The 61,240-nt window shown below is 47.1% G+C and overlaps 3 protein-coding genes across 3 annotated transcripts; all 3 read right to left on the bottom strand.

The window, feature by feature from the left end:
• Window positions 1-39,614: 39,614 nt before the first annotated feature.
• Window positions 39,615-51,999, bottom strand: LOC136452902 (protein VTE6, chloroplastic-like). Its single transcript, XM_066453483.1, has 7 exons — window positions 51,579-51,999; window positions 49,249-49,502; window positions 48,976-49,099; window positions 48,397-48,501; window positions 47,267-47,341; window positions 45,043-45,106; window positions 39,615-39,631 (listed from the first exon to the last, which is right to left on the bottom strand). The coding sequence occupies exons 1-6, from the start codon at window positions 51,963-51,965 to the stop codon at window positions 45,062-45,064; spliced, it is 990 nt and encodes a 329-aa protein (XP_066309580.1). The 5' UTR covers window positions 51,966-51,999; the 3' UTR covers window positions 39,615-39,631; window positions 45,043-45,061.
• Window positions 41,781-43,440, bottom strand: LOC136452903 (receptor like protein 29-like). Its single transcript, XM_066453484.1, has one exon. It carries the CDS (start codon window positions 43,353-43,355, stop codon window positions 41,952-41,954), a length of 1,404 nt encoding a protein of 467 aa, XP_066309581.1. The 5' UTR covers window positions 43,356-43,440; the 3' UTR covers window positions 41,781-41,951.
• A 6,354-nt stretch (window positions 52,000-58,353) lies between the features above and the next one.
• On the bottom strand, window positions 58,354-58,752 carry LOC136455084 (uncharacterized mitochondrial protein AtMg00810-like). Its single transcript, XM_066455249.1, has one exon. The coding sequence runs from the start codon at window positions 58,750-58,752 to the stop codon at window positions 58,354-58,356; it is 399 nt and encodes a 132-aa protein (XP_066311346.1).
• Between the last annotated feature and the right edge of the window lie 2,488 nt (window positions 58,753-61,240).

Here is a 61,240-nt window from a genome sequence, read left to right as displayed (position 1 = left end):
TCTTTAGCACTAGTGCCCAAGAAGAGCATCGCCCTTCAGGCAAGGCGGGGTCGTGGCCTGACGTCGCTCCCATTTTGGGTGAGAGCGGAGCTGACGTCACATCATCATCATTTGGTCAGGCGCCGCCCATAGTGGTGCTCATGCCCTCGATGGGTCAAGCGGTTAGCAAGGCTAAGGGGGCAGCCTTGGAGGTTGCCATGCAACCAGCAACAGAAGCAATTCTGCTAGCGACGTCGGAGCAGATGGAGCTGTCGGTCGCACTCGTTGCGTCGACCACGACGGGCGTGGCACAGCCGGATGAGGTCCCACCGATGGAGGTAGAGTTGATGGTGGCTATGATGGATGGGTCACAGCCAGAAGCTACGGTGATGGCGCCTGAGGCAGAGGCGCGTCCCGTGCTACCGGCGGCCCGAGAGACGACACCCGTCGTGGGCAGGATGGAGGTGGTCGTGGCCGAGGGACCCCCAGATATCGTGGTGGTTGCCAAGGAGACTGGCAGGGAGTTGTCCCTAGTCCTAACACTAGGGGTAGCCACTCGTCCATGTGGGATGAGCCCCTACTCTAGTGGGTGAGTCCGCGGGACCCATCGTTGAAACTCTTCACCCTCGATGATGCCGCCGAGGGCATGGAGCATGAGAGTCTTAACGAGGGGATCACGGCCATGCTAGAAGCTCTGAACCAGGCCAGGGGCACCCTACGAGACGTCATTGTTCCCACCGGCTGGGTATTCACTTAGTCTTGCCTCTCGCTCTCTTCTTTCTTCATCTATTTTTGTTTTCTGACCACCATCTTTTTTTAGTCTCTTATTGCTCGTAGTTGGGAGAAATCCTAGTTCCTTCGTGAGCATAAGGAGGACTGGGACCGCCTCATCGATGAGGTAGGGCTGCACAGGGATGTGACCTTCTAGCTTCGATAGAGGGTGGCCGAGTTGACTCCCCTTGCCATGGAGGCGGACAATCTTCGACGGTGGGAGTCCGAGGCCTGTCGAGACACGGAGGACGCCGAGAAGTCCTTTGATGAACTATCAGAGAGGGCATGGTGATATGAGGAGGAGGCCGCCAGAGTGCGAAATGAGTGGGATGAGTTGCTCTAGCAGGATGCCAAGACCCGCTAGTGGATCATCGACCTCCTGGACGAGGCCGAGAAGGAGCAGGATCTCAGGCTAAGAGCCAAGGAGAGGTCCACGGCTCTAGAGCAGAGGGTGAAACTAGACGCTGAGGCGGTTGCCTAGCTGTGCAAGGAGCGAGATGAGCTATGGCATACTACCGAGAGGCTCCACTCAGAGCGCGGCGCGGCCCATGAGGAGCATGACCAGACCGTCCAAGAATGCGACGAGGCGTAGCAGAGGATCAGCTCCCTCTAGGCCGACCTTCGAACCGTGAAAGCCTAGAAGTTGGAGGCAGAGGGTGCCGCTGCCGGACTGGCCATGGATCTGGCCGAGGCGAGTAGTCTTCTTCAGGCGAAGAGCGATGAGCTCGATGTCATGAAGGTGCCCTTGGCGTAGTTTGCGACAACCTACAGGTGGTGCAGGCAGAGGGGACCAACTTGCTCATGGCTGTGCCGTAGATATCACGGCATGGGTGCGCCAGCTGAAGAAGGAAGCACTTCGCTCAGGGATCACCCAAGCCTTTGCCATCGCCCGCTCGCATTACGATGAAAGCATCAACTTGGAGGCGATGAGCCTAAGTTACGTGTCGGGCTACGAAGCCTCCAAGCTGCATGAAATAGAAGCAGCGGTGGCTCCTCTTGCGGAAACCCTAGCGAGCAAAGTTGAATATATAGTTCTCCCCCGGAGGGGGTAGTTAGTCGAATGGTTTGAGGGATATTATCTGTAATGTGTGGACAAGTGTCAGCGCTTTTGTATCTTAAAAACAGATTCGTAGTTTCGTTTTGTTTGATTGAACTTGCTTTCCTCTCCTTTTTGCAATTCGAAAAAAGGGGCCCATGCAACTTCGATTATGCTGGTGAGCAAAGTTACCATAGCAGTCTAACCTAGGCATGCTCGGCTATTCAGTTCCCACATACCTTGCCACTAACTTTAACATGAGGAAGTGGTTCGACGCAGCGACTGTTTTGAAAAAAATGAGGTATTTATACCTTTATCAGCCCCCGAGTGAGATCCGACCCATTGCGGTTGCTGGGGTTGAATGTCACTGAAGACCGAAGAGGGGATAGCGAACTACTTTCATACTCGCACGTACCCCTTCCTTAGGATTTTAGCTATCATTCTACGACCATGCGCTTGGTCTCTTTGTAAGTTCGACTTTCCTCGAGCCCCCGCGCGTGGTAGGGATTCGGTCAAGGGTCGGTTCATTTTTGTAACTGTTGCCTCGTCCGCGATTTTCGCAACCGGAGGGGTTGAGGCGACGTCACTTGTCTCGATGGCTCGAGTGATGCACTTGATGAGCTCACTAATGGGGATGTTCAAACAGAATCCGGTCCCATCGCTTGTTACAGCATCGGTAAAGCCCTTGGGTGGCATCCCATTGCTCCATAACCCACCTTCCAACAGATTCTCTCTCAATGGGGATTCTATGGGCTCAGCTAGAGGCTAGATCAAACGAGAAGGTTGAGATGACCCTATCTGCCTCTATGCGGGTTGGGTGAAGGCCGCTGAGGCTCATCTGTGTTTTCTCCCCTGGCTCTTGTTCGATGTGAGGCGGCCTTGAGCCCTTCATGGGTCAGCCTTTGAACCTCGGTCTCTCGATCTAGGATCGAGCGGCTCAAGCCCTAGGCCCCTTGGGATCTAATAGGGGTCGGTCGTGTTTCACGCGTCACCTCATCCTCGATTTCCACAACCAGAGCGGCTGAGCTAACGACACTTGCCTCGACAGCTCGAGTGTTACACTCAATGAGCTCGTTAACAGGCACATTCGAGTGGAATCCGGGTCTATCATCTGCTGACGGGGTCAGTAGAGCCCTCATGTGGCATTTCACTACTTCTTAACCCGCCTCCTGGCAGATGCCCGAGCCATTTGATAGGCTCGGGTGGCCCATTGGCCAGTCCTCGACAGAGATTCTGTGGGTTTGGCTCGAGGTTAGAATCAAACGAGAAAGGTCAAGATGTCCCAGTCCGTTTTTGAGCAGGGTCGGGCAAGGCCATTGGGGCTCATCTTGGTTTTTCTTCCCTAGCTCTGTTTGACATGAGGTGGCATCGAGCCCTTCGTGGGCTAGCCTTCAAACCTCGGTCAGTTTTTGCTCATATCGAATAAGGTGACTACCGCTTCGTGACGCGATGCGAAGCGTTGAGATGCAGTAATTGGATATGCAACGCTTAGATATATGGGATGAATGTATGATATAATGGAAGTGAAGGCGAGGGTCGGTGATGTTATCTTAGTGGCATGAGTGATGGGGAACTCTTACCAGACATGTCCATGCGGGGTTCGAGTCCAACGTTCATGACGGGGCCGGTGTAACCTGCACGAGCATCACAATTTTTCGTTTCTATCTCTCAACAGCGATCCGAGCCGTTCTATCGACTTGGGCGACCTAACAGCTTCTCCTTGATGGAGATTCCATAGGTAGACCCCTCTGAACCCTTCTCAAGAAGGCAGATGCTAAAGCTTGGGGTGTCGGGGATAAAGAATTCGATCACGGTGGTGAACAAAAATACCATAGCCAGCTGGGGCAGTGGGGTCTAGTGGTTCAACCAGTTTTACTCAAAGTTTACACCCGCACACCATGCCTTTAGGTTTTTAAACATAAGGGGGGTCAGGCAAAGAGAATGTCTAAATGTGTAAACACTCTTGGCAGCCTCTGAGCGATGTCCACGCCCCTACCGTTGCTGGGGTCAGAGGCTCGATAGTGAAATTGATACGTAAAGTAAGTAAATAAGGGTGCTTATCTTTCGGCGACCATTTGGTTCCTCAACCCCATCACTCATCGTTCACCTAGGTCGTCTGATCGACTTAGGAGGCCTATTAGTCTCCCCTTGATGGAGGTTATATCGTTGGGCCCTTCTAGGTCCTGTCTGGGAAGGCGAAGAGCCACCTACATGCGGTTGTGCCTTGTTTCTCATGCCCGGTGTGCAGTAGTGGTGGGCCATGCCCGGGCCACATCTTGTTTGACCTGGTGCCATCTCATTGAGCAGAGCACATCCTGTCGGTCAAGACGCGTCCCATCGAATTCCCATCCACATTGAATAGGGGAAGGGAGAGGGTTTTTGGCCCCAATCCTTCGCCTTTCTCCAACTGCTGTGTCTCCTTCTTAAATAGGGGAAGGAAGAGGGTTCTTGTCCCATTCCTTCAGCCTATTCTTGAGCTGCTGCCTCTCCTCCTTCTTCCTTCTCAGCTGAGTGCAGTTCAGTGCATCGCAGGCGGTTCCCAAGTGAGAGAGGGTGAAGCGAGGGAGAGGAGAACTCACAGATCCGTTCATGAATCCGGAGCGCGATGCCTGAGCTAGGAGGTCATCCAACATAGATGAGATGGTGTTGGCCGCCTTCAGTCGAGAAGGGGCCGCTTCCACCGAAGGAGGAGGCGCACTAGGAGGTTGCTGCACAGTCACTGGCTTTATCACCGTCTAGCGAGGCCTTCATCGATGATAGAGCCAGGATGTAGACTTCTTCTGGCAAATCTTCTCCGAGCAAGCCTTGTCGGTGGGGAAGCCACCTAGGACTAGCGCTGATGGGGGGTTTGGCCCTTGCAGCCACTGCAGGTCAGCCAGTTCATCAAGTTTGATGAGATGTCTGAGACATCCACCAGCCATGGCGGCCATACTTCGGCGGGCAGCGTCCCTATCCAGGAGCTGCCTCAGTCTTGAGGTGCCATTGTCAGGGTTGTGGCTGATCACGATGGCAGTAGTCTCTAGGATGCCCTAGCGAAGACACCACGGTCACCGATGTGGTGCTCGATGTTGCAGACGATGGCACCCTCAAGGATCCCATGGAGCCATAGGACATTGCCGATGGAGAGCATGGCGCCGTGGCCGTAGTAGTATTTAGAGTAGAAGTGGTCAGCAAATGTAACCATTTAAGTTGTGGGGGAGCCCTTGTGTGAATAGTTTTTGTATTCATGAATACATCATTCCCTTTTCATGATAAAATCACTTTGTAAGGGGATGCTCGTCCTATCCGTTTCCTAGCAATGGTCGTGCCGTTCGATCAATTCGGGCTACCTGCTGAAACAAGAATTTCCTATGGATATAAAGGATGCAGGACATCCCATGCAGGAATTTAGTTGGGTAGATAAGCCAAACGATGAATTTGTGCGAAAACGGACAAGTTCATAGATTTTGCTACAAGCAAACAGATTTTCAGCTCTTCTCCCTCTTTTTGCAAAAGAGGTTTGGTGCCTTCCGACCCTTCCCATAGTTAATTTCATAAAAGCTTGGGGCATGGGTGAGCTAGCTCTGATCACGCTGGTGAATAAAGACGCCATAGCCGCTAGGGGCGTAGGTGCCTCGCAGTCCACCTAGTTTTACTTAGAGCTTGTTCCTGAAATCCTAGCTCTTAGGATTTACCATGAGAAAAGAGGGTAGGCACAGAGAATGTCCATAGTTTAAATGTACTCATACTAGCCCCCAAGTGAGACCTGACCCCTCGCATTTGCAGGGGTCGAATGTCACAAAAGGATCAGGGATTGCAATGACAAAACTGGTAAGAGAAAGTATGTGTTTATTTAGGGGTAAAAATGACGTAGCTACTCGATGTTCCAGGCATTGGTGAAGACCTCGCCTGTCGATGGTTTTCAGCTTGTAGGCTCCTAGGCTAGAGTACTTCTGCGATGAAGTATGGCCCCTCCTAGGGTGGGGAGAGCTTACGGTGGTCCTTGTTGCTCTACACGAGATGAAGGACCAGGTACCCCGACATTGAAGGCTCGGTCCTACACCCGTCGGCTGTGGTACTATCAGCAATGCCTATTGGTACTTGGCCGAGCAGAGGAGGGCTGACGTCATGTACTTTCGTCCAGCTAGTCCATGGAATCCTCATGGGATGCCTCAGCTCCCTGTTCAGTCATATGCCCTGATCCTTGGCGCTCCATAGTCGACGTCGGTTGGGAGGACAGCCTTAGAACTATAGACCATGAAGAAGGGCGTGTAGCCAGTGGCTCAACTAGGAGTTATCCTTAGGCTCTAGAGTACCACGGGGAGCTCAATGACCCATCGTGCAGTTGAACTTGTTCAACCAGTTGAAGATCCTAGGCTTGAAGGCCCTATAGGACCATGTTGTTTGCACGCTCGACTTGTCTGTTTGTTCAGGGGTGCGCGACGGTGGCCCAATCGACCCAGATGTGGTATTCATCATAGAATTGAAGGAACTTCTTGCCTAGTGAACTATGTGCCATTGTCTAGTGATGATGGAGTTCGGTACTCCAAAGTGATGGATGATGTTGAGGAAGAATATCACAGGCTTGCTCGGACTTGATCGTAGAGATCGGCCGAGCTTCTATCCACTTGGTAAACTTGTCTATGGTGATGATCAAGTGGGTGTATCCTATGGGCGCCTTCTTGAGAGGTCAAACCAGATCGAGCCCCCAGACCATTAAGGGCCACATGTGATAGGGATCATCTAGAGTGCCTAGGCTAGGAGGTGAGTTTGCCGAGCATAGTACTAACACCCTTCGTAGGTGCGCACGATTCTGCTCGACATCGGCTACTACAGTGGGCTAATAGAAGCCCTATTCGGAATGCGTTTCCAACCAAGGTTCTAGGCACAGCATGGTGACCATAGATCCCCCCCATGGATATCAGCTCAGCAAGCGCTTCCCCTGCTCAATGGGGATGCAGCGCTACATCATCCCGGTGTGGCTTCATTTGTAAAGTTCACCCTCCACAAGGATGAAGGACTTGGCGCAGGCGTGCAAGCCATCGAGCCTCTACCTTGTCTTTCGGTAAGTGCATCATGGAGTAGGTAGTTGAGGTAGAGTGTTCTCCAATCGACCTAGAGGGTCGGGCTCTATTGCTGGATCTTCTTTAAGCCCCATGACCTCGGGGCCAGACGAAGCCGTCGGTTGGTTAGCCCCTGAGGCTGGATCGGGTGGACCGTCGTTGGTCTGTTCTAACCCTTCATAGCACACTGAGGGCTTGTGTTGGTCACTAGTGAAGACACCTATTAGCACTAGGCTCTTGGCCAAATGTCCGCCTTCGCAAGCACATCGACCGCCTCGTTGAGGCGTCCTCAGGATGCGATTGAGTTCGAGGCCATCGAATTTGTCCTCTAGCCATCAGGACTTCTTAGCAGTATGTAGCCATCTTGGTGACATGGTAGCTTGACTCCTTCATGACTTGATCGATGACTAGCTAGGAGTCTCCCCGAATGTCGAGACGTTAGAAGCCCAACTCGATGGCGATGCATAGGCCGTTGATGAGTGCTTCATACATAGCCACATTATTGGATGAAGGGGAATGGAGACGAACCATGTACCTCATGCGTACCCCAAGGGGTCAATACGAAGACTAGCCCCACACTAGGCACCCCTCTTCATCAGCGACCCATCAAAATACATCAGTTGAGTACTCTTGGTCGATGACCACCGGTGGCAGTCTGGACCTCGGTCCATTCCGTAACAAAGTTAGCCACACCTGGGATTTGATCGCTGTTCGGGAGGCATACATAATGCCCTGATCCATCAACTCGAGTGCCCATTTTGTGGATCTTCCTAATGGCATCCTAGCTTTGGATGACCTCATCGAGGGGGAACAACGTCACAACCATCAACGGGTGTTACTTGAAGTAGTGGTGTAGCTTCCTTTTGGTGATGAGGACGACATACATGAGCTTCTAGATTTGGGAGTAGCAGGTTTTAGAGTCGGATAGTACCTCACTGATGAAGTATATAGGGTGCTGCACCTTGAGGGCATGCCCCTCTTCTTCCCACTCCACTACTAGTGTGGCACTAACCACCTACGTGGTGGCCGCTATGTATAGCAGAAGGGATTCTCCATCGGTTGGAGGAACCAACATCGAGGCCTTTGTCAGAAGCAGTTTGACCATGTCAAGTGCCTCCTAGGCCTTGGATATCCATTCAAAGCAGTCGGCTTTCTTCAAGAGTTGATAAAGGGGGAGACCTCATTCACCGAGGCACGAGATGAATCGGTTGAGTGCGGCAAGGCACCCTGTGACTCAGTTGAACCCCCTTTATGTTCTAAATCAGGGCCCATCCTTGTGATTACTGAGATTTTCTCTGGGTTGGCTTCGATGCCACGCTCAGAGATGATGAAGCTGAGCAGTATACCCCTTGGGACCCTGAAAACACACTTTTTGGGATTGAGTTTGATGCCATTAGGCTTAGAGTTTTGTAAAGATTTGCTCCTAGATCAGCTTCAAGATGGTCAGCCCGTTTGGACTTGACCATGATGTCATCAATGTAGGCCTTAACAGGTCTGCCCGATGAGGTCCCCTGAAGCATTTGAGCATACAATGCTGGTATGTAGCCCCAGCCTTCAAAGCAGAATGATTCGAAGGGGGTGATGAAAGATGTCGCGAGCTGATCGGACTCTTTCATCATGATTTGATGGTACCCAGAGTATGCATCAAGGAAGTAGAGGGTTTCGCACCCCGAGGTAGAGTCGATTATTTGGTCTATACGCGATAAAGGAAACGGATCCTTTGAGCACACCTTGTTGAGGCCCGTATAGTCAACACACATCCTCCATTTCCCACTCTTCTTTCGTACAAGAACATGATTAGCTAACCACTCTGGGTGGTATACTTCCTTGATGAATCCAACCGCCAAAAGTTTTGCTATCTCTTCGCTGATGGTCCTACGTTTCCCCTTGTTGAAGTGACGCAAGCGCTGTTTTACCGGCTTGGAGCCTGAACGGATCTTCAAGGTGTACTCGGCGACTTCTCTCGGGATGACTGGCATGTTTGAGGGTTTCCACACAAAGATGTCCTTGTTGGCGCGGAGGAAGTCGACGAGGGCGGTTTCCTATTTATAGGAGAGCGTGGTGTCAATGCGCACCACCTTGCCGTCGGGGCTACCGGGATCTATAAGGACCTCTTTAGAGGCCTCCGCAGGCTCGAAGGACCCGATCGACTTCTTGGTGTTGGGCTCTTTTTTGGCGACCTCCTTCTTGATGGCGGTGAGCTCTCCAGAGGCTGACGATTGCTGTGACGTTACCACAACACTCAACCTCGCATTCTTAGGTGCGCTGGAAGGAGGTGCCGACGGTGATGACCCTGCTAGGGCCCAGTATTTTTAGCTTGAGGTATGTATAGTTGGGGACGGCCATGAACTTCGCATAACATGGATGTCCTAGGATGCCGTGGAAGGTTCTGGGGAACCCAACCACCTCAAAGGTAAGGGTTTTTGTCCTATAATTGAACTGATCCCTGAAGGTAATGGGTAGATCGATCTGCCCAAGTGGCATGGTCTGCTTTCCAGGCATGATGCCATGGAAAGGTGCTTGGTTTGGGCGGATGCGTGTCCGGTCGATGCCCATCTCATCGAGCGTCTTGGCATACATGATGTTGAGGCCGCTACCTCCATCCATTAGTATTTTGGTGAGCCGCTTCGTGCAGACGACCAGGTCAACCACGAGCGGATATCTCCCTAGATGCGGGACGCTCTCTGGGTGGTCGATTCGATCAAAGGTTATGGCAGACTCGGACCACCAAAGGAAGGAAGGTGTGGCCGGTTCGGTCGTATAGACTTCACAGTGCACGACCTTCTGACGGCATTTGGAGTCGTAGGCCACCGATCCTCCAAAGATCATGAGGCAGCCATCCGACATTGGAAAGTCCTCGAACTTCTCTTCGGCATCGTCCGTGGTGGGGGCAGGGTCCTTTCTGTGCTCCCCTTTGTTGGAGCCTCCGGACAAGAACCACCGTATGAGGCTCCAGTTCTTGTACAGATGTTTGACCGAGAAAGCATGGTTTGGGCATGGCCCCTTGAGTAGTTTTTCAAAATGGTTCAGAGTGCCATCTGTGGGCTTCCGACCACCCTTGCAGTCAGTAGCGGCCACGAGCGAGTCCTCACGCTGTTGCTTCTTATTTTCCTTTTGGTAGAATGATTGGAGACGCCTTCACCGGCACCCTTGTCCTGCCTTGCCTTGCCATCGGGACAATCGAAGATCACTCCGGCCACCTCTTCTCCTAAGGCGTGGCTGGTGGTAATGTCTAGGAGTTCCTTGGTGGTTCACGGGCACTTGCGTCCCAGCTTATGAACCAGAGACTCACAGGTAGTCCCAAATAGGAATGCTCCTATAACGTCAGTGTCGGTGATGTTAGGTAGCTCATTGCAGTATCAGGAGAAGCGCTGGATGTACCCATGGAGGGTCTCACCAGCCTTCTATCGGTAGTTTTTGAGGTCCCATGGGTTCCTAGGGCGCTTGTATGTGCCCTAAAAGTTCCCCATAAAGATCTCCTTCAGATCCGCCCAACTCTGGATTGCGTCGGACGGCTGGTGTTCCAACCACGCTCGTGCTGAATTGGATAAGAACAGTGGAAGGTTGCGGATAATGAAGTCATCATTATCCACACCACCGGCTTGGTAGGCAAGCTGATAGTCTTTGAGCCATAATCTAGGGTTTGTTTCCCTAGAGCACTTTGGGATATTGGTCGGTGGTCGGTACCTTGACGGGAAAGAAGCGTTGAGGATGTGATGGCCGAAGGCCTGAGGGCCTAGCAGGTCGGGGCTCAGGTTTCGGTCCTCACCGCTATCATAGCGTCTGCCGCGACGAGGATGATGGCCGTGGTGGGCTCCTTCTCTCGGGTCACCATAGGTACATCTACGGGCGTCGAGGGTGCTACGTGTGTCGTGGTTGTGACCGAGATGCTGATGTACCAAGACCGTGGCACACTGCCTGTTGACCTATGGTGCCTAGGTGGACCAACGCGTCCCTGTCGAGACGCCTAGAGAGCATGCGTTGGCTGGCAGTCTAGCTCGTGTCACTGAGACAATGAGCTCTCTGCATGCTGCACTGCCATATGCTCGAGCAGCATGTGAATCTCGTGGTGAGCTCAATGATCCTCAGGCGTTGCAGCCTCTGGAAGACCGTGGAGCAGGGTGGCTATAGTGGCGATGTTCTAGCTCACCCGAGAAAAGCAAGGGAGGGCTTCATTGTCGGTGATGATCCTTCTATTCATGTCGCTGTCCGTGGCACGTGCGCACCCATTGTCTCTGTGGCGTTCGATCTCCCGATCAAGCTCCGTGCATTCCTGCTCCAGCTAGAGTCACGCTTCCTCGATCTCTCGGTGTTGGGCTTTTAGGTGCTCCACGCTCACACAAGGTTGGGCTACTGTCTCCCCCTTAGCCTCATTGCAGAGGTTGTTTGATGGGGTAGCCTTCTCATCAGAGATGCTTTCGACGTGTCCCTCGGGGGTACCTGTCATGAAGCATTCCTAGGAGGGGTGATGGCTCCCCCTGCTGGAGTCAGAGCTAGAGGGTGACCCTATCTCCTCTATGAGGACATCATGGAGAGACTCCATGACGTGTTCGATCACCCCCACGAACTCGTTGTTCAAGGGGAATGGGATCATGCGCTGTGCCACAAGGTGGCTAGCGGTCATCGTGGCGTTATGGAGACCGAACGGAAGCACTGTCGAGGAGCTCCGTGTGGGGTGTTCCAGAGAGAGAGGTTCTCATTCGGCTGGCCGTGCCATGTCATTGGCATTGGAAAAGGTGAGACAGTGCTAGTCCTCTGTGGATGGCTTGGGTCCCAGGGAAATATCGAGCTAGTGCTCAAGCCTCTCATAGTTGAGGCCAATGGAGGGGAGAGGTTGGACAGCAGCATGAGCCAATGCCAACTCTCCTCCCACTATGATGATGAAGTTCAGGTCACTAAAGCGCACGCGTGCACCCAGGACTTAGCTGATTTTGTGGCTAGACATCCATGGCCTAATGTTAACCTCAGAACATGTAAAGGTCCCCTACCTGGCGCGCCAACTGTCGGTGTTTCAAGTAAACACCAACTAGTAAATTTGTATTTGTTGCGCGTTAGGCCCGGATGGTGTGCTAAAAGACACAAGGTTTATACTGGTTCGGGCAGAATGTCCCTACGTCTAGTTTGCTACTGCTGCTCATGTTATTAGCACCAAAAAGGTTCATAGTAGAGGGTACAAACGGTTGAGAGAGGGACAGGTCCCAAGTCTCTGATGGAAAGGTTGAAAGGGCGTTGAGAGTTTGGTTGTTGCTCAGCTGTGTGTTATGTGATGCATGGTGTCGAATTGATCCATCCCTTTAGCAGGGTGCCCTACCCTCCCTTTTATAGATCAAGGGGGGCAGGGATTACAGATGGCAGAAAGGAGAAAAACTAGAGGCAAAGAAGGTCCTTCGAAGGTGTCGGGTCTTCCTTTTCCTTTGAGCCTGCCCTGCTGACACGGCAGATGGTGCCAGAGATAGCACGTTCTATGATCCTGATAGGGCCATGCTCTAGCTTCATTCAGTAGGTGGTCACGTCCCATCCTACCCTGGCGGCGATGCGACGCACCAGGGTGTCGAGCCGCGACCCTACGGGGAGCAGATGGCGTAGAGGCCCCACGTTGGTGGTACTATAGATGGCATGAGTTTCCTCCTAGACCGTAGTGGTTGTCGTATGTTTCCGTCAGGATTCATGTCTGAGGGCAAATGTCAGCGCCCATAGCACTGTAGGATAAATGTCGGTGCCCACAACACTGTTTGGGCTCTAACATGCCTAGAAGGACTTAAAGCGCTCGTCTGGTCATATCCTGATGGTACTTTTCCTACAGGTGTGTAGGGTATGGTCCTCGGTGTTGCAGTTGACTTGAGTGCCCCACCTTATCTACGCGTGTAGTTATGAAAGAGCAGCGCATAGACGTCGAGCCAGGTGGAGCCTACCCTCGGACATCGAGCGAGGCGGAGCCTACCCCTAGATGTCGAGCGAGGCAGAGCTTGCCCCCGGACATCGTGCGAGATGGAGCTTGGCTATAGCAGTGGGCGTGCTTGGCGCATAGCTTGGCTTCAAATTGGGGCTCGACACAGTACGACTATAGCAGTGGGCAGGCTTGGCGCATAGCTAAGTTCCCAATTGAGTCACTGGCGAGCGCAATTACCCTAGAAGTGACCCGATGCTATGGTTTGCATTGGCGTGGCTCGGTCAGACCGGCACGACACCATTCAAGGCGGTGGTTGGGGAGCGCAGCGTGGTGCTTGCCACTAAATAGAAAAGGACAAGGCGCCACTAGGGATGGCTACACGCGCGGGCATAACAAGGGCGGCAGCGATAGTGGCACGATGAGTAGAGGGTGCTGTGCTGCCTCGGTGGGACGCGAACGCCAGGCATAGCAGAGGCACATGGGGGTGCTGCGAGCCTATGCGCGCATTGCGCACGACATGACGACACAATGTAGAGGAACGTGCATGTGTTGGTGATGGAGACTATGGCCATGCGATGCCACTATGCTCGAGCAGAAATGATGATGGCGCCTGGCAGAGCAGAACCGAGTAGTAGAGCGATGCAGCCGGCCCTAGAGACACCAACAGCGGTGCTAGCGGCGGCGGATCAAGGAAGTGAGATGTGACGGTTGCAAGCCAGGGCTACTGGCCATAGCTGGCCACCCGAGCTCTGTCAGAGACGTGCGCACGCGTGGCCGGCGCGCCGCCGACAGCACAGGAGCGCGGTGACCACATCAATGCGAGGAACCCAACCCAGCACGTGCCATGCACGCTTTTTAAAGCATCCTAAAAATCCAAATCATTGATTCAAACGCCAAACCACCTATGCTATACTTAAGAGGGCATGTTAGGCTACTAAAACAAGCCCTAATACCCCATCACTCCTTAACCTAATTACTCTACAAAATTTGCCGAACATAGCTGTGTCAAACCATTTTCCAGCCTTAGAAATTCGACAAGTCTTGACTGGATTCGCGTCAAATTCGATTTCCAAGCTATTAGATATGTTAGTTATTGAATTCATTATTCGACTACAGGTATTTCAACATCATCTACAAAGTTTGTACTTCTAACTTTATTAAAGTTCCGTATATACGCTTTATAGTGTTTTCGTTCAATAAAAATTCATGAACGTCCTTACTTGATAATTTCATAAGTCGCGAACAACCTATCGTTATGCATTTTCGTTGGTTGTTTTAAGTTACAAAAATTTATCTTCACTCTATATTACATGCATTAACACATAAACATGATGCAATATTTTAGTAAACTATTTACAGTGTAACACCGAGGGTGTTACAACGCACGCCACACGCGAAGTCTCAGAGGACTTGATGCTGGAGGAGGTTATAGCCTTGTTCGCAGCAACCAGTGCATGCAGCTGCACCACTTTGACGATGGTCTCTATCGATAGAATATGCTCGGCAGTCCATCGAGGGGTATCCCACGATGGTAGATTTGTCGGTGGGGATGTGCGTAATCAGGAACCAGATGGTGACACAAGGCGTAGAGACAGCGATTTAGACAGGTTCGGGCCATCTGATCGACGTAATACCCTACGTCATGTATCTTTGGTGTATTGTATTGATCTGTATATAGATCCGATCTGATAGATCCTATCCGCTAGGGAACCCCTACCTCTCCTTATATACTCTGGAGGAGGTAGGGTTACAAGTAAAGTAGCCTATTTGGTACTATATAATGTCTTGCGGTGCACGCCGAGCAGCGCCGTGCATGCCTTAACCTTGTGGGCCGGGCCACCCCTAGGGGCACAACCCATGTCTTGGGGGCCATACCCCCATAGCTAGTCCCTGATCCTGACAGTAGGTGATGTAGTCACGTGGTGCTAGGGTCAGAAAGTAGAAGACCAGCCGAGTAGGCAGCCAGTCCCCGAGCGTAGCCTCGAGATGAGAACAAGCACATTCACCGCAAGGTGAAGTGTGCCCACTTAGTCCCTGAGCCTACTAGAAGATGAAGAATGAATCTTGTAGCAGGGTAAAAGAAGTCTGAAAGCTTGCCGATGTCGTCTGACATGCACATATCAAGACCCTAGATGTACTGCCCAAGATCAGCACCTTGATTTGAACGGCATGGAGCAGCTTGATAGCACACCGACGAGACGTAGCAAGATCCGAGCACCGAGGAGTCCCTGATGTAGCTGGCAATGTCTGACCACCTAGGGAGTTCCCGACATAGCTGGCGATGACCGAGAACCAAGGAGCGAGGAGTCCCCAGCGTCGGCGGCGATGACCGAGCACCGAGGAGCGAGGAGTCCCTAGCGTCGCTGGCGATGACCGAGCACCAAGGAGCGAGGAGTCTCTGGCGTCGCTGACGATGACCGAGCACCGAGGAGTCCCCAGCGTAGGCAGCGATGTCCGAGCACCGAGGAGTCCCCGGCGTAGGCGGCTGTAGGGTCGAGATGGCAGACTAGAGGGGGGTAAATAGTCTTTTCTAAAATTAATCACGTTGGCTAACCGAAACAAGTGCGGAATTAAAACTATTGGTCTAGCCAAGACAACACCCCTCTATATATGTTCTCTAGCACCTTCCAAAGATACTAATTATGCAACTAAGGTGCCGGGCTAGCTAGAGCTCTCCTAAACAATTCTAGGAGCAAGGTTACACAAACCTATGCCACTAGTACTTTAAGCAACAAGGGAGCTCCTACACATGCTAGTAAGCAAAAGCATAAAGCTAACTAAGCTCACTAGCAATGCTCAATAACAAGACAACCAATGCCTAATTAGTGAGCGCAAATACTTAGCTACACAAACTAAGCAATGTGACTAACAAGGTTACTAAAACCAAATTAGCCACGAAAGGGAGCTACTTCTATGCTACACAAGCAAGAAGGTAATTAGCAAGCTACACAAGCTATCTAATTACAAGAGCAACAACACAAGCTTAATATGTATAAAAGTAATTACAAGCTTGTGTAATGGGGATACAAACCAACGGGAAGAACAAGGTTGACACGATGATTTTTCTCCCAAGGTTCACGTGTTTGCCAACACGCTAGTCCCCGTTGTGTCGACCGCTCACTTGGTGGTTCGGCGGCTAATTAGCATCACCCGCTAAGCCCGCACGTCGGGCGCCACAAGAACCTACCCCTTAGTGAGGGTAGCTCAATGACACGCTTTACTAGAGTTGCTCTTCGCGGCTCCCGCGGGGCGAGCACAAGTACCCCTCACAAGCTCTTCTCCGGAGCCCTGCACAAGCTTCTTGCGGGCTTCGACGGAGACCACCACCAAGCCGTCTAGGAGGTGGCAACCTCCAAGAGTAACAAGCACCACCGGCTTGCAACTCGATCACCTAGTGCCACTCGATGCAACCTCACGATGCAATCGCACTAGAATCGCTCACTCACACAATCGAATGATCACTATCAAGTATGTGTGAGATGGAGGGCTCCTAAGCACTCTCAAGCATGGACACAAAAGTCCCCCAAGGTGCTCCCTGCCAGCCATGGCCGAAGGCCACTTCTATTTATAGCCCCAAGGGCTAAACTAGCTGTTACCCCTTTACTGGGCAAAAATCGGGCCGACCGGACGCTCCGGTCGTGTTGACCGAACGCTGGACCTCAGTGTCCGGTCGCCCGCAGATGGCCACATGTCCTAATTCCAACGGTCACTTGACCTGACCAGACGCAGCAGCTTCAACTGACCGGACGTTGAATCCTCAGCGTCCGGTCGTTTCTAGTAAGCCTCCCGAGGCATATTTCTTCGATCGGACGTGTCCGGTCCACCTTGACCGGACACAGACAGCGTCCGGTGCAATACCCTCGGTACTGTGCCGACCGACCAGCTCGACCGGACGCATGCTCCCAGTGTCCAGTGCTTTCAGACCCAGCGTCCGGTCAGTTGACCGACGCCAGCGTCTTCGCGACCAACTCGTTTTCACTTCTAACTTCTTCACCCTTGCTCCAATGTGCTAACCACAAGAATTTGCATCCGGCGCAATAGAAAATCCAGCGCAATAGAGAGGGACCCAAACCCATCTCAACCCTACAAACACCACCTCCTTTGTAAATGTGCCAACACCACCATGTGTATGTGTGTTAGCATTTTCACAATCATTTCCCAAAGGATGTTAGCCCCTCAACTTTCCACGCCACTCGATCCTACCGACAATGCAAAGTTAGATCACTCGAGTGGCACTAGATGACCGATATGCAAACAAGTTTGCCCCTCTTGATAGTACGGCCATCTATCCTAAACCCAGTCATAAACTTCTCTACACACCTATGACCGGTGAAATGAAATGCCCTAGATTATACCTTTGCCTTGCGCATTCCATTCCATCTCCTTCAATGTCGATGCAACACATGCACCAACACGATCAACAATGATATGATCCACTTCATATCATCACGTGATCATATTGGTTCATCGATCTTGACTTTACTTGCTCTTCACCGTTGCCATCGTCCATCGGTGCCAAGTCTTGCTCAAGCTTCACCGCCACGCGGTCCATCACTCCAAAGCCTTCGACTTGCCCTTCACGCTTGCAACCGGTCCATCAAGCCAAGTCTTGTTTTGATCTTCTCCACCTTGATCACATGACTCAATGTCATGTCTCATGTGCATTTAAGCTCCTTCATCATCATATGTGTGAGCTTTGCAACATCTCCAAGCCATTTTCACCTTCATGGCATATGTTGCTCACACACATGTACCTGTGGACTAATCACCTGTGTATCTCACATAAACATAATTAGTCCACCTAATTTGTCACTCAATTACCAAAACTAAACAAGGACCTTTCAGCGGCGATGTCTGAGCACTGAGGAGTCCCCTGCGTAGGCGGCAATGTCCGAGCACCGAGGAGTGAGGAGTCTCTAGCATCGCTGGCGATGACCAAGCACCGAGGAGTGAGGAGTCCTCGGTGTAGGCAGCGATGTTCGAGCACCGAGGAGTTCCCGACGTAGGCGGCGATGTCCGAGCACCGAGGAGTCCCCGGCGTAGGCGGTGATGTCCGAGCATCGAGGAGTGAGGAGTCTCTGGCGTCGCTGGCGATGACTGAGCACCGAGGAGTCCCCGGCGTAGGCGGCGATGTCTGAGCACCGAGGAGTCCCCAACATAGGCGGCGATGTCTGAGCACTGAGGAGTCCCCAGCGTAGGCGGCGATGTCCGAGCACCGAGGAGTCCTCAGCGTAGGCGGCGATGTCCGAGCACCGAGGAGTCCTTGACGTAGGCGGCGAGGTCCGAGCACCGAGGAGTGCCTGGCATAGGCGGTGAGGTCTGAGCACCGATGTAGCTGACGATGTCCGTGCGGTGAAGTGTGCCCACTTAGTCCTCGAGCACGAAGAATCCGAGGGTCGAGGAGTAACCGGCGTCGCTGGCAATGAAGCACGAGCGATGAACAGTCTGGTCGACTGGTCGGCGGCGAAGTGAACATTGAGTAGAAACGACCGGCGAACAGTCTGATCAACTGGTCGGCGATAGAGTCCATGAACCAAGCGATTTGACCAGTTGATCGGCGGAGAAGTCCAAGCACTAGGTGGCCCGATCACCTGGACGATGATCCTACAATACAAACATATAGAACGGGTAGTACATGATGTAAAGATATATGAACTCTGGAGAAAAATCAGCAATGATGAAATGACGTGTGCAGTTCGGCGATCAGTTGGCATGAAAATATATTTATGTTTAATATAAACTGCCTGAACAGTTAGTATATAGCTGAGTCTCTAGCCCCAGCTAGCCCATAGTCCATAACATCGAGCGCGGAGCCCATGCACGTGTAGGAGGAACAGGCATGACCAAGGAGCCGCTGCCGACCACCCATAACGCAGACCGCGGAGCCCGTAGCACGTGTAGGGAGGAGCCGGAGACAGGGCCATCTCTGGAGGCGTCCGAGCATCAACAGGACTATTTGAGGGTTCGAAAAATTGTTTGGAGAGCAAACATGGAGAAAATAGTTCGGAGAAAACATCATGGCGATTAACGAAGATTGGAGAATATTTAAAAGAATATTAAAGCGTGACTTTTCAATACTTCTTTTCTACCTTCACTACTAGCTATTCTATACTTCTCATTCATCTTTTCAATGTTTGCTTTTGTTGTTTCATATAACTTTTGAATAAACTCAGCACGCTCTCTAGCATCATTATGTGTTCTCTCAGTGGTAGGTAAAGGCAAAAGATCAATTGGAGCACGGGGTTAAAGCCATACACTACCTGGAAGGGACTTACCTTGGTTGTAGAGTGTTCTGCCCTTTTATATGCAAACTCTACGTGCGGCAAACACTCTTCCCACATCTTCAAATTATGCTTCAAAATTGCTCTGAACATGGTGGATAATGTGCGATTCAGTACCTCAGTTTGTCCATCAGTTTGGAGATGATAAGTTGTAGAAAACAACAGCTTTATTCCCAATTTATTCCACAAAGTGTGCTAGAAGTGACTCAAGAATTTTGCATCGTGATCTGAAACAATAGTAGAAGGCATACCATGCAAGCGAACGATTTCTTGAAAGAACGGGTCAACAATATGAACATCATCGTCGCTTTTATGACAAGGAATAAAATGTGCCACCTTAGAAAAATGATCAACTACCTCAAAAATACTATCCCTATCCCTCTTAGTCCTTGGCAATCCCAAAACAAAATCCATAGATATATCAGCCTAAGGAATAGAAGGAATGGGAAGAGACATGTATAAACCATGTGAGTTCAACCATGACTTACTTTTTGACATGTGGCACACCGAGCCACAAACCGCTCTACATCTCGCCTCATCCATGGCCAAAAGAAGTGTGTGGTCAGCACCTCCTCTATCTTCTTGGCACCAAAATGGCCCATCAATCCACCTTCATGTGTCTCCTACAACAACAAAAGATGAACGGAACCAACTGAAATGCATAGGCGGTTAGCTCTAAACAAAAACCCATCATGTATCATATATTTATTTCATGTTCGGTCCTCTTTACAATTTTCCAAGACATCTTTAAATTCATCATCATTTACATATTGCTCTTTAATTGTTTCAAGTCCAAAAATACAACAATCAAGTTGGGACAGCAATAATATATCATCTAGACAAAGCATCAGCAATAACATTATCCTTTCTTTTCTTGTGTTTGATAATATAAGGAAAAGATTTAATAAATTTAGCCCACTTAGCATGTCTATGGTTCAATTTATTTTGCATTCTAATATGTTTTAATGATTCATGATCAGAGTGAATAACAAACTCTTTAGGCCAAAGATAATGTTGCCATGTTTCTAATGTTTGAACAAGAGCATATAATTATTTATCATACGTGGAATAATTAAGAACAGGCCCACTCAATTTCTCACTAAAGTAAGCAACAGGTTTATCATCTTGCATCAAAATGCCACCAATGCCAACTCCACTAGCATCACATTCAAGTTCAAAAGTCTTACCAAATCAAGGAGTTGTAGCAATGGTGCGTGGGTAAGCTTGTCCTTCAAAAGAGCAAAGGACGCCTCTTGTTGTTGGGTCGAGATGGCGGACTAGAGGGGGGGTGAATAGTCCTTTCTAAAAATTAATTGCATCAGCTAACCAAAACAAGTGCGGAATTAAAACTATCGGTCTAGCCAAGACTACACCCCTCTATCTATGTTCTCTAGCACCTTCCAAAGATACTAATTAAGCCACAAAGGTGCCGGGCTAGCAAGAGCTCACCTAACCAATTCTAGAAGCAAGGTCACACAAACCTATGCCACTAGTACTTTAAGCAACAAGGGAGCTCCTACACATACTAGTAAGCAAAAGTACAAAGCCAACTAAGCTCACTAGCAATGCTCAATAACAAGGCAACCAATGCTAAATTAGAGAGTGCAAATACTTAGCTACACAAACTAAGCAAAGTGACTAACAAGGTTACATAAACCTAATTAGCCACGCAAGGGAGCTACTTCTATGCTACACAAGCAAGAAGATAACTAGTAAGCTACACAAGCTAACTAGTTACAAGAGCAACTACACAAGCACAATGTATATAAAAGTAATTACAAGCTTGTGTAACGAGTATGCAAACCAACAGGAAGAACAAGGTTGACACGATGATTTTTCTCCCGAGGTTCATGTGCTTGCCAACACGCTACGTCCCCATTGTGTCGACCGCTCACTTGGTGGTTCGGCGGCTAATTGGCATCACCCGCCAAGCCCACACGTCGGCCACCGCAAGAACCTACCCTAAAAGTGAGGGTAGCTCAATGACACGCTCAACTAGAGTTGCTCTTTGTGGCTCCCGTGGGGCGAGCACAATGCCCCTCACAAAGCTCTTCTCCGAAGCACCGCACAAGCTTCTTGTGGGCTTCCACGGATACCACCACCAAGCTATCTAGGAGATGGCAACCTCCAAGAGTAACAAGCACCACCGACTTGCAACTCGATCACCTAGTGCCACTCAATGCAACCTCATGATGCAATCGCACTAGAATCGCTCTCTCATGCAATCGAATGATCACTATCAAGTATATGTGAGATGGAGGGCTCCCAAGCACTACTACACAAGCCACCAAGGCTCTAGTGTGCTCAGCTGCTGGCCCAAGGCCGACCATGGCTTCTATTTATAACCCCACGAACAAATAGAGCTGTTACCCCTTCACTGGGCAAAAGTCGGGCCGACCGGATGCTCCGGTCATACTGACCGGACACAGCACCAGACGCACCAGTCATGAATACCGGACGTGTTCGGTTTCCATACTGGATGCGTCCGATAGCTACCAGACCGCCACGTGTCCCACCATTGCCTCCAATGGCTCTCTGATATGTCCAACCGGATGCGCTGTTCGAAATGATCAGACATAGAGCCACTATGTCCAGTCGAGTCCTCTAAGCCTCCAGGGCCGATCGGACGCGTTAGTTAGAAACTGACCGGACGCTGAGTCTCAGCGTTCGGTCGAGTACAGTAAGCACCCACGGACGATCGGACGCATCCGGTCACTCTGGACCGGACGCTGCCAGCGTCCGATCAACTGCACTACCGAACACCGACCATGTAGATTCATACCGGACGCGTCCGATCTCCATACCGGACGCGTCCGGTCACTCTGTGACCAGCGCGACTAACTCGTTTTCAACTCTATCTTCTTCACCCTTGCTCAAATGTGTCAATCACCAAGTGTATCACCTTGTGCACATGTGTTAGCATATTTTCACAAACATTTTCAAGGATGTTAGCACTCAACTTGCCACGCCACTCAATCCTAACGACGATGCAGAGTTAGATCACTCAAGTGGCACTAGATGACCGATATGCAAACAAGTTTGCCCCTCTTGATAGTATGGCCATCTATCCTAAACCCGGTCATAAACTTCTCTACACACCTATGACCGGTGAAATGAAATGCCCTAGGTTATACCTTTGCCTTGTACATTCCATTTCATCTCCTCCATTGTCGATGCAACACATGCACCAACACGATCAACAATGATATGATCCACTTCATATCATCACGTGATCATATTGGTTCATCGATCTTGACTTCACTTGCTTTTCACCGTTGCCTTCGTCCATCGGCGCCTAGTCTTGCTCAAGCTTCACCGCCACGCGGTCCATCGCTCCAAAGCCTCCGACTTGCCCTTCACGCTTGCAACCGATCCATCAAGCCAAGTCTTATCTTGATCTTCTCCACCTTGATCACATGACTCAATGTCATGTCTCATGTGCAATGAGCTCCTTTATCATCACATGTGTGAGCTTTGCAACATCTTCAAGCCATTTTCACCTTCATGGCATATGTTGCTCACACATATGTACCTATGGACTAATCACCTGTGTATCTCACATAAACACAATTAGTCCACCTAGGTTGTCACTCAATTACCAAAACCACACAAGGACCTTTCAATCTCCCCCTTTTTAGTAATTGATGACAACTCTACAAAGATATGGAAATTAAGCTTTTTTGGATTCATGTTGCTTGCCCAAGCAATTTTACCATGTGTAAATAATTTTGGACAAGTACCACAAACCCAAAAATGATAGTATTAGCTCCCCCTACATATGTGCTAGAGTGTTTGATTTGAAGCTCGCATATATGCATAGATTGAAAATGTGGGAGAGTAATTACTACAAAATAATGCTAAGGTGTATAGAATAAACCTTTGAAGCATGTACCAATCGGAGTTGCACCTTTAAGTTCATCCTTAGCACCATGGTTAGCAAGATATTACTTGGAAATAAAAGCACTAGATACCTTGTGAGATCAACATTAAAAGCAAGGTACTAGCATTACTTGAAAAGCATACCAAGTGTCTAGCTATCATCCTATGCATGCTAGTTATCAAATCATCAGTCAAGTTCTACAACTAGCATACACCACACAAGCATGCATATTGAATTTGAAAGCTTATGCAATGCAAGCAAGCACATGAATATGCATATATCAAATGCAATCAATCAAAGTTCATGAGCTTGCTCCCCCTACTTGCGTGCTTCTCTTGTCCAAGAAATTTTGATCCATCTCTTTTCTTCAATGTTGCTCCCTCTTTGTCCATGTCCATGTCCAAACTCTATTTTTTTGAGCTTTTATATCTTATCTCTCTCCCTTGTACGATCTCATTCTCAAAGCTTTCATATCTTTGTACAATCTCTCCCCCTTTGTCATCAATTTCCATAAAAGGTGTGCTTCTCATTGATGCAAAGGTATGCATTTGGGGTAGATGGTTGAGACTTGAATCTTGCATTTTTTATGGATATCACTTGATTGTTGGAATGACACCATTTGTAGATACCACTTGTAACTCATACCACTTATATCTTGTGTAAGGCTTCTTGAGATACCACACATAGGATCTTTGATCTTGATACTAATTTGTGTGACACCTCCCCCTATGTGATAGCATGGGTCATCCATTTGATACACTTGAGCTCTTGTAGGTGAGGGATGCATTCTTCATTTGATGATCACTTAAAGTTGAGGATCACTTGTGGAACCATTTTCTTGTATGATTAATATTATGTGTAGATGTGATATCACTTGAAAGAATCTTCTAGTATGAAACCACTTGTTGGATTGTTCAATAAAAACCATTTCTTGAACATTTGCTATCTTTATGAGTACCACTTATAGGATATCACTTGTGAGTTGATCTAGACATCATTTGTAGATTCTTGATAAAATATTTGAGTCTAGATACCATTTGAAACAAACAAACTAGATATCCATTTGCATTGTTGTCTTGTGCTTGTACTCTTATCACTATCATGAGCTTCTATGATTGACTTGAACTAAATTAATTTGCCTAAGCTTCCAAGTCCGGTTTGAACCAATGACAAGCTTCTTCACACCTCTTGCAAGGGTTATCTTGCCAATATTGTACTTGTCACTTGTTAGCAATTCAAATTGAGTTAAGTACTTGGGTTCACTAGCTCATGAACAAAATCATGTACTAACCACTATATCAAGTAATCATTCAAACAATAGTGGTAGGCTATGAATTTAAGCATTTCATTTGTTATGCATGATCCTATGAAGCATGTACTATATGCACTAACCATATGCTAGTAAGGGATGAAATGATCATACACATTACAATGATACCTTTGCTATGTTGGAGTAGAGGATAGTCACATAGATTCCAATTCATTACTCTAATAGCAATGTGAAGTCCAATTATAAGCTTGGTGAAGACCAATAGATACCATGTTGAATTTTATTCTTCACCCATATGAAATGAATACCACTTATGATCAAGTGCACTTTCTTGTTGTGGTTGGCTTGCTTTATCTTTTGATCTTTGCTTGCATGAGAGTATCAATTTGAGAATACCACTTGAAATATCATGACTAGCTCTCTTTTGGGTGTTGCTTGCTTTTCTTGATCAATCATTTTGATTGCTTCACCTAAGCATCTCAAATGTTCCTCGGATCATCACTTCCATGTTAGCCTTCCAAGTACCACACTTGGTTTACCTACACATAGGCGGCAAGCCCCTACACTAGGGAGAAGTGACCTCTCTTCTAGAATCATTCTTGATACTCACTTGAAATGACTTGATTGATTGATCCAGGTGATGGACTTAACTTGGTGAGTAACCTTGATTCCTTCTTTAAGTCCTTTTCTTTCTTCTTGTTTAAGTCCTTTTCTTTTCTACCAAATGATTTTCAATAGTCACTAGAACTTAAACTTTAACTTCATCTTGAGTTTGATCTTGATCTTTCAATTTGAGTACCGAATGTATGCAAAGTACACTCCACAATCAAATAGCCTTATACTCTTTACTTGTTCATGCTTCTAGATCATCTCAAAACCAAACTTAGGTACCTCACACACTTGTGACCATGTTTCCAACTTGAGAACCTTTCAATCAAAGTGACTCTAGATCAATCCAACATTTGTCACTTTTCTGGTATATTTTGTACCCTTCAAAGAAATAAGCATATTTCCCAAAGTACAAATCCAAATACCACAAAATTTGGTGGAGGTGTGCATTACTAAGTTATCTAGCAGCTATAAAAATTTGAGCTTCATTTGACTTCTAGATTGCTACCAGATTTCAATTATTCCACCACTGCTACATGCTGAAAACTGCTGCACTATAGCTGACAAGATCTACTCCAAAACCGAAGCATCTCTTATCCATTTTTCATGAAATTTGTACAGCATCTTATACCATAAGTCTAGAGCATGTACACCAATTTTTATACCAATCCAATAAGTGTTGATTACTCAAACATGACTAAGATCATAGCTCACTCAGATTTTCAATATATGACAGATTTCAATCACTTGAGCTATACTTCATCAAATATGAATCAAACTTGAAACTAACTCGTTTGAATACTCTCACAAGACATAAATCCATTCACACCACTTACTAAACATCATCTCAAGAATTTATCCAACACACGTCAATCCAAACTTGACTACTAATCAATTTATCCATTCAAACATCTCATAGCAAGCAACATTGCATATTTATCCAATTCAATCAACTCATATGCACCCAAATGAACTGATCAACAAGAGATATACCTTGTTTAGTTCATGATCATCCAATTAGCAAGCTTTAACTCAATTATTTGCAAGTCATCAAGTATATCTAATGAATCGCCAACAACTTGAATTTGACACTTGTATGTTGTAGCACATTTGGACTTTACTCAATTTTTACTTGGCATTGGGATAATGATCATCACTTAGCAATACTTGGCTCAACTATATGATCAACAAGATGAATATCATTTGAACCAAGCCTCCAATGCCAATGGTACCTACAAATAATCATCCACTTTTTGATGGTACCCAAATGAGTTTGGGTCCTCTCAAGTTAGGAGCAACATACTTAGGCATAGCCTTAGTATGAATAGCGGGATATTTTGCAATAGCAACCATAGAGGTACCATTAACATCCTTTCTAATCACATTATTATCAATAATTGAAATAGGCTTAGAAATGTCACTTAGGGGACATGAATGTGCCATGTGTCCCCTTTCCCGATATGAGTAGCACTTTCTCTTTGCTTGAGCCTTCTCTTCTTTGCTCATGTGGTGCTTGTCATTGCCTTGCCTCTCATGGATTGCTTGAGCCTTCTTCTCAAGCTTGGTAGGACACTTAGAGGCAAAGTGTCCCACACTTCCACACTTGAAGCACTTGATGTGAGCATAATCTTTCTTCTCATCTTCATTCTTGCTCATCATCTTAGCATCTTGAGTTTGCATTGGATGCCTTGCCTTTCCACCCCTTCTTGTTTTCTTCTTCTTTATCAGCAAATTACCACCATCTTCATGGTTGATCTTGATTTGCTCTTGGGGTGTCTTCTCTCACTCAACTTGTGGCTTTGGTTGAGGCTTTACTTGTTGCTTCACCAATTACTTAGCTGGGCACATTGAGGTAAGATGACCCCAAGTGCGGCACTTGAAGCACTTGACATGCTTGAGCCTCTCTTCTTCTTTTATCTTCTTGAGCTTCTCAATGTTAGGGCAACCATTTGCAAGGTGTCCCACTTCATGACACCGGTAGCACATGGTATGAGAAAGCTTTCTTTGTTGTAGCTTCTTCATCTTTCTTTCTCTCTTTCTTTCACCCTTTGTCATCTTCTTCTTGAAGCCAAGGCCACACTTGTCACCATAGTTTCTTTGAGTCTTCAACATGTGCTCAAAGGTGACTTTTGAGTTGTAGCACCTCTCTAGCTTGTTGCTCAATTTCTTCACTTCATTTTTGAGCTCATTGTTCTCCTTCAAAAGGTTAGTCTCACAAGACATAGAAGTGGAACAAGCATCTAATTGTGAAGAGCATGGCATATCTAATAAAACATCACAAGAGGTGGATACATTCTTCTTGCCTACATCATAAGGGTTAGCAACATTTTGCAATTTATCATTTGGTCCATGTGATGACCTCTCATTATTTTTAAGTTTCTTTGTAAACACTTTAACAAGAGAAGCATGTTGTTCTAATAATTCATCATGAGATGCAAGTAGTGTCTCATAATTCAATTTTAGCTCATCATGTGAAGATTTATAAGCATCAAGTAATTTCTTATGTTCTTCACAAGAGCACTTTAGAAATGAGTTTTCATTTTCTAAGTTCAATGTTTTAGCTTTCTCATTTTCTAAAGACATGGTCATGCTAGCAAGTCTACTAACAAGCTCATCATATGAATCAACATGATCAACCACATTATCATTTGTTACCTTGGTGTCACCATGTGACATGAAGCAATGTGGTGATGTAGTTGGAGAGCTTGTAGTAGCATCTTCATCATAGCTTGAGCATGAACCATCATCACCATCAAGTGTGCATGGGGTAGCATCATCACTTGCAACACTTGTGGCATCATCATCAACCTTGTCAAGTGAACTTGTAGTAGATCGATCATCATCATCATCACTTGACCATGAGGTGGAGCAATCTTCCACAATCACCAAATTGTGGTTATGCTCAACACACTCATCCGCCTCCTTCTTTGGTTCATCCTCCTTCTTGAATTTACCATCATCCAAGGTGGAGGAGTCACCGTAAAAGGCTTGGAGTGCTAGCCACATATCATGAGCACTCTCCAAGTCCCACACACGTCTAAAAATATCATCATATATAGCACACGTTAGATAATAAAGAGCACGATGATCAAGTTGTAAGCAATCCTCTTATGCTTGGGTGAGGTTATCCTTATCCAAGGCATCACAAGAAAAACCAACAACAATGATCCACCATGCCTTGGGACCCAATTCACGGAAATGATCAAGCATATGACGTTTCCACCGTGCATAGTGTGTGCCATCAAAAATGTGTGCCTCACAAACATCTAGCCCATTAGACGCCATCCTCTCGGGTTGGGGAAGACCACAAATGAGAGACCTAGCTCCGATACCACTTGTAGGGTCGAGATGGCGAACTAGAGGGGGGGTGAATAATCCTTTCTAAAATTAATCGCGTCTGCTAACCGAAACAAGTGCGGAATTAAAACTATCGGTCTAGCCAAGACTACACCCATCTATCTATGTTCTCTAGCACCTTCCAAAGATACTAATTAAGCCACAAAAGTGCCGGGCTAGCTAGAGCTCACTTAACCAATTCTAGAAGCAAGGTCACACAAACCTATGCCACTAGTACTTTAAGCAACAAGGGAGCTCCTACACATACTAGTAAGCAAAAGCACAAATCTAACTAAGCTCACTAGCAATGCTCAATAACAAGGCAACCAATGCTAAATTAGAGAGCGTAAATACTTAGCTATATAAACTAAGCAAAGTGACTAACAAGGTTACACAAACCTAATTAGCCACGCAAGGGAGCTACTTCTATGCTACACAAGCAAGAAGGTAACTAGTAAGCTACACAAGCTAACTAGTTACAAGAGCAACTACACAAGCACAATGTATATGAAAGTAATTACAAGCTTGTGTAACTAGTATGCAAACCAATGGGAAGAACAAGGTTGACACGATGATTTTTCTCCCGAGGTTCACGTGCTTGCCAACACGCTACGTCCCCGTTGTGTCGACCGCTCACTTGGTGGTTCGGCGGCTAATTGGCATCACCCGCCAAGCCCACACGTCGGGCATCGCAAGAACCTATCCCGAAAGTGAGGGTAGTTCAATGACACGCTCAACTAGAGTTGCTCTTCGTGGCTCCCGCGGGGTGAGCATAATGCCCCTCACAAAGCTCTTCTCCAGAGCACCACACAAGCTTCTTGCGGGCTTCGACAGAGACCACCACCAAGTCATCTAGGAGGTGGCAACCTCCAAGAGTAACAAGCACCACCGGCTTGCAACTCGATCACCTAGTGCCACTCGATGCAACCTCACGATGCAATCGCACTAGAATCGCTCTCTCACACAATTGAATGATCACTATCAAGTATATGTGAGATAGAGGGCTCCCAAGCACTACTACACAAGCCACCAAGGCTCTAGTGTGCTCAGCTACAGGCCCAAGGCTGACCATGGCTTCTATTTATAACCCTACGAACAAATAGAGCCGTTACCCCTTCACTGGGCAAAAGTCGGGCCGACCGGACGCTCCGGTCATACTGACCGGACGCAGCACCGAACGCACCAGTCGTGAATACCGGATGTGTCCGGTCTCCATACCGGACGCGTCTGGTAGCTACCAGACCGCCACGTGTCCCACCATTGCCTCCAATGGCTCTCTGATATGTCCAACCGGATGCACTGTTTGAAATGACCAGACACAGAGCCGCTGCGTCCGGTCGAGTCCAGTAAGCCTCCAGGGCCGATCGAACGCGTCAGTTAGAAACTGACCGGACGCTGAGCCTCGGCGTCCGATCGAGTATAGTAAGCACCCACGGACGACCGGACGTGTCCGGTCACTTCGGACTAGACGCTACCAGTGTCCGATCAACTGCACTACCGGACATTGACCATGTAGATTCATACCGGACGCGTCCGATCTCCATACCGGACGCGTCCGGTCACTCTGTGACCAGCGCGACTAACTCATTTTGAACTCTATCTTCTTCACCCTTGCTCAAATGTGCCAATCACCAAGTGTATCACCTTGTGCACATGTGTTAGCATATTTTCACAAATATTTTCAAGGATGTTAGCACTCAACTTGCCACACCACTCAATCCTAGCGACGATGCAGAGTTAGATCACTCGAGTGGCACTAGATGACCGATATGCAAACAAGTTTGCCCCTCTTGATAGTACGGCCATCTATCCTAAACCCGGTCATAAACTTCTCTACACACCTATGACCGGTGAAATGAAATGCCCTAGGTTATACCTTTGCCTTGCGCATTCCATTCCATCTCCTCCATTGTCGATGCAACACATGCACCAACACGATCAACAATGATATGATCCACTTCATATCATCATGTGATCATATTGGTTCATCGATCTTGACTTCACTTGCTTTTCACCATTGCCTTCGTCCATCTGCGCCTAGTCTTGCTCAAGCTTCACCGCCACGCGGTCCATCTCTCCAAAGCCTCCGACTTGCCCTTCATGCTTGCAACCGGTCCATCAAGCCAAGTCTTGTCTTGATCTTCTCCACCTTGATCACATGACTCAATGTCATGTCTCATGTGCAATGAGCTCCTTCATCATCACATGTGTGAGCTTTGCAACATCTTCAAGCCATTTTCACCTTCATGGCATATGTTGCTCACACATATGTACCTATGGACTAATCACCTGTGTATCTTGCATAAACACAATTAGTCCACCTAGGTTGTCACTCAATTACCAAAACCACACAAGAACCTTTCACTTGTTCCTCTCCCCAATGGAATGCTACACCCTTCTTTGTCAACTCATTCAGCGGGGCTACAATGGTGTTGAAATCCTTCACAAAATGGCGGTAAAATTATGCAAGTCCATGAAAGCTCCGCACTTGTGTCACCGCTGTGGGCGTTGGCCAGCTTTGTATAGCCTGCACCTTGGCATCATCTACCTTAATTCCTAGCGAGGTCACAACATAGACAAGAAACGATACTCGTTCGGTGCAAAAAAAAAGTGCACTTCTCGTGGTTACCAAATAAATGTGCAGCTCGCAAAGCATAAAAAACAGTACGTAGGTGATCAAGATGTTCAGTTAAAGACTTATTGTAGATCAAGATATCATCAACATAAGCCACCATAAATTTACCAATGAAAGAACGTAATTTCATTCTTATTTGGTGGTATCCACTCCTCAAGTATACCTTTGAAACAAATATAGAACCACTTAACTCATCAAGCATGTTATTTAACATAGGAATAGGATGATGGTACCTTATTGTGATATTGTTAATGGCTCTACAATCTACGCACATGCGCCAAATGCCATCTTTTTTTGAACCAAAATAATAGGAATAGCACAAGGACTAAGGCTCTCACGTACATACCCACGGTCCAGAAGGTCTTGGACTTGGCGCTGAATCTCCTTAGTGTCCTCAAGGTTGGCTCTGTAGGCAGCTTGGTTTGGCAAGCTCGCTCTAGAAATCAAGTCAATCTGATGCTCGATCCCTTGAATGGGTGGAATCATGGAGGTATCTCAGTGGGAAACACGTCACTATATTTTTACAAAAGGTTAGTGACAAAGGACGGCAAAGTGCTAGAAATATCATCCATGGAAAATAAACCATCTTTGCATATCAAAGCATAGCACATATCTTTAATCTCTGCTAGATCAGATTTATTAGCAAGCATCATAGGATTTTTTAATTTAATTACTGATTGTTTTGCAGAGTTAGCATCAACTTGTGTATTTTCACTAGCAAGTCTCTCTTTATCAGCTTGTACAATTTGAGCAGGGGTCATGGGTTGCAAAATAATTTTTTGGCCCTTATGCATAAGTGTGTATGTATTATTTCTACCATGCTGGACAGCATCATTATCAAATTCTTGAGGAGACTTGCTAGTGAAAATCCTTCAGAATAGGGTTCCAATAAAAGTGAACAAGCTTGCATAGGTACCACATCATAATCCACAAAATTAGAATAGTGTCCTAGGGAAAAATGCACCCGGGTTGTATGTGTTACCTTGGCCTTACCAGAGTCATTGAGCCATTGAATATGATATGGATGCTTATGAGGACGCGTGGTCAATTTAAGCTTCTTGACCAAATCAGAACTCACCAAGTTGTTGCAGCTGCCTCCATCGATGATGACCTGTGCACGTCGATCTTTAATCACAAATAAAATCTGGAACAAGTTATGTCACTGCAGCCTCTCTGCTTCCTCCATCTATGTACTGAGGACTCGCTGCACAATAAAAATCCTCTGGTTGCCTGCATCTTTGAAGCTCACAAAAAACTCCCATTTGATCTTCATTTGAAGTAGGTTCATCTTCAATGTCTTCCTTTACATCAGAAGTGCTAATATAACCTCCATCTTTTGTAGCAATATATGCCCGCTTGCTAGGACATTCCCTTGCCACATGCCCATGCCCCTGGCAGCGATGGCAGTGAATGGCTGAAGAGCGTCCGATGGAAGCCATAGATGAGGCACTCTTAGCTAGTTCTTGCAAATGAGTCTTACCAGCGGTCGAAGGCAAAGTCACAGGTGGTGCTAAACGGGTGCTCGCTGGTGGAGTAGACTGTGTGCTTGCTGATGGTGCTAAAGGAGATGCACCCGGTGACTTAGTGGGCGATGGCATGATTGCCTTGGACGTGAAGGAGGTGTCATAGTTGCTCATGCTCCTTTGCGGCGGCTACAGTCGTCACTGTAATTCTTTTTCTGCAAGCATGGCAAGCTAAAATAATGGTTGGTAGTGTTAAAATATTTATAATCAATAATATCCTGAATTTCACATCTCAAACCACCAAAAAATTGACACACTTTATCCTCCGGATCCTCCTATATCCCACAACGAATCATGCCCTTTTGAAGCTCTGTAAAATATTCTTGAATGGACATATCTCCCTGTTCTAAGCACTATAATTTTTTACGCAAATCTCGTTTATAAGAAACGTGAACAAATCTATCACGCATCCCATGTTTTAAGTCTTCCCATGAATCAGGTTTTTTTTGCAAAGAAGCCCACCAGATTATAGCAAAATGTTTAAATTCACTAGTGGCTTGTCTAACCTTATGGTGATCAGGTACAAGATGGGAAGCAAATTTTTGTTCTATTGTCATCTCCCTGATGAGGACATGGCACCTTCGGATACGAACAATGATTATAAGGTGCGCTCGTTCCTACATTTGCATAGTGGCTTTGGTTATAATTCACTTGGTTCCACATGTACATGTCACTATTTGATTGTAGGTTCAAATATGTTTCATAATGGAAGTTCATCAAAGTTGAACTTTTGGTTCATCGACAGCCCGATAGTGCCTCATTGGGAAGGCCATAACTCATCCATCCGGAGTGCGATCGATGTCAATGAGCACTTGATGGAAAGCTTGTTTGATAAGCTTTCAAATAGGTCTGGTTCCATCTCAATATCACATCGGCAAGGCCTCCAAATCACCAATATATTATGTCGCTATTTCTGGTGGGAGCTACACTGTCGTCATGGGCTTGTTAGACATCCTTGGGACCCAGGCCCAAGTTGGAGCACGCCCCAAGAAGATGGAGAACACCTAAGAGATGGCCTTAGACGTCCTCCTCCTTAGCCACCACCTTAGGAGGCCAGCAAGGACGTCCAAGCCAAGCCAGAGGCCCAGTCCAATCCGAGTTCGAGTCTGCCTCGGCAGTCAGGACCAGTCTGCAATAAAACGGACGCCCAGGACGCATCTGAACTCCGTTTTTGATGATCCACATATGGATGGAAAGCTGATTTGATAAGGAAGCCAATCCAAGTGGTTTCACATCAAAATCTCTTCGAAATAAATGGTAATCGTCAAAACAAGTTGACATCTAAAATCTGTCACGGCGCTGCATCGTCGTCTTTTGGGCCGTTGGGCCTTGTAACGTGTTGGGGGCACCTTTAGGACGTGAAGAGGGATCCTTGGACGTCCCTTAGGCTATATAATCAGTAGCCACCACCTACTTTAGGTTTTGGGTTTTGCTTAGATTATTCTGTCAAGAAACAGTTTCGCCGTTTTTCGGTTTATGAGACCCCAACTCGTGAGATTAATCTTTCATCTGTAATTTGGTTGCGTTCTTTCTTGTTCTTGCTTGTGTTCTTCGTTGCGCAGGCAGGGATTAGCCTTCTTGGTGAGGTCAACCTGGTCTGTGACTTGGTTGATAACCAGAGGAGCTGTGGTGCTAAGATTGCAGGGTTCGATCTTTCAATCTAAAGCCGGATCGGTGTGTCATTCTCCGTCACAACGATAGTTACCAGTACCTGACGGAAGATCGGGATCCCCGTCTCCATTACTCCCAATCTAGGTATTCCTTAGCATCATATTTTCTATGGAAAGGTGGAAAGGTAAATTTAATTTTGGCATAAGGATCATCGTTACCTTGATTGTGCCGATTCTTATTACCTTCCATACCTATTTTATTCTTGAGGAGTCATCTTCTACGCAGACGGTTCGCACTGGTATTAATGTGGTCGGGCAAACCATTGGAACCATAAACAACATCCTCCTCCAATTCTTGAAACCCATCATCGTCATCCTTCTTGTCTTTATTATCGTCGGGCTTGGGAGGATTGGTCTCAAGCTATTGAATCCTCCCTGTTAGGGCAGAAACTCGCTTGTCCACACCCTCAATAGAATGATGTAGACCTCTAACTTCTTCCGTTAATGTGCCCATCTGTTGTAGCATGAAATCCTTCAGTACCTGAAACTGACTAGACAAAATAGATACATCGTCTGGCATGGTTAGTTATCAACAAAAACCCTATGAACTATTTTGGTTCAGTTGGTGGAATCACACCCTCACACACGTCTTACCAAGTTCTTACCAACGCGAGCAGAGGATGGCAACCGATGGCTTGGTTGTGATACCTATGAGGAAGTGACACCGTGATTGTAAGGTCTTTTTTATACTGATCTGAAGGATATGTGGAGCTTGGAAGGCACACAAAGAGGAAAAATATATATATGTGGCACAAAGGTCAGTAACAGATAGTAATGCTTAATTATAGTCCCAAATACATGTTCTCATCGCTGGCCTAATGAGTTCCAAGTACCAGGTGTGTGTGTGACAACATGTATGGAGAAACAAGTATGATGGGTAGCAAGAGCAATATGAACAAAGCACAAGACAACACACGCTAACACATCTCAATTAGGCCCTCTCTATGTGCTCCTCTAGATATTGTTCCTCTTTTGTTCCTTTCTTTTCTTCTTCTTTTAGGCTATTGTTTTTTTGGGAAACCTTGACTTTTTTTCTTGGCTTAGGAGCTTACAAGAAGTAACCATAGAAAATTTGAGCTTAAATAAGTGAAAGACGTGGCCTGTGGAAAATTCAGAAGATGAGTTCAAAACGGACAAAAAGCTTCCGAGCTTGAAAAGACAATCTTGTGACCAGTTTTTGGAAAAAAATAAATTCGCCAAACCCACTAAAGAGGGGGACAGACGATTCTAAAAAATTTTGCTGATCGATTTTGATATAAAGAACGTCTCAATCGGAGTTCGTATGCGAAAGTTATGACTAGTTTAAGAACTACTCCGAAATAGAGGACAAAACGGGAACAATGCGCGTAAAATTGGTCATGACAGCTAGGGTTTGATGGAAACGATGGGGGAAAACACATGAACTAGACTCTAACACAATCTAACCAGCAATAAAACCTCGACCAGGACACGAACTCAACACGATAGACTTTGAAACTAAAATATGTAAAGGCTACGGCGTGGAAGGTTCTAGGACATGAAAAACGAGTATGGCACTAGACTATGGGACGAATGTGAAACACACAAAACTAGAGGATATATGTGAACCTAACAGTGTACTTTAGCTCTGATACTACTTGATGGGGATAAGATTCCTGATCTTCTGTCAGGTTGATGATAACTATCATTTTAGGTGAAGCACGACACACCGATCCGACTTCAGATCGAAAGACCTGAACCCTGCAACCTTAGCACCACAACATCTCTAGTTATCAACCGTGTCACCAATCCGGTTAACCTCACCAAGAAGGCTAATCCCTGCCTGCGAAACAAAAAAACACAAGCAAGAACTTGAACATACATAGCTCAAAGTATAGGACAAACTACAGATTGTATGATTAAGTTCTCAAAGTGGGGTCACACAAACCGATAAACGGTGACTATCAATGGACAGAATGATCTAAGCAAAACCCAAAACCTAACGACGATGATGGCGTATAATTATAAAGGTCTTAGGGTCATCGCCTACCCTGGACGCGCCCCCTTAACAGGCTCAAAGACGATACACGACCCATTAAACCAAATACTGTGACGCAGCACCTTGATAGATTCTAGACACTGAATTGTTTTGACAATTCCTATTTAATCTGAAGGGATTTTGACATGGGACCACTTCCATTGGTTTCGTTATGAAATTATCTTTCCATCCATATATGGATCGTCGAAAACGGAGTCTAGACACGTCTTGGGGGACCAGTTTATGGCAGACTGGTCCTGTAGGCCGAGGCAGACTCGAATTCATGTTAGACCGGGCGTCCGGCTTATGTTGGACGTCCTTGCTGGTCATCTTTGCCTCCATCTCTTCCTCCAAGTTCCTCATGACCCTCTCTAATGTTCCTAAGAAATATAACATAATTAGGTAGTAGTCTATTCTCAAAAGTATAAAAATGATCGCTTAAGAATGAGCTCACCTCTAAATTTAGCTAGCGCATTCGAGCTCGGGGCATTGGACCTTGCATAGCCCATGGAAGTTGTAGTCATGTTCAGTACACCACCTCAGGAGGACTGCATGGTCAATGTTAGTGACAACTCTACCGCACACCGCCTCAAGAGCTTCACCAGGTGTGTGCTGAAGAAAGTCAACTCTCCACTTATTCGTGAGCCTTCCAAGTAGCCTCCTGCTAAGTCGGTGCTGCCACTGCGGAATAGACGGTTGGTGGCTTAGACTCTCTCGAGTATCCGCTTCCAAGCGAGGTAAGGTACTGATCATGCAGCGTATGGGCTACACCAAGGACCCATCAGCGTCATCCGCATCGAAGCTAGAGGCCTTTAAAAAGATTTTCGATGGCAACCTGACTACGTCCAATGTCGAAGCGTTGGACGCGTTCTAGGCTTGTCCAAGCAGCCACGAAGACGCAAGGCCACCTCCTAGGTCGCATAACTACGTCGGTTTTAGTTGTTTTTTATTTATGTAATATAGAATCTAGAGGTCTTTTGTTAGGATGGTCTAGCTACAGCTATTTTAGGTCGACCTCCTTCGGCGCTCGATAGAGGCGTGTTGTCTATATCTTTAAAACTCTTCTTGTTAATACAATGCAAATCTTTTGCTTATTCGAGAGAAAAAATATGAGGTATCCAAAGTAATTTTAGGATGAATGAGTCTTGCAAAAGACTAACTTGTCTTAACTAATTATAGTTAGTTTCATTATTAACTTGCTTTATTTTCTAGTAAGACATAGTTTAAAAAGACATGTATGGATGTCAATGATTTTGGTTACCAACATGAGTAATTTTGGGCAACATGATGTTTAAGAACATAGTTAGAGGGGTGTAGTCTTGGCTAGACCGATAGTTTTAACAACGCATTTGTTTCGGTTAGCCGGCGCGATTAATTTTAAAAAGGACTATTCACCCTCCCTCTAGTCCGTCATCTTGACCCTATACCTAGGTGGACCGGACCCTAGCTACGGGAGGACCGGACCCTGAGAAGGTGAGTCCGGTCATCAACCCTAGCCAGGGCCCGACACTGTGGTGTTCTGGGCCTAGGGTAGGGTCAGGTTCGGTCAGTTGCAGTAGCGGCGCAGTGGCTCACGGGGGTTTCGAACCCTGGTGTCAAGCAGGACCAGACCCTGAGCCGTGGGTCCAGTTGTGGCATTATGGAGCGTGAGCAGAGCAGGTGGTGATGTGGCGCGTGGAGAAGGACCAGACCCTGATTGTCAGAGTCCGGTTGATTCAAGTGGACCAGGTCCGGAGGGTTTTGGCCCTCTCGGGACCTTTCTAGACATGACCGAACCCTGGCGTTGGTGGGTCTGGTCCAGTTGTGCTGGGAGGGTCCGGTCCTGCTATTGTGTGCGCGTTGGCACGATTGAACTCCGCACGGTGGGTTCGGTCATCCTTGAGTGGCGCATCCAGTTCAGTCTGTGGTGGCGCACGCGAGGTATCCGTTGGAGATCAATGCTTGGCGTTCAAAGGTGGGACATGTGGCATGATCCCAGCAACCGAACCCTATGAACATTGTGGGTCCGGTCAGCCTACGAGGGTTTGGTCCAGACCATGCGCAGAGAGGGTTTTGAGCAACGGCTCTTTTGACCCTGGGCTATATAACCAAGCATTAGCCGGTCTTGGGCTGGTTGCAGAGCACACTAGAGCCTTGGTGGCTTATGTGGTGGTGCTTGGGAGCCCTCTAACTCCCTCATGCTTGGTAGTGTTCATCCGATCAAGTGAGTGAGTGATTCTAGTGCGATTGCATTATGAGATTGCATCGAGTGGCACTAGGTGATCGTGTTGTAAGCTGGTGGTGCTTGTTACTCTTGGAGGTTGCCACCTCCTAGATGGCTTGATGGCTTATGACTTCGTTGAAGCATGCGAGAAGATTGTGCGGTGCTCCGGAGAAGAATTTGTGAGGGGGATTGTGCTCACCCCGTGGGGATCACGAAGAGCAACTCTAGTAGAGCATGTCATTGAGCTACCCTCACTTGGTTCGTGGGGTTCTTGCAGTGCCCAACGTGTGGGTTTGGTGTGGTGCCAATTAGTCACCGAACCATCAAGTGAGCGGTCGACACAACGGGGACTCGCTTGGTGGCAACCAAGTGAACCATAGGATAAAAATCACCATGTCATCCTCTTTCCGTTGATTTACATCCCCCATACACAAGCTTTTATTTACTTTCATATATGTTGTGTTTGTATAGTTGCTCTTGTAATTAGTTAGCTTGTGTAGCTTGCTAGTTACCTTCTTGCTTGAGTATCTTCCTTACGTGACTAATTTGGTTTGTGTAACTTTGTTAGTCACATTGCTTAGTATGTGTAGCTAAGTAATTTATGCTCTTTAATTTATCTTGTGTAGGCTTATTTTTTAGCATTGCTAGTGAGCTTAGGTGGCTTTGTACTTTTGCTAAGTAGATTATGTAGGAGCTTCTCCGGTTGCTCGAGTACTAGTTGCATAGATTTGTGTGACCTTGCTATTAGAATTGATTAGGTGAGCTCTTGCTAGCCCGGTACCTTTGTTGTTTAATTAGGATCTTTATAAGGTGCTTGTAAACTTAGATAGAGGGATGTAGTTTTGGTTAGACCAATAATTTTAATTTCGTATTTGTTTCGATTAGCCGACGTGATTAATTTTAGAAAGGATTATTTATCTCTCTTTTAGTCAGTCGTTTCAACCCTACAATTTGTTAGTGTCCTCGATCAGAAGATGTGATAAGGGCATCCATGGTTTGCATTCGGTTTGAGGACATTGAATCTAGGATGAACGTTCCCGCGAAGTGGACTATAGCTGCTAGCCTAAAAGGGTGTTTGAATTCGGTGACTAAAATTTAGGAGGTATCACGTGAGGATGTCGCATAGGGTGTTCGGATACTAAAAAAAATTACAAAACCCGTCAGTACTCCACAAAACGAATTTATTAAGCCTAATTAATCCGTCATTAGCACATGTTTAGTGTAGCACTGCATTGTCAAATTATAGACTAATTAGGCTTAAAAGATTCATTTCGTAAATTAGTCACAAGCTGTACAATTAGTTTCATAATTAATCTATATTTAATACTTCATATATATGTATTCAAATATCCGATTAAACAACGACTAAAATTTAGAAAATGTTAGACGCTTGTAGCGAATGCCTCACAACTGGTGCCACGTGGCTAGCACACATTGAGCTAGTGCCTCCCCTGCTACCGTGTTGGTGTAGGTCAACCTCGATGCCACCCTTGCCCATGCCACCTGTATCCTGCATCAGGTATGAAAAGGAGATTAGGCAAGCTGAGATAGACAAGGAGTGGGTAGACAAAGCACATGAGGCTATTTTCGACAACAATACCTAAAATATAACACTCATTCGTTCTTTAGGTAATGCTACAGGCAAAAAATTCAATACTTATTCGACATCTTCTCCAACAAACAGACCCAAAAGAGAATCTTTTTTTACAAATGGGTTTCCAGGAGAGAGGATACTCATATTTAGTTTGTGTCTAGGTCTCCTGTATAGGTAGTCTGTAGGAGGCTGATTTTGGATCTCTCGCTACCTATTTTAGATTTGGGTCTCCTTATTGAAGATAGTCTGAGGGCATGACGAGCTAGACAGGTGACATCTAGGCTTGTCTCATGAGTCAATATTTTTTCAGTGAAGAAATATTATTTTTTTATAATAAATCAACGAACAATACTTTTTAGCCTGACTTATCAGCCAAACGAATAGAACCCAAGGAGGACACCGTCTGAGCCGAGGAAGGAGGAAAACGAAATAGAGATTAACACCGTAGAGGAGGGACAAGCTCATCCCTAGATTTTGAAGAGAAGGATATGCCCCGTGTTTATGAGAAGTGCCTCCTAGAGGATTATCTGTCCTTGCAATTCCTAAACCAAGTGTCTGTTTAGTTCCTAAAATTTTGCAAAAATTTTCAAGATTCTCCGTCATATCGAATCTTTGGACGCATGCATGAAGCATTAAATATAAATAAAAAATAAAACTAATTACACAGTTTAGACGAAATTCACGAGACGAATCTTTTAAGCCTAATTAGACTATGATTGGACACTAATTGCCAAATAACAACTAAAGTGCTACAGTACTATTTCTCAAAAAATTTTACCAACTAAACGAGGCTCAAATAACAATACAAATGGAATCTTCCCTATCCGATCTCACTGTCCCTAAAATAAGGGCCTATTTGACGAGACTCTTCCTCGGCTCTGGCTCCTGCGGAGGAGTCCTACCAACGCTAAGCAGAGGAGCCAACGGCCTGTTCGCTTGATCGTAAACGATCCTAAATTTTCAGCCAGAACAGTATTTTTCTCTCACACCAAACTAGCCAACAGTAGTAATCCACGATCGTACACACACCAGCCGAATAGGCGGTAGAGCTGTCGTGGCTTCTCCAAAATAGCTCTGGCTTATAGACTCATGACCGTCAACGGAGATCAACCCAACACAGGTGTGTTGTACTCGTCACGCACAGTGCTCCTCGTCTCCTTCTAAAAGGAGAAAATTGAATATTTGACATCCAATAGGGACGCCTGTGAACATTTGACATTCAATTCGCGCGTCGTTGAAAATTTAACACTCTGGCTGCGAATTCGTTGAAAATCTGAGTTTTCTCCTCCTTTTCTCCATTTAACATTTTTTTTCTTTTTTCTTTTGCTTTCCAAGGCAACGATGAATGACCAAAGTACCTTGGCCTGCTGTTGCTCGACCATTGCGGCGCCTCTGGCCTGCGTCGACGGCCTCCATCAGCGGCGGAGCCGAAGACGGCGGGCTTTGGTTAGCGCCGACGCCCAGCACCGGCGACCGTCCGCACGCACGCATGGCCGGCTCGTCCAGCACCGGCGACCGGCCCCGCGCCCATCCTGGCCCCGCGCGCACCCAGCCAGCGGCAGTGCCTCTTCCGGCACCCAGCGGCGGCGCGTGAAGAACAAAGAAGAGCGGCGGCGGCGTGACGAACAGAGCCGAAGAAAAATAAGTACGGGAGAGAGATGCGTTCGTTTCTCAGAAGAAATGGATGGATAAGGAGATCAGCGTTGCCTTGGAAAGCAAAAGAAAAAAAGAAAAAAATGTTAAATGGAGAAAAGGAGGAGAAAACCCATATTTTCAACGAATTCACAGTCAGAGTGTTAAATTTTCAACGACGCGCGAATTGAATGTCAAATGTTCACATGCGCGCAGATTGGGTGTCAAATATTCAATTCTCTCTTCTAAAAGTGTTGTTGCTCTCCGCCAAGCATGAAACAAACACAGTCTGCAACGAGCTAAGTATCTAACTACGCTCATGGTCCTATGTGCTACGATTTTAAACGGCTCTAGTTCTTCGCTACGGTATGCCAAAATAGGTGAAGCCAAAAATAGACCCTAGTTCATAAAATGGAACAGCTTCTTCACTCAGCGCCGCACATGGAGGGAGCCAAGGAGCCACCCGATGTGCCCTAACATTTTTCTGAGAGAACAGGAGGGGTCGACCCCTACTGAAGATGCGCTCTACCATTGCAGTTGCAGCGCACAACTATGCATAGTACTATAGTAGTACAATAATGGTAGTACGATCACAAGAGTCCAATCAATACAGAGCGTGCTCGTTCAAGGCAAAAAGGCAGCACACGGCCACGCACGCAGGGCTGAGCAGGCATAACAGGGAACTAGTCGTCGTAAGCACACCTCTTCCCGGAGCTCTGCTCCCCGAGCTAGTACGCGCCGACGACGATGGGGTGTCACCGTCGCCGCTGCCTCGGCAGGCGCCGATGCCGACCCCGACGCCCCGCAGGACGCTCCGGTCGTCCAGGCACAGCCCGGAGTTGCCGCTCAGGTCGAGGTTCCCGCCGAGCCGGCGCAGGAACGCGCCGTCGAACGGCACGGCCCCGCCAAGCGCGTTGTTGCTCAGGTTCAGGTGGTACATCCTGCCCAAGCGGCTCAGCGCCGCGGGTATCGGCCCCGTCAGGTTATTGTCCTGCAGCGAAAGCGTCGTCAGGCTCGCCAACTGGCCGAACGCCTCCGGTATCGGGCCCGAGTAGCCGGAGCCGGCCAGCCGGAGTTCTTGCAGGCGGGCAAGGCTGCCGAGCTCGGAAGGCAGCGGGACGCCCATTGGGTTGTTGTCCATGATCAGGTACTGGAGGTTTCGCAGCCCAGAGATGCCTGGAGGGAAATGGCCGGTCAGGCCATTGTTGCTCAGCGCCAAGAAGGTGAGCGAGGTCAGGTTGGCGACGGTGTCCGGGATGCCGCCGGTGAGGTTGTTGGAGCTGAGGTCCAGCTTCTGCAGCTGCCGCAGCTCGCCGATCCGGCTCGGGATGGCGCCAGACAGCGAGTTGTAGCTCAGGTCCAAACCGACCAAGCTCCTGAGCTGGCCAATCTGGGTCGGCACAGGCCCCGAGAGCGAGTTGTAGCTGAGGTCAAGGCGCACCAGCGAGGTGAGGTCCCCGATGCCCAGCGGGATCTCGCCGCGGACTAGGCCGTTCTGGGAGACGGTGAGCACCTGGAGGGCCCGGAGGCTGGCCAGCGCCGGCGGCATCGTGCCGGACAGCGCCGGGTTCGCCCTGATGCTAAGCTGCTGCAGGCCGGAGGCCGCCGAGAGGTTGGCGGGCGCCGGCAGGGTGAGTGTCGTGGCGGCGGCCGGGTTGGTGAAGCAGTCGACGAAGAAGAGGGACTGGAGGTGCGGCAGGGAGAACACCTCGGTAGGGAAGGACGCCGTGTCCTTGCACGTCGGGTTGGGCTCCACGCCGAAGTCCAGCCGCGTGACGTGCATGCGCGCCGCCGCGTCGGCGGCCGGCTTGCACTCGAGCCCCGGCCACGGCGCGCTGCAGGGGTCGGGGCTCTCGACGCGCCAGTCCCGGTCCGAGGACACGGCCTCCATGACACGGAACAGCGTCTCCCTCTCTGTTGGATCCATTGCCGCCGCCGCCGCCGCTGCCGCTGCGTCGGCGGCCACGGGGAGCAGGGACAGCAGCAGGGCAATGAACGCTGGCACCATGGTGTTCGCGCTCGCGCGTGCGGCTCTGGGGTGTGGGCCTTTGCGGACTGGAACGGACGGGGAGTCTCGCCAGGAAGGCTTGCACTTGCAGCAATAAAACAGGGGACTCGTGACTCGCGTGAGCGACTCGATTGACGCGACGACGACAGAGAAAGCGCGCGAGGAGTAAAGTAGAACAGGGGCACAGGGTCCCCCGTCTAGGCAAAAGGCAAGTCTCTCGCGTTGCGTTCGGGTCGCCCGTAATTCCACAAACGGAGGTCGGAGGTCCGCATCAGGCAGGCAATAATAATATCAGGCGATCTTGCCAATCTTTCTCCGCTCTGGCTATGCAGTGCTAGTAGGGGGCCATTCGAAGGGAACCGCACGCTTGACACATGTAACGAGGCTGTAGGAGTAGTACAATGTAACGAGGCTAGTATGTAGTTTGACTGGTCAGGCGCTAGCTACTCGTACGTTCCTGACATGAGTTATGTGTTTCGACCGGGGTCAGGGTGTTTGCATCCGCCTACTAAAATTTAGAGGGGTGTTGAGAGAATATTACATGGGGCGTTTGGATAGTAATAAAAAACAAATTACATAATTCGTCAGTACTTTATGAAACGATTTTTTAAGCTTGATTAATCCATCATTAGCACATATTTACTGTAGTAAAACATCGTCAAATCATGGACTAATTAGGCTTAAAAGATTCGTTTCGTAAATTAGTCGCAAACTATACAATTAGTTTCGTAGTTAGTCTATATTTAATACTCCATGCATATGTTTAAATATTCGATGAGACAGCGATTAAAATTTAGGAGAAGCAACCACACACCACGTCGGTCGACGGGTTAATAATAAGTGCAAAAGAGGGGGCCCCGTTGCCTGACCTCCATAATTTCACAACCCAGGCGTGTAAGCCCTTGTTTAATTTCCACCTCAAAATTTTACGTCATGTCACATCGAATGTTTGGATCACATTAAATATTTGAATATATACATAGAGTATTAAATATAAACTAAAAAATTAACTAATTACACAGTTTGCGACTAATTTACGATGGCTCCGCTCGCTTCGCTGAAAAAACAAGCCGAAACACTGTTCTGGCCGATTTGTTGTGAGAGAAAAACACTGTTCCGGCTAAAAAAAATTAAGCTAAAAAAGACGGATTATAAGAGAAGCGAACATGACCGATACCAATCTTTTAAGCCTAATTAGTCCATAATTCGACAATAAAATGCTACAGTACGCACGTGTTAATAACGGATTAATTAGACTTAATAAATTCGTCTCGTGATTTATTGGTTGATTCTGTAATTTGTTTTTTATTAATATTTGAATACCTAAAACTTTACTTGATCTAAACAAGTCCCAACCTACACTGCCTGCATTGCAGCATGTCACCTCTACAACTTGTCAATCACAACTTTGGAAAGAAGTTTATTTCCATTGGGTGAACGAAAAAATTCTGGCGCAATCTCCTTCCTCCGTCCAAAATGAATATAACTAAAGCATTTTAAGTTGAGTTATAGAAAATCAAAATAATGCTAATATTTATATATACCAGATCTAACCTAGGAGGAATATGATGGTTTTTTTATTAAAAAGAGAAATAGACATCTAAATTCAGTCTAAGGGAGGACTTGAATCTGGATGTTTGGGGTGCATGACCAGGCCTTTCAGCCAACCAATTTGAGCTAAGCTTACCAAAATTTCAATAGATTCGTCACGGAGGAGCCACTTGGAACACACCTTCATGGGCAAACAAATACTGTACACATAAAGCAAAGGGTAAGACAGAAATCCGATCCGAACACCCAAAAAGACTCTCATGGATGGCACACGAAATGGACCAGTGAGCAGTCAGGATTCAGGTGGGAACAGGTGCGGCTCAGAGTCTCACGCCGCGGCAGTGGCACGAGTGCACGACCCGCACTGTATCGTTGCTGGTTTGTGAACAAATACCGTTGACCGGTTTATGTGAGAGAAAAATACTATTTTGATTAAAAATTTACTATCGTTTACGATAAGCCACAGCCACAGACTGACGAGTCAGCCCTTTGTCCATAATAGACGAATCATACAATTCCTCCATAGCAAAATGCATTAGCGGTCCCTAAATTTGTATCGCTGTATCATTCCGGTCTCTAAACTCGCAAATCGACCGTTTAGGTTCTCAAACTTATTCATCTGTGTTATTTTGGTCCTTAAACTTGTTCGGTTGTGTCATCCCAGTCCCTAAACTTACAAATCACCCGCTTAGGTCTTCAAACTTGTTCAGTTGTGTAATCTCGGTCCCTAAACTTGATGTTGAGTCTCATCTAGATCAAAACAGAGTGATCTAAAAACTTTATATCAAAAAATAATTCATAACTTTTTCATATGAACTCGAATGAAGACAAACTTTATATTAAAATTGTAGCCCTCGACGCGATCTACGACTTTGTAGTTGAAAAGTTTTTAAATTAAAACTGTTTAAGGTCCTAAAATATTATTATATATTTATAGATTTTAAAATTTAAAATTTAAAATTATCAAACAATCTTGTATATTGATATGGTCTATACGAAAGTTATAGTTCTCGATACGATCTACAACTTTGTAGTTGAAAAGTTTTTTGTCTGAAGTCATTTAGTATTTTGGAACCCTAAACAGTTTTAATTCAAAAAAAATTTAACTACAAAGGCATAGATCGTGTTGAGGGCTACAATTTTAATATAAAGTTTGTCTTCATTCGAGCTCATATGAAAAAAATTATGAATTATTTTTTGATATAAAATTTTTAAATCACCCTGTTTTGACCGAGATGAGACTCAAAACCAAGTTTAGAAACCGGGATGACACAACTAAACAAGTTTGAGAACCTAAACAGGTAATTTGCAAGTTTAGAAACCGGGATGACACGGCCGAACAAGTTTAGGGACCGAGATGACACAGATGAACAAGTTTAAAGATCTAAACGGTTGATTTACGAGTTTAGAGACCGAGATGATACAACCGTAAAAATTTAGGGACAGCGGGTACACTTTACTCATTCCTCAGAGACCCCAAATCCCAAGTTCGATTTTCCCAAATCCTAACCCAGGTATGGCCTGTGGCCTGTGGGTCGGGACTCGGGACTACACATCCCAGCCGACGTGACAAAAGCTGTCTGACTCAGGCATAGTGGTACCGAAGGCAATGGTGTTGGTTGCAGCAGCCAGCAAGTAGCAGACTGAGATGACCGACCAACACTGGATTCTCTACAAAAGCAAGCACCATGTGATGCTTGGCAGAACGATGGAGAGGTGCCTGCAACCGCGTCACCTCGCGACGCACCATGTCCCATCAAATGTCTTCAAATAAAAGGAAGGAAGCCACTGTTACTGCGTTAGAGTACTACAGTAAACACAGCTTACCGGACAAGCACCAGCTGGTACAGGGCCAGCTTGTTTCTTTGCTCAGCTCTGTCGCCTCGCCGAGTCATGGTACAGAGCGGGAAGCACCGGCTGGCGACCTGGCGTTGCTAAACGCAAACGAGCCGAATTGGGCTCATTCGGGCTGGTAATGCAAAGCTACCAAGCATGTCCTGCATGCCCTTCTTGCTTCCTCCTCAGCAAAGGATCTCAAAAAAGTTGTTTAGCAGAGCTTCTAGATTAAGCCCAGCAGCCGCTTTGAGAGCTCTATCAAACAGATCCTAATTAACAACTGCCTTAAACACTAAGTTAACAGCACAATTAGAAAACTCCTCAATGTACCTTCAGGAAAGTCAGTTTTGCATTTTCACAGTAGACATAACAAAGACTGGAACCTAGAGAAAGTTAGGACGGCCCAAATGTGAATCTATGATTACATTTCAGATGGGCAAAATATAGCAGCTACTACAAGAATAAAATTCGAGTAGTGGAGGCAGAATTAAGTCAAAAGGAAAAAATTAAGATCTCCAACTCACGAGCAGCTGCTGCGTTAGAAGGGCCAATATGGCACCAATGGAGATATTCAGTACATTGACAATATCGTTATTCAGCTGCATAGAACAATATTCACCATTAGTTTCAAGAGAGAAAAAAATTCCATGAAGTATACAAGCCTAATCGTGGTACACAAAGAATAAGAAACAGTGAGGCTCAATATAAATGGTCTTCCTGCAACAACAAAAATTCATCCAGAAGAAAACCTCAAGTGATGTCCCAGATTCAAGTTGGTCATTGTGAACAGAAGCTTCCAGGTAGCCGCCAAAAAAACAATGTTGACCAATGGAATGCTGCACTATGTATAATCATTGTATATAATGATGCATCCTATAATTAGTTTACATGCCTAAAAACAGACATCAAGTAGACTAAAAAAACAGACATCAAGTGTGGTGGCAGCTAATTTATTCTCTAACTCTCAATAAGATGCAGGCATGCACCAATGTCACTAAACATACGAAAGCTATATTAATACCAGCAAATAAAATTATATAATGGCCCTGTTCGCTTTGCTGAAAAGCCATGGCTGAAAGTTTTGTTCGCTGATTTGTTATGAGAGAAAAACACTGTTCGTTCGCTGAAATAGTACGGCTCATAAAACAAGTGAACAGGGCCATTGTCCTTTGCATTCGGCAGGACTTATTGCTGCTGCGGCTGATTTGTAGGGCTAATTTGTTGTGAGAGAAAAACACTGTTCCCATGGCTGAAAAGTAGGGCTGATTCTGGCTGATAAGCTCAAGCGAACAAGGCCATTGGGTTATACCAAAATGATCTGGATTATATACTTGGTTGCATTGAGCCACATGCTGAGAATGTCATCAGCTCATTATGCTGAAATTTATCTAGGAGGTCATGAAGTAAATAAGATGGTTGTCCATTGGGTAGCGGATGTATTTATGGCACACATAAATGATGATGGCCCTATTAATACACCACTGGTACTCCAACAACACTTCATGTAAGCCAATTTGGTGATGCAAAGTTGCAAACAACATAACAATTAGCACACAAAAAAATGCCGATTGAGGAAATGGGGTAACTGGGAAAAGTTCAAACAAGCTTTGTAGATGAAGCATCAGTATTTAGTAAGGTAAAAGTGCAAACTCACCCATTCAAAACCTTCCTTGTCTTGCAAAGTCGCCCCAATATAACTCTCAACATAATTCGCAATCTGAGAGGCAAGAACGCATACCGCAACTTGTGATACATCCACCTACAACATAACACAGGATTCTTTCCTCAGTAATCATGTACTCCCTCCTTTTCTTCATGGTGTATTAGGATTTGAAAATGTCTGTCTTCGTAAAATTCCAACAACAATTAGTCAAATTATATGTGTGTGTAGTATTTACAAAACTTGCACCAAGAAATTCATTTTTCAGAGATCTTTAATATGAAATCGATTTTGTAGAAATTGATGATTTTTTAGATAAACTAATGGTCAAATATACTTTTCAAGAATTTTTCAAATCCTAATGTGCCCTACAAAAAGAGGAGGGACAACCAATTTTACAGTCCAGCGTAAGAAGTATAAAATTCACAAGTCACTGTAGCTCCAGTAATTGCAATTTCTAGGTTGACTATCATACTATAGAAACCAATTTCTAGGACAACCAATTTCTAGGTAAACTAAAGACAAGATCAAGGACGCTCCTGATGGTGCTGAATTTCAAACAAAAATATGTACCTGCCCAAGAAGATAACCAACACCTGCAAGAAACACAGCCGCTAGAATTCCAGCAATAGTACCCTCAATACTGATTGCACCTTCTGTACCTCTAGGAACAACCTTTAATGTTGTCACCAGGTACCTATTCTACAGAAGAACCAAGATTTGAGCATTCAGTATTGAGAACCTATTATAACTCCATATAGACTTGCATTCTACAAAAGAATGGAAGTTTACATGATGAAATCTTATGAAGGCTGCATAGTAATGTGTTACGAAAACTAAACTTACGTTGTTCTTCCAAAAGCCTTCCCTATTTCACTTGAAACTGTATCACTTAGTTTAGTACAGAAACTAGCAACAAAGCCCAGTCTCCAGAGCTCAGAGGATGCTGTACCACCAGCATGATATATTGATAGTACGGCACAAACACAACCAGCAGCGCTAGAACCAATAACACTTCCAGGCCCTCTTCTTCCTCCTCTTTTCTCTGCTACTCCCAGAGCTTCCTTCTGTCTTATCCTCAACTTAGTAACCGCTGTGCCCTGCATATCAAATACTAAATAAAAAACTTGGCTGATAGCCTAAAAGGATTAAAATGATAGATAACATATCAGAAAAGGCAAATTAGCTGGATTTGTCTGCTACAGCAAGCAACCAAAATCATGAAATATGGTAGTATGATGTGAGAAAAAATCATAGACTGCACAGATGATCAAAAGAATAAAACGCATGAACAGTCTCAAACTTGTCCGACAGTGTAAAAATGCAGATCTGCCCTGAACGGCTGAACTTTTTAAATCTCTCGTTCAAAGGACCAAAGCTCCCTAGTTGAAATGAAATGTACCTGCCTGTTTTGGCAAGCATGCAGCGCACAAATGTGCTCTGTTCCTGTTTCCGATGCTGCTGACAGTGTTGGACTGTGGCGACAAATCAGGGAGGGAGGGGGGGGGGGGGGGGGGGGGGGGGGTTCCAGGATAATCACTAATCAACATGCACATAATTATTCTTTTCGTATGTAAAAAGGAGCCACACATAATGGGTGTTATATTTTGAAGAACAATCGCATAAGAGGACAGCAATAGAATGGACAGCCTATGTATAGATAGAGTTGCATTTGCATATTTGTAATCTCCCACTAGTCACCACATGAGCGCAGTGGCGAATACGCGCAAGGCAGGGAGCAGCATGAGCTCACGCTAGGTACTCAGTTGCTAGTGTCGTATGCGTGGTGTGGCCATTGTCCTACGAGAAGATGGAGAATAGGCACACTGAAGACTAGTGAAGCTGATGCCTGTTATGCTTATTATTGGAGTGTGCTAGACACGTTATAATTAAGTGTACTTGTGCAAGCGCTTAAAGTGTACTGGTGCAAGCTGAAACTAGCACCCCTCAAGTCACCAAGGGCGGTACGAGCAGCCTGAGCACAGAAGTTGCCCCATGGTCCTAGCTGATTCGGCACACAAAGAGGGAGAGAGAGAGGGTCAAAGGTGGAGGGTGCTGTTGTGTTCAACAACAAGGCCAGCAGTGAGATGAGATCTATCAAAGCCATTGCACAGTGGAAGGCACACGGAGCACAGTATGTAGTACTAGGTCGAAGGCTTGTTGCACACACAAGTGGTTTCCATCTCTCAAGGAGGTATTGTTGATGGCAGCCATGGAAGACACAAGGAGCTCAGTTAAACCCCAATTTGCCATCCAACTATTCTCGATTAAGCTCCATCTTCAAATCTTCTCCAAAACTTAGGTGTACGTTCCACGCCACCCCACCAGTGAGACTTGCTTGCCGGACATCTCCACCCTCCCCGTCGCATGGGAAACAATAAAATGGTTGCCCTGGCCAATGATTCAGCAGCAGTCCATGGCTTGAGGGCAAGCAAGATGAAACAAAGGAAGGGTGGAGAGAGGTTGGGTTATGGGCTGATGAGATGATACACAGGACGAGTTAACCCCATAGATCTGGTGGGCCGGAGGAGGAAGAGAAGCATAGTCAGCAACTGAGCATGGCCGCATGCCCGCATGTCACCTTGATGCCACATCAGTTGGTACATTTGGATAAAGGAGATTTGGACATTGAGCATTTTAAGAGTTGGCCTAGATGACACCGTTTGACAAGTTCAAGGACCACCGATGCACTTTAATTAATTATCAAATTATCATGAGGTTGCTAAGTATGAGCAACCAAGAGCGAATACATCCATATCCAAACAAAACTTGTTCATTTGAACCAGAAAACCAAGAGGAAAAACCTCCACTCCTCCGGTCTCTAATTGGGTACATCACAACTATATTATGTCATTAGCATTGCAAATAGTATGCCCAAGCCCAAGCGCAGGCCATACACGCTTTTATTCTAATTCTAAGGGGTGAAACTACAACAGAACTAGATTTTTTTAAGCAAACTGTACACACAGATTTCAGTAAGGTCTCGTAGCTAGGTTCAATCTAGCACCTACAAACTACAAACATGAACAGGATCCATCTGCGACAACTACTAAACTGCTGTAGAATGATACAGTAACATCGACCTCAGGAGGATTTATCATTCCACGGCAGAATCCAATTAAATTTAAACTAAATTAGTCCATACTGGGTAATGAGAACCGTTCGGACCGACTCACCACAACGAAGTAGGCGACGACGAGAAGGAAACCCGGGGCCCCGAACGCGCGCCACGTCAGGGTGCCCAGGAGATAGGCGGCGGCGAAGCCGGAGGCGGAGAGGCCCGAGAGGAGCACCGGCGATCCGGCGACAAAGACGGCGAGGTTGCTGGCCGCGGCGGACCGCCACGTCGGCGGCGACGTCAAGAAGGCGTCGGCGAGCGCGTCCCGAATGCCCGCCACGGCCCCCGCAGCAACGTCAGGGGGCGCGCGAGGCGGGGACGGGGGACGGGGGCGCGGAATCCTAGGCCTTCGATGGAACAGAGGGAGAATTCTGGGCGCGGGTAGGTAGGAGAGGATACGAGGCGACGAGGAGAGGGGAGCGTGGAGCGGGAGTGAGCACGCCATTGGAGACTAGAGAAGGGTGATGATGAACTGATGCTAGTTAGGCAGACAAATAGGAGGACTCTTTTTAGGGGCTTTTACCTGTACGCCATTATAAAAGTTTGAAATGATTTACGTGTCATTGAAATTTTAAAAAGTTCCTCAGTACCTTCGTCCGAAGTTTCTTTTACCTACGTGCCACTTTCGTTAGTTTTCCAAGTGAAAAAGACGATTTTGCCCTCAGTTATAGAATGCATCGAAATTTTCATTCTTTCCTCAGGTGCCACTGTAACTTCCTGTGATTCAAAAAACTTAACTTTTTTCTCTGTACCATTATGAAAAAAATCATGGTAACAGCTTGTACGTGTGCATGTGAAAAACTTTAATAATTATAATAAATTCGAAATGCATACGATTTTTTTCATAATGGTACAGAGAAAAAAGTTAAGTTTTTTTAATCACAGGAAGTTACAGTGGCACCTGAGGAAAGAATGAAAATTTTGATGCATTCTATAACTGAGGGCAAAATCGTCTTTTCCGCTTGGAAAACTAACGAAAGTGGCACGTAGGTAAAAGAAACTTCGGACGAGGGTACTGAGGAACTTTTCAAAATTTCAATGGCACGTAGATAATTTCGAACTTTTATAATGGCGTACAGGTAATTGTCTCCTCTTTTTAAGCCAAAAATCTCCTTTTCGCCCGTGAGCCCATTCCGATGCGAAACCCATCTTTGGTAGCCCGATTTAGCCCACCCATGACTCCCATGAGAGCGCACGCTTAAGCCACCCCGTTAACCCTACCGCTGAGCCCGGAACACAGCCCCGCCGCCTCGTTTTTTTTTTAAATTTTAAGGCTTTTTGAAAACTAATTTAAAATCTAACACGGTCGGATTTTTTTAAACTAACACTTACTTTTGGCCGCGTCTATTGCTCTGACGCGGTCAAATACATATGCCACGCCATGCATGGTGGCACAACAGAGGGCTAACGTGGCGACGACCGTAGTCGCTGACCGCTGACGGGGTAGGGCCTGCCACGCCACCGATCTTGACGCGGCACTGCCGCGCCCTGATCCGTGGCGCGGCAGAGCCGAATAAAACCGACGCGGCCAGTCCCGGCCCCCACCCGGCCCTCCATTGCTGCCTCCCTTCCCTTCCATTCCCCGGCCGCCTCCCTCCCTCATCGTCCTCGTGCAAGGTAATGATACACATTTTATTTTCGTTTGAATGGTGGATAGGTATATTATGAATGTGAGCCGTCGTCTATGGAAGATATTAGTTTGATTTTGTCAATGTTAAGGTTAATTATTTAGTTAGAAGTATGTTTATCATGTATATTTTTGTTGCTCTAATTGTCGGATATATTATTTTAGTTGCATTACAAATGATTATATTTTACATTAATTTGCGTTGTTTTGATTGATGTTTAATTTGAACCGTTTTATTATGGAAGACATGCTTCTGGAGCAGTTATGGCGAAAACGGAGTCGTCCTAGAGAATTGTACCCCGACGAGTCTAGTAAATATGCTCCCGTCCCTCCTGAACTCCCTGTCCCTAACTGTAAATATGGTCGTTCGGCCAACGTGTTTCAATCGAGACATCCAGACACAGCGGCTCGTTGCTTCTACACGTGTAGTCGTTTTAATGTAAGTAATTGTTTTCGTATGTTTTTCTTCTTTATTTGTATTACTAGGTTACTAATATTTTGTTGGAATTTTGTTGTGTAGGCCCATGAAAGATGTTTTTTCTTTCAGTGGATCGACGGTGCAGATAAGTTTGACCCCAGATACCTCCTTTTCGATGATTGGTGGAGAGGGCGACATCCACGAGAGCACTTCGAGCGATGGGTTCCACCTCCCCCTAACCTCCCTCCAATGACAGTTAAGGAGAAGCACTTAGCCACAGCTAGATGACTCGAGGAACCTCCTTTGTGCCATTACGGAGACCGAGCCGTGATAAATCCTGACAATACGTTGGAGTTTGTGTGTCCAAACAAGCATAAAGTAAGTGCAAAGTGTATGTGTTGAAATGTTGAGCTATATGCGTTATGTACTAATGTCACGTTATTTAGGTGTATTCAATGACGAAGTATCGTTTCAATGAGTGGTTGTATGGTCCTAAGAACAAATGGCCCGAAGAACCTCCAAAAGCAAAGCAAGAGAAGAAAGAAAGGTTAATTTACAAAGCACCGCCAGTCAAGTGCGAATGTGGTGTTAAATCCAACTACGGTCTAGTCCCTTCGGAACTTAGAATAGGCCATTATTGTGGCCATATGATTGACTATAATGAGATTGGTTATTTTTATGATAACCATGGAATCGTATTTTGTTTTTTTTTTTGCTAAGACATATATGATATAATTTATCGTTTGAACAGAGCACTAGGAAATGCAGGTGAGAATGTTATGATGGTCAAGCTAAGTTTTTGGATGAACTGAAGGGGAAGCAAGAAATTACACGAAAGAGGGGATATAGATCTGACTACGTCAACATTTTCGTTAAACATCACAAAAACAAGATACGTGAGTTTGCTAGACAGCGCGGTATTTGTAACCCGATCGACATTAGGCTTGTCAAATGGGGATTGAAGAGACGAACGACATTAGAGGAGGAGAGGGCAAGGAAGGAGGCAAGGGAGGAGACAAGAGTACAGATGCAGGTCTTGAACGAGCATGTTGTTTCATTATGTGCCAGTGAGTACTTCGAAGCTATTTTTTCGTTGCCTGATTTTAAATGTAATATAGTCGCGTTGCTAACTGATTGCATTTTATACATGAAGGGATTGGATGCAGCGAGAACCATGTTGCAGAGGTAGCTCGTGCAAGGTACAAGGAAAAGAAGTTAGATGAACACAGAAAGCGAGCTGGTCGCATCATTGAATCACCGATTATGTTGTCTGATGAGGAGGACGAGAATGAGGACGACACTGCCAGACTCAGCGAGCTCATCGCTGTAGCTGAGGCAGGCTTGCAGGCGGAGGAGGCTGAGGACGACACTGATAGATTGAGCGAGCTCATCGCTCTAGCAGAGGTGGGCTTGCAGGCGGAGGAGACTGATGACGACACTGACAGACTGAGCGATCTCATCGCTCTAGCAGAGGTGGGCTTGCAGGCGGAGGAGGATGATGACGCGTTCTTCACTTAGGCCATAGAGGCCGCAGATGAAGCGGAGGCCGCTTACTACAGGCGAAAGGCAGATCAGGGCAATGTAGGTGAGTCTAGCCACAGCAACAGGGTTGTGGTTGAGGATTGGTACTCGGACGACGAGTTGCTTACTCAGTATGTTTCTGACTGAGGGTTTTTAATTACGCCGGCTGTTTGTTCTATGCTTTATTAATGATTAATGTAGCTATGTAGTAGAAATTCTATTATGTTGTCTTATATTCCATTTGAACTACTGATGTGTTATACCCATGTGTCATATACTCGGATTACCCATGATCGATCTTAAATGATCACATATGTTTGTATCATGTGTTCAAAATTTCTAAAATAAACGTAATCGGGTAAAATTATCTCGAATACAACATCGTGCATTCTGTACACATTCTCCACCACCACCTCAGTCATGGGCACATTGGAACCTTAGAGAACCTTAGTGTAGCAAGACCAGTCAGCAGGGTCGTGTAAGGGCATGAGGACATAGTGTGCCCTAGTCTTCCCAGTATCAAACCTCCCCTTTAGTGTAAAATCACCATTAAACTTTGTATTCAAACGAACACAAAGATCGTTGAAGCTAGGAGGTTCATCAAACCATTCTAATTCTTTTTCCATATCATCAAACATACCATCTTCTCTCCTAACACTTCCTCCATACAAAACTCTAACACAACAATCCATCTACAAAAGCATTAAAAGAAACTTCATCATGTCGTCGAAATTGTCGTACGTAATGTCCATAGTAATATTAATACATATTCTAACTATAACTGTACTAACTAATCTAATATTAACATCTATACAAGGCTAACTACAACAACCAATTAGACTAAATCCCATGTATAACTAGACTCAATAATTGTGCTAACTAAACAACCTAACTTTACTACCTATACTAACTTACTATATTACCTATACTAACTAAACTAAATAACTTTACTAACTGTACTAACTATTCTATAATAATTTTACTACCTATTAGGGGAGTACCTCGCTGGAGCGCGCTAGACCAGGCCGGGAGCCGCGGGCGCAGTCCTCGGCGGGCAGCTACCGTGCGTGGCCAGAGGGGGTGGCGTGCCGGTGTGGGGGCTCGACGACCGCACCGGGCGACCGGCGGCCGTGCCGTGCTTGGTGGCAGGCTGGCTGGCACGGGCGGACGCGGCCACAACGGCCGACGTGCTCGGCGACGGGCTGGCTCGGGCGGACGTGGCGGCCAAGCGGCCTTGCGACGCTGCTCGGGCAATGGCGGCTGCTCGGCCACTAGCGAACGCGGGCAACGGTGGTCGGTTTTATTCGGCTCTGTCGCGCCACGGATCAGGGCGCGGTAGTGCCGCACCACCGATCTTGGCGCGGCAGGCCCTGCCCCATCAACGGTCAGCGACTCCGGTCATCGCCACGTCAGCCCTCTACCACGCCACCATGCATCGCGCGGCACAGGCATTTGGCCGCGCCAGGGCAATAGGCGCGGCCAAAAGTGTTAGTTTTAAAAAAACCGACCATGTTAGATTTCAAATTAGTTTCCAAAAAGTGTTAAAATTAAAAAAAATGCCGCCTCCAACCAGCAAGGCAGCAACCATGGAAGATCTGTTGCTTGTTGCCGCCTATAGCACAGCCGTGAGCCACCGTCGGCTCCTCATCTCTCCTCCCAGTCTTTAGGCGTGCCTTGCTTCGTTAGTTCATTTCCCTGTCGCCTCGAATCTACGTTTTTTTCTGCTGCCAAGTGATGCTGGGAATATTGCGCAAGGGCTTTGAGCAATTCGTGGCTTGTGTTTGTTTGATGCGATGAGATCACAACAGATGTATTATCCCTTCTGATGGCAACAGTTTTGGGCCCTAGATCTGCATCCTTTTGCACACACTCTCTCTCTCTCTCTCTAGAAATAGAGGAAATCAGGAAACTTCATTTGCTTTGTGGTTTTGTGAGGTGTTGTGCAAGAAAGCATTTACCTTGCCGATTCTGCTTGGTATAATTTTTCCCCTAAAATATAAGATCTATTCACATCCCTTTTCATTGCCAAGTGATGCTGGGATTATTGCGCAAGGGCTATGAGCAGTTCATGGGCACTTGTGGTCCAACCCACGGTGATATGAATACATGACATCCCTTCTGATGGCAATTTGGTTATGGTTAAGAAATCAACTACTCCTAGGTACATAACCGCTGTTTTAAGTATGCTTTGACTGTTGGCTGTTGCTTAATTTTATGCTAGATAACATTAGCAGCTTTACAAATTAGCTTTTGCAATTTTGTTTTAAAATGTTATTCATTCAAGCATAATGCCAAACTCTCTTAAGTATTCATAGCTTGTTTGTTGGCTCCTAGATCTTCGAAACGGGTGAGCTGATCACTCACCGATGTTGCCGACCATACACTATGGCTAGAGGTAGAAGAAGGTAGGGAGAACAGAGCTCACACACAGCACAAGCATCGTCGTTGGCCGAAGCTCTATAGAAGAGATGGCAAATTGAACTCGTTCTCTTTACTGAGTTACAGTAGGAAACTATATATATAACTCTACCCATCTCATCCTAGTACACAGACATGTTAGACTGCCATGCTGCTGCAGTGACTAGATATAACAGCAGGGCTAACTTTGGCGTCTGCCCCTGCTGTGGCTACAGTGTGGCAGGAGAGCCGTTCGGCGTCTGCCCCTGCAGCAGCTACAATGCAGCAGTAGAGAGTCCTTTCGGCGCCTGCCCCCTGCCATGCGTTCACACAGGGGAGCAGTAGATTACTTAACAATTCTTTCCCTAATCCTGCTGCTAACCTTAGAACTCCCTCTATATTGATCATCTTCTTCAGCTTCGTGAACCGAAGACGGCCGAGCGGCTTGGTGAGGACGTCCGTGAGTTGCCGACCAGTTTCAACAAACTCGATAACGATCTACCCTCCATCGATACAGTCCCTGAGGATGTGGAACTTGATGTCGATGTGCTTGCTCTGGTCATGGAGAACCAGATTCTTTACGAGGGCGATGGCGAGCTGGTTGTCCACCATCAGTGCTGGTGGGTGAGCTTCCACACCGGTCAGCTCGCCCAGCAGTCGATGTAGCCATATAGCTTGGCACGCTGCTATGGCCGCCACGTACTCTGCCTCGCACATGGACAGCGCCACCACCTTCTGTTTCAGCGACAACCATGAGATTAGAGCCGACTCAAGGAAGATGAGCACGCCAAAAGTGCTCCGCCGTCTGTCGATGTCCCCTGCCATGTCCACATCGCTGAACACAGTGAGATGCTACCTACTTCCACCAGTCTAGGAGAAGACGATCACCTGATCCACTATCCCCTTGATGTAGCACAGCAGCCTCTTTACCGTAGCCCAGTGATCCTCTCGGTGATCCTCCATGAAACGGCTGACGTAACCCACGACGAATGCAATGTCTGGCCTTGTGTGGACTAGGTAACGTAGACCACCAACGATGCTCCGGTAGAGTGTTGCATCTACCTTCGCCGTGGTACTGGCCTTTGTCAGCTTCAGCCGTTCCTCCATCGGAGTCACGTAAGGCTTGCACTTAGCCATGCCGCTCCGCTCCAACAGCTTCGAGGCGTACGCGTTCTGATCTAGCGAGAGCACCTCCTTTTCCTGTCTCACCTCGATGCCAAGGTAGTAGGAGAGTGCGCCGAGATCACTCATTCGAAAATGAGCCACCATCTCATGCTTGAAGCTGTCGATGTCCTCCACACGTGCGCCGGTGACGATCAAGTCATCCACATACACGCCGACAACGAGCTACTCCTTCCCCCGTTGCCGCATGTAGAGCACGTGCTCGGTTGCGCACCACGTGAACCCAAGCTCACCCAACATGGCGTCAAGTTTGGCGTTCCACGCTTGTGGGGCCTGCCGCAACCCGTAGAGCGCCTTGCATAGTCGGAGCACCCTGTGCTCCGCTCTCTTGACGATAAAACCTGGAGGTTGCCTAACGAAGATCGTCTTCGCCAGCTCATCGTTGAGGAAGGCCTATTTTACATCCACATGATGGACGCGCTAGTCCTTCGCTGCTGCCAAAGTCAGAAGCAGTCGGACAGACTCCATACGTGCTACCGGCACAAAGACTTTCTCGAAGTCAATGCCCTAGCGCTGGACAAAGCCTCGGGCGACGAGGCGCGCCTTGTGCTTGATAATGGCACCACGCTCGTCCCGCTTGACCTTGTACACCTACTTCAGGCCGATCGGACGACATCCTAGAGGTGGATCGATGAGCTCCCAAGTCTCATTTTCTTCAATCGCCTTCAGCTCCTCCAGCATTGCCCATCGCCAATTTGCATCGCGCTCGCCCGCGCATGAACATGGGTGGTTCCTTTGCACTAACGAGAAGCGGCTCTAGGTTATCAAGTAGCTGATCCACCAGGCCTGAGGACCCTATGCCATCGATGATGTCGTCCAGCCTGTGGAACCATACCTCCTCACCATCGTGGAAGGCATCCATAAACTCAGTGATGTCACTTGGAGGTGAGGCGAACTCGATCGCCGTCGATGGAGTTCCCTGTTCCACTGGAGTGGTCGGCACGGCACCTTGAGTGCTCGGCACCCTGACTGTAGTGCTCGGCACTACTCCTGGACCGCTCGTCACCACTGCAGGAGTGCTTAGCGCCAGTCTTGGACTGGTTAGCACCACTGCAAGACCTCTCGGCTTCGCTACGGGAGCATTCGGCACCCATCATGGAGTGGTTGGCACCACTATAGGACCGCTCAGTACTATTCCTAGAGTGCTCAGCAGCCCTCTCGAAGTGCTCGACTCCATTTCTAGAGTGGTCAGCACCTTCTCTCTAGTGTCTCCACCACCGTGGATGATCAAGTGCTCGACGACGAAGGTGCTAGTGAAGCCGCTAGCTTCCCCCATGCCCGAACTGTCCTAGTCCTAGGCCGCCTTCTCGTTAAACACGACGTCACACGAGACAACCACCTTGCCTTCGCATGGGTCATAGAGCCGGTACGCCTTGGTACCTTCCTCGTGGCCTAGGAGCACCATGGGTGTGCTCGTGTCCTCTAGCTTGGTGAGGACCGGCTTCATCTTCCTGATGTGGCCAATGCAGCTAAATGTCTGGAAGAAGGATACGCTCGGCTTGCACCCATACTAGGCTTCGAACAGCGTCTTGGCTTTTAGGGCCTTGGTGGGCGCACAGTTGAGGATGAACACTGCTGTGGTCATCGCCTCACCCCAGAACCATACCGACATGCCCTTTGCCTTCATCATAGATCGAGCCATGCCGACCATAGTCTGGTTCCACCGCTCCACCACGCCATTCTATTGTGGCATGTACGGCACGGTGTGGTGTCACACCACACCCTGATCCACGCAGTACACAGCGAACTCCATTGAAGTGAATTCGTCACCGCGATCAGTCCTCAGCACACGTAGCTTCTTGCCACTCTCTGCCTCCACGTGTGCCTTGAACTTCTTGATCGCCTCCATCGCCTCATCCTTGCTCGTCAGGAGTTGTAGCCACATATAGCGACTGTAATCATCCATGAGCAGGAGGAAGTACCACCGACCACTATTTGTGGCTGGCATGATTAGCCCGCAGAGATCGCCGTGGACGAGCTCGAGAGCGTCCAACACTTGATACTTGGCCACCTTTCAGAATGATAGCCTCTTTTGCTTCCTAGCCAGGCAGCTATCACACAGCTCATCTATGTGCTTGATGTGGGGTAGCCCTTAGACCATCTTCTCTAGCTGACCGAGCGCGTCGAAGCTGAGATGGCCAAACCGAGCATGCCACAGCCACGGCTCCTCGGTGTGCCATGCTACCAGGCACACCGGTTGCTCCACCTTCAAGTCGAGCAGGTATAGCTAGTTCTAGGACCTCTTCACCTTGGCAAGATGGCATTGCTCCCAATCCCTAATCTTGAGGACATCGTCCTTGATCAGTACCTCGCTGCCGCGCTCATCTAGCTAGGCAATGCTAATGATGCTTGAACGTAGCTGCGAGATATAACATATATCCATTAGCATGCGGTGCTCGCCATTCTAGCACCTAAAGATGATGGTGCCGCATAGTCGGATCGCCACCCTTAAGCCATCACCGAACTTCACCGTTCTGGTCACGTCGTCGTCGAGCTCAAAGAAAGCTGTCTTGGAGCCCGTCATGTGGTTGCTGGCGCCAAAGTCTAGGTACCACCGCTGCTCCTGTCCACCACC

This window comes from Miscanthus floridulus, chromosome 5 (assembly GCF_019320115.1).
Source record: "Miscanthus floridulus cultivar M001 chromosome 5, ASM1932011v1, whole genome shotgun sequence".
Taxonomy (NCBI): domain Eukaryota; kingdom Viridiplantae; phylum Streptophyta; class Magnoliopsida; order Poales; family Poaceae; genus Miscanthus; species Miscanthus floridulus.
The sequence above is the reverse complement of the archived record's forward strand: the minus strand, read 5'-3'. Positions and strand labels throughout refer to the sequence as shown.

Coding starts and splice junctions, on each gene's coding strand:
- LOC136452903 (XM_066453484.1), bottom strand. CDS start 43,355: ATGGTGCCAGCGTTCATTGCCCTGCTGCTGTCCCTGCTCCCCGTGGCC.
- LOC136455084 (XM_066455249.1), bottom strand. CDS start 58,752: ATGGTGGCTCATTTTCGAATGAGTGATCTCGGCGCACTCTCCTACTAC.
- LOC136452902 (XM_066453483.1), bottom strand. CDS start 51,965: ATGGCGTGCTCACTCCCGCTCCACGCTCCCCTCTCCTCGTCGCCTCGT. Junction 48,502..48,975: donor TTGGTTATCTTCTTGGGCAG/GTACATATTTTT, acceptor GTTATGTTGTAG/GTGGATGTATCACAAGTTGC. Junction 45,107..47,266: donor TTCTAACGCAGCAGCTGCTC/GTGAGTTGGAGA, acceptor TTATGTGTACAG/TATTTGTTTGCCCATGAAGG.